General features: G+C 41.6%; 1 protein-coding gene and 1 long non-coding RNA gene across 3 annotated transcripts; one reads left to right on the top strand and one right to left on the bottom strand.

Annotated features, from left to right (window-relative positions):
* The first annotated feature begins 21,397 nt into the window (after positions 1-21,397).
* KLF3 (Kruppel like factor 3) lies at positions 21,398-56,163 on the top strand. 2 transcript variants are annotated; one of them, XM_045474274.1, is made up of 6 exons: positions 21,398-21,513; positions 36,119-36,214; positions 43,625-44,111; positions 44,792-44,942; positions 49,929-50,089; positions 52,138-56,163. In XM_045474274.1, the coding sequence occupies exons 2-6, from the start codon at positions 36,158-36,160 to the stop codon at positions 52,317-52,319; spliced, it is 1,038 nt and encodes a 345-aa protein (XP_045330230.1). In that variant the 5' UTR covers positions 21,398-21,513; positions 36,119-36,157; the 3' UTR covers positions 52,320-56,163. The 2 variants fall into 2 exon arrangements, with proteins under 2 accessions (XP_045330230.1, XP_045330231.1); XM_045474275.1 differs by lacking the exon at positions 21,398-21,513 and adding an exon at positions 30,776-30,942.
* On the bottom strand, positions 39,330-52,127 carry LOC123596068. Its single transcript, XR_006711508.1, has 3 exons — positions 51,875-52,127; positions 46,499-46,514; positions 39,330-39,340 (listed from the first exon to the last, which is right to left on the bottom strand). It is a non-coding gene; the product is annotated as an uncharacterized LOC123596068 (long non-coding RNA).
* Positions 56,164-72,089: the final 15,926 nt, after the last annotated feature.

Below are 72,089 nucleotides of genomic sequence, written 5' to 3'. Positions count from 1 at the left end.
TTCACTATGGTCAGAGGACAAACCCTATGAATTAAATTTGTTAGAACTTGTTTTATGACTAACATATGGTCTCCCTTGGTTAATGTTCCAGGTGAACTTTTTAAAAATGTATATTCTGCTGTTGCTGGGTAGAGTATTCTATGAATGCCAATTAGGTACAGTTGATTGATGGTGTCATTTAAATCTTCCATATCCTTGCTGATTTTGCCTTCTTTCTTTATTGATTGTAAATAAGAAGTGTTGAATACTCCAACTATAACTGAGGATTTTTAAATGTCCTTTCAGTTCCATCAGGTTAGGTTTGTATTTTTTAATTTCACATATACTTTAATTTTCACAAAATACCCATGACATATGTAGATTATTTTTATTTACAAGAGAGCAAACTTTCACTCGCAGATTAAATGATTTTCCCAATTCCACACAAATGATTCACTTCAGAGAATTTAAATGACCTCTGACTCATTCTGTCAGGTTTTGCTTCATGTATTTTGAAGCTCTGTTACATTTAGGCTTGTCATATCTCCCCAATAAATTAAATACTTTATCATTATGAAAGTTTCCTCCTTATTCCCAGTAATATTCCTTTTTATATTGCATACTTTACTTGGTATTAATATAGTCACTCCAACTTTGTTATAATTTATGTTTGCAATAGTATATCTTTTCCATCCTTTTAGTTTTAACTATCTTGTCCGTATATTTGAAGTGGTTTGCTCATACAGTATGTGATAGAATCTTACTATTTATCTAGTCTGTCAATCTCTGACTTGTAATTGGACTCTTTGGATCATTTACATTTAATATAATTATCAGGATGGTTGAGTTTAAATCTACCACTTACTATTGGGTTTTGCTTTATCTCATCTTTTCTTGTTACTTTTTTCTCCTTTTCCTGCTTCTTTTGAGTTAATTGGTACTGCTTAATATTCCATTTTGTCTCCACTGTTGGTGAGATATATTTTCATTTACTATTTTATTTTAGTGATTGCTCTATACTTTACAATATGCATTTTAACTCATAATTTATATTCAAATAGTATTATACCATTTCATGTATAACATAAAATCCTTGACGCTATGGACTTCCCACTGCTCCCATTCTGTCTTTCAAGCTATTGTCATACATTTTGTTTCTACACATTTGATAAATCTCAAAAATACATTGCTATTATTTTTGCTTTATACAGTCAATTAAATTTTAAAGAAATTTTAAAATAAGGAAACAAATCTTTTCCATTTGTCCACATATTTACCATTTCTGGTATTTCAGATTTATATCTGCTGTCATTTTGCTTTTGCCTGAATAATTTCATTTAACATTTCTTTTAGTATGTATATACTATGGCAACAAACTTCTTCCAGTTTTGTTTGTCTGATAATGTTTTTATTTCATCTTTGTTTTTGAAGGCTATTTCCACTGGATATTGAATTCCAAGTTGACTTTTCTCTTTGAGCACTCTGAAGGTGTTATTTCATTTTCTTCTGGCTTCCTAAATTTCTGAGGTGGAGCCTGTAGTCATTTTAATGTTTATTTCTCTGTACTTAATGTGTGTTTTTCTCTGACTGCCTAAAGATTCTCTTTTCAACTCTGGTTGTCAGTAGTTTGATTATTATGTGCCTTGATTTTTTTTCATGAGTTTTTAAGCTTCTCAGATTTATGAAATACAGTATTTACTGAATTTTGAAGTGTTTCAGCCATTATTTCTTCAAATGTTTTTCTGCCCCTTATTCTTTCCTTTCCTCTTTATGGTAGATCATTTGATATTATCTCACTGATCACCGAGCTTCTTTTCATCTATTTTTTTTCAACCTTTTTTCTCTCTGTGGATCATCTTGGATCAATTTAATTGCCATGTTTACAGGTTCACTAATCCTTTCTTCTGCAGTGCCTAATCTGATGTTAATCTTATCCAATGAAATCTTCAGTTCATATATTGCAGGTGGTTCTTTTTCTTTCATTTTTCTTCTGATTATTTTTATGTTTTCCTTTAAATGCTTACACATAATGATAAAATCTATCTTAACATCATGTCTGCTAATTCCATTATTTTGTCATTTCACTGTTTCTCTTAACTGATTCTTCTCCTTGTTGTATTTTTTTCTTGCTTTTAATCATGGCCAGTAATTTTTTTTATTTGATGCCAACATTGATATTGTTACATTATTAGTGTCTGTCTTGTGTTGTCTTTCTTTAAAGAGCATTGGGCTTTGTTTTTGGCAGGTAGTGAAATTAATTGTTCCATCGGTTTGATTCCCCTTCAAGACCTGTCTTTAAGCTTTACTAGAGAGAGGCAAGAGCTGTGCTATCCAATATGGTAGTCACTAACTATATGTGGCTATTAAAATATGACTAATCTAAATTAAGATGTGCTATAGGTATAAAATATACAATAGATTTTGAAGACTGAGTATCAGGAAAAGAATGCAAACTTCCCCATTAATAAGTTTTATATTGATTACATGTTGCAATGATAATAGTTTGGATATATAGGATTAAGTAAAATATATTAATTTTACCTACTTCTTTTTCCTTTTTACTGTGGTTACTAGGCATTTTAAATTACATATGTGGCTTGCATTGTATTTCTATTGGACAGTGCTGATCTAGAGCAGAGGTCAGCAAACTACAGCTCACAGGCTGGCCACTTGTTTTTTCTTAATAAAGTTTTGTTGGAACACAGCCACATCCATTAATATTGTCTATGGCTGCTTTCACACTACAATGGCAGAACTGAGTATCTGTGATGAAGACCATATGACCTACAAGCCAAAAAGAATCGCTATCTGTAAATTAAGAAAAGCTTTCAACCCCTGGTCCAGAGTATCTCACTCAAAGGAGAGTTCAGACCTATTACTAACATATGATTACTTTAGGATCTCCACTGAATGTTCCAAGGATGAGCAAGGACTCTTCCCTTTGGCCAACCAAACTTTCTCCCAGTCCATGTGTGCCCTGAGATTTATTCATCTTACAACTCACCAGTCTTTTCTGTCCAGCCTTGTGGAGTGTCATGCTATACACTTATGTCCTGGTACTCAGCAAAGACTCAAGAGATTCCTATACATATTTCTGGAGCAGTTTTTCTGCATAGCTCCCTCTTCCCAGAACTCTGTCTCACTACCTCTAACTATCTCAGCCCCCTCAAACCCTGACCTCCATCTTATCAACTCAGCAAGGCTGCCAAAATCTGTTTGGATCCCCCCTTCCTGAGTCCACAGTCTAGAAAATGCTTCCAGGCAGAAAGCCAGGGGAATTACTGAGCTCACTTGTTTGTATCTCTTCATTCAGTCATCATTGCCCTATGCAGACGATTGTCCAATGTCTGAAATTCATTGTTTCATATTTTATTCGGCTAATTATTTATGGTAGGCATTTAAGTTTGGTCCTTGTTGCCCCATCATGCCTAGAAAGAGAAATCTCCTCTACTTACCTTTTGATAGGTAGAACTTTCTAGATAGTGCAGTCTGGGTCTTCAGGTTTTCCAAAGGAGGTTTTCTGAGTTGTGTGGAGATAGAGAGGTAAGTGTATGTTTGCCTAAATAGTTGATGACACACTATATTATTGCTGACCTGTGTTTTTTGTGTCCAGGTTATGACAGAAAGGACAGAGATGACTTTATAGGAGAAGCTGAAAGCAGGCTAATCTTGGACTGTGATTTCTGAATTCATTTGTGCATTTATATCAGAGGTACATCAAACATACTAGCAGGCTCATAAAGGATGTGTTCTGACTCTTTTAAAAGTATATGAAAAGCTTAAGAAATGATTACCATTAGCTCCAGATGCAATATTAAGTTACACAGATAGACCCATCCATCTCCAGAAAATTGTCATTAAAAGAAAGAAATGATCCAAAATATAGACAGGTGATAGATATAGGTACATAGGCAGAAAGAGAAAGAGAGAGAGAGAGAAAGATTCTGGAAAAGTTTTTTTATATTAATGATATTCTGTGTTAAGGGATGGAAACACCAAGTAGTTGACAAAACAACAAACAAAACAAAACTTCATTAATTTTCAGCACCTGCTTACAAAATTTTCAGAAAAATGTGAGGCAAGAATCCATTCGTTGAAAACAGGATGAGAAATGATAGTTTAGCCCAAGGGAAGGAAAGTGACCAGGCAAGGAAAGGCATAACATTAAATATGTGAGTCAAAAATAGATTCAAGAATCAGATAAAGAGGAAGGAGGTTAGAGCAATCAAAGGAGAAAAAGGAGAAGAGAGTGAAGATGAAAAAGAAAAGGATTCAGCGCATGATAGTGCCAGGCTCATAGCTGATGCTAAATGAATGGATGGATGGATATAATAGAAAATAAATGTGGTGGCTGAGGGTAAGAATTTGACCTTGCTGTGGACAAAAGAAGGAATCTAGTGACAATAGAGGGAATTGTAGTGATGGATTTTGTAGGATGGCAATTTGTAACTACTTTAGGTGCAAGTAAGTTTTCTTCTAGCTAACTCATGCTCAAAACCTCAGATCAAAGGTCACTTCTTTAAAGAGGTCTTCTCTGATCACTAATCTAAATAAACTCACCTGTTGTGTTTTTTTTTTTCCCTCTCATGGCACCCTATGTTTTTGCTTTATAATACTGATCAAGTTTGTAAATAAGTGTTTTTTGGTATTTGTTTAACATTTGTTCTTCCACTAAACTGTAGGCTCCAGGAGGGAAAGGATTATATGGTATGCCTTTATTACTAACCATTGTGTCCTCAGGACCCAGTGTAAAGCTTGGCACATAGCAAGCTCTCAATAAATATTTACTGATTAAATGCACAAATAAGTGTGTGAATCCACGAGTCAGTGAGGTTGGAACATGTGTAAATGCACAACTGTGAGGCCAATGCAGTCTCTGGAGGACTGAAGCCTATTCATCCAAGGAGTGGGTGTAGTGCAATATAAAATGCCCCAGAATTAGAGTCAGAAGAGTCTGAATTTAACACCTGCCTCTGCTATTTACTTGCTGTGTTAACTAGGGCAAGATAATTTATCCAAACTTCTGTTTTCTGATCTCTTAATGAGGATAATATACTTCACATGGTTGTTAGGAAGACTGAATGAAGAAAATGTTCGAACTTTTCAAATGTTTTCTCCTGAGACGCTGCCCCAACCGGGGTCGTCGGAAAGAGAAGGGCAGTTTCACATCTCTGTTGAACTAAAGGCACCATTCAAAACAAAAGCTACTTCTTTAAAATAGGTTTTATCTTGAAAGTTCATGTACATTTTGCATTTTATACTATACTATAATATATACTTATATTGTTTCAATATTTAAATTATGTTTTCAATTGTTCCCTGGTTACCTTAAGCAAAAAAAAAAAAAAAAAAAAAAAGTTAGGTACTTTTTTTCCATAAAATAATTGAATAAAATTGATGCTCAGTAAAAAAGCATCATAATATCCTTTGGTTTTCCATATTTATGAAAGGTATGGATTTCTGTGAAATGGCCTGCCACGTGATAGTAGGTCTTCCATAATAATGTGCTGAATCTGAATCTGTCCACCAGACGAGCATAATGATTGAAACAGGCAAAACAGGTAATGTGAGAAGGATTCCTTCCATAGGAAAAGTGCCAAGGCACTTCCTAGTCTGGAGAAGAATCAAAAGATACAAGTCAGAAGCAATCTGGAACTTTATTTGAATCTAACTAATCCAAAGGAAGTGATCATTGCTATAAAAAACGTAGGATTTATTTAATAGATAGTTGTATATTTATTATAAATAATTATGGTTATTTATAATAAAGTGTTATTATATATAATAGTGTTAATTACAAAATAATGTATTGGATTATTTATAGAGAGAAAAAGGTAATTATCAAAGATTACTTTTATCTTTGGTTTTTTTTTCTTTAGAACCTAATATATTAAAAAAAACAAAACACCAAACCTTCCCTCTCTACATTAGCATTCAGAAATCGCTTCTGAGTCTGAATTAGCCACCAACATACACCCTACACATGCAGCCGTGGCTCAATTTTCGTTTCCAAGGCTTTGACCAATGACAACATTAAACACAGTGCCACTAAACCAAACCCCCCTATGAACTAATGTGGTCTGTAAAGTTTGGATAACGATACTCACCTCATGGGCTGGTTACAGCGCTAAATGCAGTGTTGCACATGAGCAGCTGTGGTGCAGTGCTTGGTACACAGCAACCAGGACCACCCAAGTCCTAGACTTCATTCGCGGCTCTGTCAACACCCACTCGTTATGGGCTGAATTGTGTCCTTTACACAATGCATTATGTTGAAGTCCTAACCCCCAGTACCTCAGAATGTGACCATATTTGCGGACAGGGTCTTTACCAAATGAGTTAAAATGAAGGTGGGCCCGAATCCAATATGACTGGTGTCACTATAAGAAGCGGAAATTTGGGGGCACCTGGGTGGCTCAGTCGGTTAAGTGTCGACTTCGGCTCAGATCAGGATCTCGTGGTTGATGAGTTCAAGCCCCACGTCAGGCTCCACATGGACAGTACAGGGCCTGCTTGAGATTCTCTCTCTCCCTCTCTCTCTCTCTGCCCATCCCCCACTTGCACGCACATGCTCTCTCTCTCAAAATAATAAATAAAATTTTAAAAAAAGGAAGAAGAGGAAATTTGGATACAGACTAGCATAGAAGGAAGACGATGTGGAGACACAGGGAGAGACGGCCACCCACAGGCCAAGGAGAGAGGCCTGGAACAGATCCTTTCCTCGTGACCCTAACAAGGAACCAGTTTGGCTGACCCCTTGATCGTAGATTTCTAGTGTCTATATCTGTGAGAAAACAAATTTCTGTTGTTTAAAACAGTCCGTGGCAGTCCTAGCAAGCTAACATACCACTAGAATAAAAGCTCCACGAGGACAGGCATCCTTCTCGGGTTCTATGTTGTACCCCGAGTACCCCTAATAAATAGTTGTTGAAACATTACATAAATGTTCAGTCCTGTACTTGGCACAAGATATACAGCAAATATTGTTAAGACTGAATACATTACTTTAGTTTCCAAATATCAAATCAGGATGTCATTTAAGAAAAAAAAATAGTTATGTAAATGTATTTATGTAAGTGTTGTAAAACTTTAAATAGTAAATCACACTTCACAAACACCTTAATTGAAAAGGGCAAAATGTCATGATATTCAGGCCGGTCTTGGAAAATCCAGCTTTGGTAGAATAAATCGTCAACGGTTTGATGTCTCTACTCGTTGGCCTAAATTTAAGCACTGTTTCATTCAGCTCTTGCTTGTCTTTCCAACCTGCTCCCCAAGTCCACAGGACCCCCTTGCTGGAACCACAGTGGCCTGTGCTTCACTTCTGGCTACACCATCCTTCTAGGCTGGGCTGGTCTCACACAAAGCCTTCCCTGACTCTCTGGAGTCAAAGTGATACCACTCTCACTTTTTTTTTTTATTATTATTATTATTTTAATGTTTATTTATCTTTGAGAGAGAGCCAGAGCAGGAGCGGTGGAGGGGCAGAGAGCAAGGGAGACAGAATCCCAAGCAGGCTCCAGGCACAAAGCTGCCCGCACAGAGCCCAACACGGGCCTCGAACCCACCAACCGTTAGATCATGACCTGAGCCGAGGTCGGACGCTTAACCGACTGAGCCACCCAGGCGCCCCTGGACTACTTTTTAAAAAATATATCACTTAACTTCCTCATACCAATAGCTTTTTTTGTGTAAAGAACAGCATCTGGTTTCCGTTTTGAACTAAAGTTTCTGAGGACAGGAACCTTGAAAAATACTTAAGTCTACCCCCATCTAAGTAGGGGTCTAGCAAAATATTGGAAATACATTTTTAATCGAGTCACTGGAAGGAGGCATATCAGCCTTCGCACCCAACCACAGTCTTGACGCTGTGAGGAGCCAGAGAAGGCAGGGGCAAATCCAAATCTCTTCTGACAACGTGGGTACAAATCCTACTACGAGTGGGAAATAGAGAATAGTAATGACATAGTTAGCAGTGGTGCTGGACACCCTAAAAGTAAGTATAGCGTCTCCATTGAAATCAATCTAAAAAACATCCGATTTTTTCATAATGCCTTTTAAATTCATGCTGGGACTCTCCTTTCCAAGGATTCTTACTATTCTTTCCCTTCGGTGTTTTTTGTTCGAATAGCCACTTAACCTCCGATAAATCAGCAGCAGAGTGTGGAAATTCGTTAGATCTCTGCCTCTGTGGGCTTTGGCAAACAGCTAGAGTGTGTTTGTGTAACCACAGGTAAAAGAAATGCTGTCCAGAATTAATTAATTGTTGTTGTTGTTGTTGTTGTTGTTGTTTAATGTCCGTGATTTTTCTGATTCCCTTGATACAAAACATGCGCCAGTATAAGGAAGTCTTTTCTCTTGATTTAAGGCAAAGCCTTTAGGAAAAATGAGTGTGATATTCCTCAAGTTGCTTCCTGATCACTTGGTGTCACTTTCATAGGACTTTTAAATGTCCTGTTATGTTTCTTTTCTTTCTTTCTTTCTTTCTTTCTTTCTTTCTTTCTTTCTTTCTTTCTTTCTTTCTTTCTTTCTTTCTTTCTTTCTTTCTTTCTTTCTTTCTTTCTTTTCATTTAATTGGATTCAGGCAATAATGGTAAATACAGATAACCGGAAGAGGGTCCTAACCTCACAGATAGATAAGCATGGATGTCACGGTCTTAGACTACTTTCGTAACCATTCTTTATTTAATCCCCTGTCTAACTTTCTCTCCATTTTTATGCGATATAAAGAGGACATTTTGAATGGAAATTTTAATTACAATATTTTAAATATACTAATATTTACAATATTTTAAATATAATATTTAATTATAATATTTCCCTGAAAAATTAGGCTGTAATAACAAATACTGTCTTAGCAAAGCTTATAATTTCAGGAATGTAACTCAGAGACACTAAAGCAAGTAATATGTAATAATGTACAAAATATAAAAATGCAAATCAATACTATATAAATCAGAGTATAGGCATTCTTACATAGACAAATAAGTTCTAATGAGAAAAAAAAGTCATTTATATTGTCAAGGCAATTAGTTGTTGGAATAATATAGAATTGTCTGTTAAGTATAGTGTTGTAACAGGAGCTGTGAAAAGCTAAAGCCCTTAACAACTACTGGCGCTCAAGCCAACTAGAAATAGAAATTGCACAGGGAATCTGAAGGGGGGTGGGATAATTCTAGAGTCTAAAAACAATTTTTGAAACATTTTTGGAATATCTCTTTCTTAGATTCAAAAGAAAAATTTATTAATTTTTTAAAATTTTTTTTAACGTTTATTTATTTATTTTTGAGACAGAGAGAGACAGAGCATGAACGGGGGAGGGTCAGAGAGAGAGGGAGACACAGAATCTGAAACAGGCTCCAGGCTCTGAGCGGTCAGCACAGAGCCCGACGCGGGGCTTGAACTCACGGACAGCGAGATCATGACCTGAGCCGAAGTCGGCCGCTTAACCGACTGAGCCACCCAGGCGCCCCTCAAAAGAAAAATTTAAATTATACTCCTTTAAAAAAAAAACCTAATAATACAAGAAAAGATTTCTTTAAAATAAGCTAAACAAAGTTGGCTTCCCTTCCCTAGTTTTTAAAGACCATGGAATAGGAAGACTGTTATCTAGACTTGAAATAACATCATCAGCAGTGCTATTAGGGAGGGCATCAGACATAGCAGTCACTGTGTCTGAATCAGACAATGCATCTTCTTCAGGTCCGTCTGTACCAAGTGGCTTAGATTCAATTACCTGGGCTTTTTTTTCTTTTTTTAAGGATCTAAGTGTACTTTTGCTTGAAATACAGACGTAAAGGGAAATGCATTAAGAAACGTGACAAGTGTTGTCATCCAAATGGCACTACTCATTTGCTAGCACTTACATCTAATCAAAACCGCAAAGTCCCGAGGACTGGACTTTTGGCCAAGTACTTTCAAAGGCACCAGAACAGGGAACACCTTGAGATATTTGAGGGGAGGGCAGGCAAGCACATTGAGATTCTGCCAAATCATCTCTCCTGAGACATGGTAATAAATCCTCATCAACACCTTTCCTGTTGGCACTCCTGGGTGGGTCAGGTGGTTGAGCATCCAAATCTTGATTTTGGCTCCTAAGGTTGTGGGATCGAGCCCTGCATTGGGCTCCATACTGAGTGTGGAGCTGCTTAAGATTCTCTCTCTCTCTTTCTCCCTCTGCCCCTCTTACTCTCCCTCTAAAATAAAAATTAAAAAAAAAATTGTTTTGTAAAGACCTTTCCTGTCTCCTCCTGAATCTTCTTGGGATCTTCTTTAAGATGTCCTCATCTTCTGCGGCACCTGGCTGGCTCACTTGGTTGAGTGTCTGACTCTCGATTTCAGCTCGGGTCATGATATCACTGTTTGTAGGTTTGAGCTCTGCGTCAGGCTTGGAATTCTCTCTCCCCCCTTTTCTCCCTCTACCCCACTTGTGTGCACTCTCTCTCTCTCTCTCTCAAAATAAAAAAAAAAAAAAAAAAAAAAAAAAAAGATGACCTCATCTTCTTAGCATTAAGTGAAAGAAAGAAAACTATAGTCGAGAAATTTTCCAAATAAGCAAACATGGAAAGGAGAGAAATTTGTGTGAATCTGGGGTGAATCTTAACTTTTCAGACATCTACAAAGTATTTGGAGAAAGGAGTTTAGGAATATACCATCACCAACTTCTGATTCTTTTGAGTCTCTGTTTTTCTTATGTGCAGTACAGAAAAGGAAATGGGTTATATAAATTACTGTGGAGCAAAAGTTGAATTCAATCAATTTGAAAGTGTTTTCCTCCATTTTTTAGAAAATGAATTTTCTCTTCTGTGAAGATGCTACTACTGGGCAGAACTATATATTCAGTGGTACTGATGACTTTTTTATGGTGCTATTCTAAACATTTTTTTACTGTTTCTCCAAACCGCAAGACAGGTGCTGGATTCCAGAGTGTTTAATAGCTAGTAGAGCCATTTGCAACAATACTAAGCAAAATTGAGATGTAAGTCTAAATAGTTCATATAAAATCATTGACAGGCCAAAATGTTCTTTAAAATTTAATAAGCTGAAGATTATACTGATATGAGTATAAATACAGTATATATTGAGCTTTTTCTTCCTATCATAACAGAATAATTTTTAAATAGGCAAAGATCACCAAAAAAAAAGTCCTGTACATAAATTCAAAGTTGCCCATATTTTCTCTTTCAAATTTTCTGGAAATACAGTGTCTTCAAGACAAGGTAGGGGGAGACCCACCTTGAATGTACATGACACGTATTTTAAAGGTATTCACAATAGAAGAAAGCACAAATCAATGGATAAAAATGCAATATATAGCATACATCCTTTGGTATAAGAACACTTATAAAAATAGAAATTTAAAATTAACTAACTGAGGGAAGAGAAACATGCCTACGAGCTGAGAGGGGGTGGGGATGGGGCGGGGGACAGAGTCAGGGAGACAAACAGGATGCTGGGAGGTGAGAAATAAGGGTGGGGAGTAGTGGGCAATCTCAAGAGGAACTAACAAGGTCTGTTGCTTATAGTTACCCAGAAAACTTTAAGAACAATAACAGACAAACAATTGTAGCTTAGAAAGAAATCTGAGAGGAGCTAGAACCCCAGTAGCTGAAACGACACAGTGCCCCCTGTGATAACGGTGCTTCGGGAAGCTGAAGGTAGCCTCCCACATAGTCACATCCAGTACAACTGCTGACGCTTCTGTTTCCCGCTGAATCAACAGATCCTGGCAAAGACCATGGGGAGAGGGTGAGTGGACCTTGTGCTCCAGGAAGTATGTTTCTATCTCTTGAGAAATAGGAACTTGGGCTCTACTCAGTCCAGTGTGCTGGGTTTTCTATTTTTGTTTTTGTGTTTAACTTTTACTCTTTGGAGTGGCTTTTTTTAAGTAAATACATACTATTTTGAGTAAGAATTCCAGTTCCAAGAGCCTGCACAGGTCCAGCTCTTCAACCAACAGTTAAAAAGTTAGAGTCGATGAAAAGGAGCTGTTGACCCTCTCCCACTACCCTCACCTCCTAAGAGCCCCTCCCTTCTCACCCCACCCTCCTGCAAAATTCACAAGCACAGAACCACACCTCTGGGTCCAGGGCACTTACAAGGGCTCCTCCTGCTAAATTGTGCTTGAGGGCCTACATTTGATCATACACAACTTGCCCATTTCTTTCTCAGCTAATTTGAAAAGCACACTTCTTTCTTATCACAGGAGAAATATATGCTCATTAAAGAAAAAAAAACCAAAAGTATTGAAAGGCAAAGAAAAAAATATCACCCTACTCGCTATCATTTTGACAGGACTATTATTATGATTTCAATATTGTCTTCGGATTGCAAATCTTTTTGAATTACGAGGGTGATAAAGAACCCCCTACTGTTTGTATGATCCTACCATATGCTGACTTCTCCCCACAATGTATCAGCAAACTTCTAAAGCATAGGTAAATGTGGACTGGCTTGCCAGCTTGAAAGGCTAAGGAACAAAAGGCTTAAGTCTTCCTCCCTGGGCAAGTACTAACGAAATCCGTGGAACTGTGCCTTGACACCGAGGGAAGTGCTTCAGACTTTGGGGTTTGGGGTATAGACGTGCAACACACTTGGAGTGAGCAGAAAAAGGAAGGTGGCGAGGTCACTTCTCTAGAACGTAACTCACACACCCTCTCTGGTAGCTTGGCTACTCCCACACCCACTCAAACCTACAGTAAATGTTCAACCCATACTTACTGAACTTAAATCCAGGACTTAAATGCCAAGAATTTTTCCCTGAGAGGAGAGTGCTGGAAACATAAAGAGCCAGGCTCATTCCAAAAACAGCTGAAAAATGGCAAGTAGTTTATTTTACTTTGTGGATCCCCCATTCATTACTCACTCTGCCTCCCAACAAGGAGAAATCTAGGTGGTCCCCAGCTTAGAAATAAGTTACATTTGGGGCACCTGGGTGGCTCAGTCGGTTAAACATCTGACTCTTGATTTTTGGCTCACGTCATGATCTCATGGTTCATGAGATCAAGCCCCATGTTGGGCTCTGTGCTGACAACGCAGAGTCTGCTTGGGATTCTCTCTCTTCCTCGCTCTCTGCCCCTCCCCCAACTCATGTGTGCACACACTCCCTCTCTCTCTCTCAAATAATAATTAAATAAACTTTAAAAAAAAGAAATAAATTACATTCTACATCTTTATATGTGTAGGTCATTGATTTGGAAATTGCAATTCATTTCCTTTGAAATAATATAATAAATAATATTTAAAATCCCTGACAAGCCTTCCCAAAGGGAGATTTGAACCCTCAATGAAGCAGAAATAGTACATTTGCAATAAAAAGTAGAAAATAAAGCTACTGACATATTTTACTAGTAAAATAACCAATAAACAGCCCAATATGAACGATTATTTTTAATTCAAATAATCACGATTGAAGGAAAGCAAATTTAACTATAGAATAAGCAGGCTATATCTAACCATTCTCTCTTGATTGCTATCATTCACCAGTTTCTTAAAGTCCTTTTCTCAAGGAATGAAGATGTGGCCTGAGGGCCTAGCTCTTACTCTTGACCCTGAGTCTGGCCATAATTCTGAGTAATTTCAGGCTTCATGAACCTGCTCAATACCGCAGTCATTCTTTCCCTTGATCAAACCACCCCCTCTCATCTCCCCTCCCAAGGATACACCCTGAGCCATGTCACCTCTGGTACTGTGCCACTTTGAAATGTTAAAGTGGCACCTGAGCACCTGAGTGGCTCAGTCAGTTAAGCGTCCAACTTCAGCTCAGGTCATGATCTCGCAGTTCACAACATCGAGCCCAGTGTCAGGTTCTGTGCTGCCAGCTCAGAGCCTGGAGCCTTCTTTGAATTCTGTGTCTTCCTCTCTCTCTGCCCCTCTCCCGCTCATTCTCTCTCTCTCTCTCTCTCTCTCAAAAATAAAACATTTTAAAAAATTAAATATTAAGGCCACATGTCCCCACTTTCTGCTCATCTCCTAACCTTTCAGGTCATTCACTATGTTAATCCCAATATGCCCTCTCTTCAACCAATTTGAAATGTCCAGTTCACTTATCCTTTGGCTATCTCTCTAGTGTCCTCTTCTGTTTTAGCTCAACTTAGATCCCAAGATCCAACATTTCAACTATTTTTGTGTCACTGTCTTTCAATTGCATTATCCTGTCAAACATAATGCAGGACAATTCCAACTGCCCACCTGTAGTAGAAATGCTGAGAACTCTGGAAGGATCAGGAGTTGGGGGAGGGAGGAGATCATACATCCAGTTTCATATTTATTATAACTCTTAGTCACCTAACTCTACCCCAATGTTCCTTCCTGGCAAACCAAAATTGAATGAATGGATGGATCGATGGATCAATGGATAGATAATATTGGTGGAACTTGTAGAGAAGCCAAAGAGAATCTCTGGACCCTTTACAAAGCTTTTGAGATGGGTGACCCTTAGTCTAGCATGTCTAATTTTCTTTCAAAACATACGGTTTTGAAATCCTGAGAAAGAACAAAGTTAGAGGCATCACAATTCCTGATTTCAAACTATAGTACAAAGTTATAGTAATCAAAATACTATGGTTCTGGAATAAAAGGGACACACAGAGCAACAGAACAGAATTGAAAGCCCAGAAAGAAACCCACACGTATACGGTCAACTAATATTTGACAAAGGAGCCACGAATACTCAGTGGGGAAAGGATAGTCTCTATAATAAAAACAATGTTGGGAAAGCTGGATGTTCACATGCAAAAGAATGAAATTGGACCCCTATCTCAGCACCACTCATAAAAATTAACTTGAAATGGATCAAAACCTTAAATGTAAGGGCCGCCTGGGTGGCTCAGTTAGTTAAGCATCTGACTTTGGCTCAGGTCATGATCTAGAGTTTGCAAGTTGGAGCCCCAATGCTCCCTGCTGTAGGTGAAGAGCCCACTTGGGATCTTCTGTCTCCCTCTCTCTTTGCCCCTGCCCCACACTCTCTCCCTCTCTCTCTCAAAAGTAAATAAGCATTTAACAGAAAAAACAAAACCTCAAATGTAAGACTAGAAACTGTTAAGCTACTAGAAGCAAATGTTGGAGAAAAGCTCCTTGACCTTAGTCGTGGCAACAATTTTTTTGGATATGACACCAAAAGCACAAGCAACAAAAGCAAAAATCAACAAATGGGACTGCATCAAACTAGAAAGCTTCTTCACAGCAAAAGAAACAATCAGCAAAATGAAAAGGCAATCTACAAAATGGCAGAAAATATTTGCAAACCATCTACTCATGAGGGGTTAATATCCAAAATGTATTAGAAACGCAGATAACTCAATAACAAAACAAACAAACAAACAAACCATCCAATTTTTAAAAAGTGGGCACAGGCACCTGGGGGCTCAGTCGGTTAAGCATCTGACTCTTGGTTCCTCCTCAGGTCATGATCTCCTGGTCTGTGAGATGGAGCCCCACATTGGGCCCCATGCTGACAGCTGAGCCTGCTTTGGATTCTCTCTCTCTCTCTTTCTCTCTCTCTCCCTCTCCCTCCCTCCCTCCCTCAAAATAAATAAACTTAAAAAATGGGCAAAAGACTTGACTCGAATAAACATTGTTCTAAAGAAGACATCCAAATGGCCAAGAGGTATGTGAAAAGGTGCCCAACATCAGTAATCATCAGAGAAATGCAAATCAAAACCTTAACAAGATATCACCTTACCCCTGTCAGAATGGCTATTATAAAAAAGACAAGAGACAAGAGGTATTGGTGAGGGTGTGAAGAAAAGGGAACCCTCCACACTGTCGGAGGGAATGTAAATTGATATAACCACTACGGGAAACAGTATGGCGGTTCCTCAAAAAGTTTACAACAGAACTACCATATGATCCAGCAATCCCACTTCTAGATGTATATCCAAAGGAAATGAAACCGTTATCTCAAAGAGATACCTGTCCTCCCCTGTTCATTGCAGCATTATTTACAATAGCCAAGATATTAAAACAACCAAAGTGTCCAGTGATGGATGAATGGGTAAAGAAAATGTGACTACATTTTCCAGCTCACATTTTCCAGCCATTAAAAAAGAAGGAAATACTTGGGGCGCCTAGGTGGCTCAGTCAGTTAAGCGTCCAACTGTGGCTCCGGTCACCATCTTGCAGTTTGTGGGTTCGGCCCCGAGTTGGGCTCTGTGCTGACAGCTCCTGGAGCCTGGAGCCTGCTTTGGATTCTGTGTCTCCCTCTCTCTCTGCCTCTCCCCTGCTCACACTCTGTGTGTCTCTCTCTCTCAAAAATAAACTTTTAAGAAAAAAAAAAAAAAGGAAATCTTACCTCTAGCAACAACATGCATGGACCTTGAGGGCATCATGCTAAGTGAAATAAGTCAGACAGAGAAAGACAAGTATTGTATGATCTCACCTACACGTGGAATCTAAAAAAGTCAAACTCATAGAAACAGGCAGTAGAATGGTGGTTTCCAGGGATTAGGGGGGAAATGGAGAGATATTGGTCAAAGGGTACAAATTTCCAGCTACAAGATGAATACAGTCTGAGGATCTAATGTACAGCATGGTGAGTATAGTTGACAATTTTGTATTGTATACTTGAGAGTTGTTAAGAGAGTTTTATATGTTGTCACCACACACACACACACACACACACACACACACACACTACTAATTATGTGAGGGGATGGAAATATCCACTGATCTTATTGTGGCAATCATTTGCAACATATACGTGTATCTAACCATCATGTTGCACACCTTAAACTTACATATGTTATAGGTCAATAATATCTCAATAAAGCTAGCAGTGGGGGGGGGGGAGAGAAAAAAAACTATATGGTTTTGTTATCCTTTAAGGCAGATGTAGCTATGTTGCTCATAATTTCTTAAGCACACGACACTTTTCTGCCTTCATAACTTTGTCAGATGAAAAGGAAAAACTTTCCTGGGCGAAAGAATGGAAAAGCTCAGAAAGAGAGTGGGAGAAGGAGACAGAATCTCAAGAATATGTCTTTGTGGAGCAGAAAGGGACCTCCTAAAACGGAACTGACGTTTGTAGTGGCTTGTGTCCACTATGCTCTGAACCCATTCCTAAATACTGGTGCTTGTCTAGTTGTTAGCCCCGAATCAACAAATACTTTTGGAACACCTTCTATTTATCAGACACTGTTGTAGGAGCTTGGGAAATAAAAGTGAAGTATACAATGTCCCTGCTCTCATGGAGCCTAGGTTCTAATGGGGGAAAAAAGGTACCAAAAAATAAAAAATAAAAATGAACAAGAACCACTAGAGAGAGATTGGGGAAGGGAGGGATATTTTAGATTGTGTGGTCAAGGAAGTCATCTCTGAAGATGTAATATTTGAGCTGAAAACTAATGATGAAAAAAGAGTTATCCGTATGGAAATCTGAAACCTTGATTTCCTCTCATGATTACAAGATAGCTGCCATAGCTTCAAGAATCATATCCTCACATAATTCCCAAAGCAGGTGTGGGGGTTTATCCTTGCAAGAGTTTCCTTTAATCAGAATGAAAAATAAGCCCCAGCACACCTCCCTTCAGGTCTTACTGGCCACAACTAGGTCATATATCTACTCTCCAGCCAGTCACTGGCAAAAGAGATTGGGGCTTCAGTGACTGGTTGGGAGCAAGAAGGCTGGGGCCAGGGAGGGGTGTCCTTCCCTCAGAATGTGCCACCCCAAACCTAAACCAGACCGGCCTCCTGTCCTCAAAGAACAAGAGTGGGGCAGCTACCACAGGACCAAGCTTGAGATATTTCATTTATGCGGGATATTTTGAATGCCTGAGCATGTGCAGGCACTGTGCTAATGTTAAGGATGAAAAGGAGACCTAGGCACTACTTTTACCATCTCGCTCTACCGCTCACATTCAGGGAGGGGGAACTCCCTCCTCCCTCCTTTTCACTATCTCAAAGGTACAGTTCATGGCCACTACCACCCTGAAGCCCGCCACTTTTCTCTCATCTCTTTAGCTCTGAATGACTTCATCTTCCCAAGTCACAGCTGACATTTATTCACTTTACAAATATTCATTGAACAGGTGGGCCACATGGATATGATTTTGCCAAAAAGACAATGTCCATGACCTCACAGAATTTCTATGTCAGTGCCACAGAAAGAGAGTTAAATTATAAGAAAGAGTTACAAGAGGTGAAGCATGGGTGCTATCAGAGCACCAAGAAGGAAGAAGCACCTCCACTCATCCAAAGGTGGGGTGAGGGAAGGTGGTAAGAGACGACATATTTTGTTGAAAATGTCATTTAAGTCAATAATTAAAGGATGGACAGAATGTAGAGAAATGAGCGGAGGTCAGGAGTCGGGGAGAGAGAAAGGAAGGCAGCCCACATAGAAAAATTAGCATGTGCAAAGGGCCAGAGATGGGGAGAGTGAGTTGGAGGGTAAAAAAGGAGGAAAAGTTCAGTGTTGCTGGAGGGAAGAGTTGGGGTGGGGAATAACTAGGAAGAGATGAGTCTACAAAGATAGATGGAGGCAAGGTCAGCACGAGTAGTAAACCCTTGGACTTTATCCGGAGTGAATGTAATGAAGAGATGGACACGTTTAGGTTTGCATTTTAGAAAAAGCATTCTTATTGCTTTGCTCCAAACCCTTCCCCATACTTCAGCCCCACTACAAACAGGATGACCAACAAGACACAGTGGCAATAGGCTGGACCAGAGTGGTGGTCAAGGAGTGGGGAGTGACTGAGGAGGTCCAGCGTTGAGTGAATGACAGGGCTCTAACCCACAAAGGGAAGGGAGGAGTCAAGGATGACTTCAGGCAATACCCGGACAGGTGGCAGTCTCCTTCACTGGATCCTTCATTTTTGTACAAGTTGTGTTTCAGCTGTCTTCCCCAGGGCACTGAACACAGTATGTTCATTAATTGAACTTTTTTATGACTTTTCTCCTCCCTCCCCCACCTTCATATTGAAGCCACTCCCTACTTATCTTGGATCACACTTTTCTCAGACCTATTTCAGTCCTCTCCTTTGGGTCCACACCCACACGAACCACGTAAAGAACATGGTTTATGTCTTCAGGTTTTCACCACTTTGTCCTTTGAGCAAAGCCTGTATTCTTTGAGCCCCTGCGATGAGCCAGACACCGAAATACAAAGTGATTTCATGGGTCATCACTAATACGGTTTTCCAGCCAATACAAATCTAAGCCATCCAATCAAACATTTAATGATGTCAGTGATCAATGAATTGCAATTAGTAATTGACGTGAACCCAACTTATTTTCTTACATTTGTCCTTTATTCATTAAAAAAAAAAAAAAGAAAAAAAAACCCTCCTCATTCCCTTACATGTAAAGATTAATCTTAAGGCACCTGGGTGGCTCAGTCGGTTAAGTATGGGACTCTTGATTTCCTTCCGCTCTCAGGTCATGACCTCATGGTTGGTGAGATGGAGCCCAACCTCAGGGTCTCCAAGGTAACAGCGGGGGAGCCTGCTTAGGATTCTCTCCCTACCTCTTTCTCTGCGCCTCCCCCAGTCGGCCGTGGGCACTTGCTCTCTCAAAAAGTATTTTAAAAAATAAACATAAAATAAAATAAATAAATAAACTTATGGGACAGCAGGATGGCACACGAACCAGGGTCAGTTCTGCGTGTTCTCCACGCGGTCTCTTAGGTGCATTTTTTTATAACATGCAATTTCACTACTTGAGGTTACCCGGTACTAATTTTATAATACTGCATAGCTGCATGATGGGGCTCGGTAAATACTGTATCTCTAAGTTTTAAGTAGTACCATGCCTGGATGAAGCATCAAAGTGAGAATGGTGAACTTAAAGGGCCTTTAAAACATCTTGAAGCAATAACAAGCCATACACTGAAGCAGGGCGTTTTTAAACATTACACAGGACTAAAACAATTGAACCAATTTGTCCTTTGTTCTTTTTATTGCATTCTTTATTACATTAATACTGTTTAAAAGAAATTCAAAACGCATTAAACTCGGGGACTAAGCTGCACCAAGTTCTCCCAGGGGCCTGGCTAGGACAGAAAGCAGCGTTTCCGCCGCCGCGCACCAAGCTCGCTCGCACTGGGTCCCAGGGAAGCTACGTGAAATAAAAGGTCGCCGGGCCGAGCCCTCGGCTGGCCCCGAGTTCTCCGGGCGGGAGGATCCGGACCGGAGTTTGCCAAGTTTTCAGGCAGGCCTGGCTGAGCAAATACCGCTGCTACCGGTTGCCTTTTCGCTCCAGTGGCAGGCCCGGCCCGTGGGAAGTTTGCCTCAGGGGTCTCCGGGCCTTCAAAGAAGTCCTAGGGGGCGGGGGATGCCACCCGGGCCGCCCCTCTCCGGGGCGGGCGACGAGGGGACCAGGCAACCCGGATACAAAGAAAGAGCGCTCTAACAGTGTGTCGAATGACCTTGGAAACTCGGGACCATGTTAGGGTTTAAGTCATCCCCACTGCCCTCCCCTTCCCCGCCGCTCTTCGGCCCCGAATCCGCCCAGACCCCCTCCCCCCCACCCCCGCGCTCCTTCACCACCGGTGTCTTTTTCTGCTTTTTCTTTAAGAGAGTTGCACGCACTCGACCCAGGAGGGGCCGCGCTGGCCGTGGGGCCCAGCCCTTCCCGCCGCGCCCGGGGCCGCCCTTCCCGCCGGAGCCGGCTGATTGATGGCCCGGCCACCCGGGTTCCCCGCCTCGGCTGGCCCGCGCGCCCGGCTGTGTGTTTTGGAAGCGGCGCAGCGGGCTGCAGCCCGGTGACGCCCGGAGCGGGCAGCGCCGCCCTTCCTTCCCCCCGGGCTGGGGCGGCGGCGAGGCGGCGGGTCCCCGGCGGGCGGGGAACCGAGGGCGCAGGGCGCAGGGAGGGGGCGCGGGCGGGGACTCCGGGGCGGGGGCGGGGGCGCGGGGCCGGGCCGGGCGGGGGGCGGGGAGCGGGGGGACAGAGGGCGGAGGCTCCGGGGCGGGGGCCGCGCCGCTCACGCCCAGCCCCTCGGCCGCGCCGCGCCTCGCCGGACAGGTTGGGCCGGCGGGGCGGCGCCCGGCTCGGGGGAATAATGAGTGTCTGTCAGGCCGTCCCCGGGTGACTGGGCGGGGCGGGGCGGAGGCGGCGCGGGAGGCGGGGGTGGCGGGGGAAGGGCGCAGGGCGGGGTGCGTGTTTGCGCGAGTGACTCGGCCGACCCCTCCGGCGGCTGCCTCCACCCAAGTGGGTGGGGACCCGCCCAGCCCGGGCGGCCGCGGCGGCTCCCTCTCCCCTCCCTGACCCTCCCACCCCGGGTCCCAGCCTCTACTTACCCCGCCAGCCCCGGGAGGCTCGCAGAGCGAGCGGCGCCGGCGTCATGTGACTGCCCGGAGTTGGTGCCAGGAGCCAGAGGGGAGCCAGGAGCGGAGCCGCGCGGAGCCGGGGCCCGAGCCGGAGCGCAGCGCGAGCGCCTGCCGCACGCGCGCCCGTCCCCGTCCCCGTCCCTGTGCCCTGCGGCCGCCACCGCCACAGCCGCCCGGGCTGGCGCGCTGACATTACTGCATTCGCGGGGCTCAAGGCAGATCGGATTCGGGCCTTTATTTCTCGTCTGCAGCGCTCAGCACCGCGCCTCGAAAAGTAAGTCCCCTCTCCCTCACCTTTCCTCGCCCCGACTCCTGCTGTCGCCCGTTTGGGTTCGTCCGGTCTCGTTTTTTCCCTGGATGGGGGGGGGGGGGTGCCCGCAGTGAATGGGCTGGGGGGTGCAGCGCGGGGGTGGGGGCGCCTGTGGGCTTGGGAAAGTGCAACAGCTCCTCGAAGCCGGGGGTGGGGACGGAGGGAGAGGCGAGGGGAGGGGAGGGGGGACCCCGGGTTCAGCGGTTTAAAGTGTGGGATTCGAGGGAGCCACCGTGCGGATCCCGCGGTGTGGGGGACCGAGACCCGCGGCGCCCGCCGCGGCCCCGGCGAGGGCGCGGGCGGGGGCTCACCTGTGTGGTCCCCCGGCTGCCGCCCGCCCGCCCGCTCGCGATTCCCTCCAAAGCCTCAGAAATCTCAGTGCTCTCCGCGTGTGGCAACGTTGTTTGGAGAAAGGTAGCGCGGAGGCCGCGCACTCCTGCTCCTCCCCCTCCGGGTCCCCCACCCCCCGCTCCCATGCCCTCCCCACCCCGCCCCCCGCCGCCCCCCTCTTCGGACGGGGCGCGCGACCGCTCGCCCGCCGGAGCAAAACTTGGAGCAGCCTCCCGGGGCCTCTGGGAAGAAACTTGGGGCCATTGGGACTGAAGGCAGCATCCCATTCTCGATCCTGGAGCCCAAGAGCTGCCAGGGCGTCTGGATCCTCGGGGGCAGGAGAAAAGAGCTGGCCGGGTTTGGAGAGTCCTCCTCGGGGGCACAGAGAGAACCTGCCGCAGTGCCTGGAGCAAGGATTGCAGCGAGGCTGGAGGCGGAGAGCGCCTTAGGCAACTGCCTGCAGCGTTAGGGACTCAAGCCGTGTGGGGACAGAGACCGATCCCTGGACCTGGACCCTTGGGATTTACTTAACATTTCAGAGTGGCTTTCTTGGAGATGGCAGATAATACTTGGAATTGCCATAGCTTCTTTGGCAGATATCAGGGAGAATCTTCTGCTTTAAATCTTACAGCAATACACAGTAATAATAGATGGAGAACATGTAAACTGGACTTATTTTTAATAAGTCAGGTTAAACGGAAATTGGAAATTGCACACCTTCTTGGATTTCACTAAAATAAACATTTTATACTGGATTTTTTACTAGCTCAGAATGTATTTTTTCACTAGCATCACCTAAGATACTTTAAATATATTGATTAAATTCTCACGAGAGTCTGGTATTTGGGGAGAAGTGTATTAATGGTATTCTGATTTCATTTACATTTAGTATCTAATTATTAGGCAAAATCTAGTAGGGGAACAGGGCAGTTGTTCATTATAGGTTTTTCCACTGGACACTTTTGTACCTTTTTTTTTTTTTTTTTAGTGTTTTCTGTATGAATTTGAGCAGCATTTTTATAAGAAATCCATCTGGATGATAATCCACCTAACCGGAGGGAAGACTTGCTTTTAGAGAACAAAACAATCTGATAACGTTAACATCTCCAAAATTTGGCAAATTACTGTTTTTTTAAAGAGAGAGTGGACAAATGAGTTTCTCCTGGCTTGAATCATGGAGTATGTTAGTTGACCTGAGCCTGTTAACAGAAATCTGAAATGAGATGTTTGATTAAACTCCCTAGAGAAACTGATATCTCAATTTCTACAGTCAGTGGGGTCTGCAGCAGAAGTATTAGAAGAAAACAGCCTAATGTACTATTGTAGGTTCAGTAAAGATAGACTTTAAGGAACAGTTGGCTTTCATGAAGGAGAATGCAAGTGTAAAAATCTTAGTGTGAATAACAAAGCAAAGTAGCTGCTAAGACCACAAAATCTTGTCAGATATAAAACATGCTATTGTTTTTTCACTGCAAAGTTTCTAAATTAAAACCCAATCTTCTGGTTGCTATGGGCACAGTGATGCCTTTTTTTTTTTCTTCCTTTTTTTTACCTGTAGTTTTGTCTACACACAGATTCTTAAATCTCTGATAATGGAAACCTGAGTTGAACAGCCCTGGCTAAGTAACAGAATAGACATAATAATGGGGACAAGACTATAAATGGATTTTACTACCTTAAATATACGTAAAGGAAAGTAGACATTTTAGGATATCTTATAAAAATCAATACTCTGTTGTACAGATTGTGTAACACTTTTGGGTTAAATGAAATGTCAGGAGCAGAATCATATTCTCAAAAGGTGAATTTCTTTCAGTGTGTGTACATGGAGAACAGATGTGCAGCTGTGTGCAGATAGGTTTCTAACTATGCAGTTGAAAAAGATGGTAAAATTTTGGGGTGATTTTAGATATCCCACTGTGTCTAGGAATTTAGTTCCGTAGCTAAGGGACACTTAAAACTGGTTCAATTTTCAGTTATGTGGGATAACCCAGTTGTCATCTGAATTCTTAATAGTGCTCTCTTCATTTTCCTCATGATGCTGAGACTGAACAGTAATCATTACCCCAACCCAGAATTTGATCATGGCTAGGGACCAGCCATTGGAATGGGGGAGAAAGAGACAAAAGAAATTGGAAGGGAGGCTGGTGTTAATTAGGAAGGTCTCTGCTGCCTGAATATGATAAAATCACATGTTCACTTATGATGTTTACTATATGTGGAAGCTCCTATTTGTAAATAGGGCAGGTCCCCTGTATAAAGCTGGTGTTATTATTCACACCCATAGAACAAACACCTCCACCCCCCTGTTGTTGTCTTAAAAAACTCCAGCTGCTCATGAATATAGGGTCAGGGAGGGCCGGCTAAATGTTTCTCTGTGCTTGCTCTCCAGTACAGCCAGCAGAGCTGTTTCCTGTTCTTTGTTTCAAGGCTGGGGTTTGCGTCATACATTCCAAGTGGCATATGTGTGCTCTTTCCTGTTTCAGGCTGTTTTCTGGTAGATCAGTAGCCCAGACCAGGCCGTGGTCCCTGCCCCTAAACTCCCGATCCCCACCCAGGGAGTTATCATGTCTCTACACACTTATGATTGCTTAAGATCCCTGTGTTATGTCATAATGAGGAGTCAGTTAACCTTTTTACATATACCCTTTGCTCCAGTGTGTTTCTATGAGTGAATAAATACTTGTACCTTTTTACATTTCTCATGGCCAGATTGCGATTTGGAGACGTTTGTGTACAGATCCGCCAGAAATCTGAAGGAGGTTGCATTTGTTTTTCATTTCTTGTTTTGAGGTGGGAGGCTGTTTGTTTGGAGATGGGCATTTTGCCCTGAAGCTGTCAATTTTGGAGGGGGAATTACCACCTAAGAGTTTAGACGACCTAGCTGTTCTCTGAAGGATGTGGCCCACCCTTGTTCGCAAGGGAACACTGGAGCTCTAGGCAGAGGAGGCTTCACTGGATGGAGAGTCCAAGCTGTCTTGGCAGACTAGGCTTTTAGAAAAAGTGTTGAAACAAAACATAAGATATATTGAGAAAGTCCCAGGATCATTTCTTTTAAAGACAAAGCTATAAGTGCTAGGATAATTTTCCTAAGGACAAAGATGTATTCTACATCTGATCTCCGGCCTGTTTGAAGAATAAAAAGCCCAGAGAAAGGGAGAACTGGAAATGAGAAATTCATTTTAATGATAATTTGGAAAAGTTTAATCTTATATTTTGAAAACAGAAGGAAAACACTCTTGTTTTTACTGTTTTACAATGCCAACTTTCTCATAATCCCACTTTTTTTTTTTTTTTTTTTGTATATTCTGTCAGTTGCGGGAGAACACATTTCTGGGTTAACTCTTCAAAACCTACTAAATTTTTCTGTGGGTTCTTCAGAAACTAAGTTTTAAAGAAGTAGTTGGATAAGAAAACTAACCTGCAGGTTTCTTTTTAAACTTACTTTTGGGTTTTCTTATAACATCTAAAGGAATTATCTACAATGTTCTCTAATGGAATTAATTCAGAATTGCTAAGGCAGCAAATCAGACCCTATCCTCCCCAAAATTGATGTTAATAGTACTTTGGTTTTTAACTTCACATGCCACTGCATTCTTTCTTCATGTATGAAGGGAAATATATAATATGATGTTAGGAAAGCTACTAGAATCAAATAGAAGGCTACTGATGACCTTCCTTGAAAAAAGATGGGAGTTTTGGAAGCTTTCAATAAGATTTTTCTTTCTCTTTTGGGAGAAGCGAACTTGAAATATTAAGTTGACTTGTAGCATAAGAAGCCTTTAAACCAAAATTTGTAAGTAACCCAAATTGAAGCAACTTTTTCAATTTTAGTTCCAAAGCTGTTAACAATGCAACTAGATTTAAGCAGACAATTTTTATTTGGCTTATTCCAGCTTCATTCTTGCCTCCCCATTTTGGGGAAAAAAGGGAGGAGTTTGGCTAATAGACATGATTAGGGTCTAATGTATTTTATCAGGAAAAAAAGAAAAAACTTTGCAAGCTTTTAAGTACTAAGCTGAACAATTTGGAAAAATTATACCAGTTGATAGTTACTGTAATTACAAAAAGGAAAAATGGGAATAATCATTTCATTTCTTGACCATGCAAATCATTATTCCTAATTTAATTCAATTTTATTTCCATCTCCCCTTTAGATGCTTGCCTTCTTAATATTTCCAAGTCAATATTTTTGCTGTAAAGAACAGCTTTCTTAGGTCGTACTTCTTACTCTGTTTTTTCACACCAGTTGTGTTTAAGAAAAAATAAATCTAAGCATCCTTTTCCTTGAAATACTAGGAATTACATTATTCTGGAAATTGGGTTTCTTTCTGAAGTGCTTCATATTTACTGGTTCTAGGTTTCAAAAAAAAAAAAAAAAATCCCTAGAGGCATAACACCATTGATATCTGGTTTGCTAATGTGTAATGTTCTGGTCGAAATTCGTCTTAGAGTGAAGTGCAGGAGGATTGTGGTGCTTTTTAGCATTCTCATTTTCAAGCCTGATCTGTCCCTTTCTTAGACCCCAGTTCTCATCTGAAGCGGTAATGCCAGAGCTCGAGACAGGAAACCAGACAGCAGTCTGCCCTGATAAGGGAGAGCATTGTCTAAAGGAGGTAGCTTTGCCCCCCGCCCCCCCAACTCTCCTTCCTTGAAATTTGGTAGTAATGAAAAAGAGACACTATGCTATAGACACAGTTCTGCACCCTAACTGGGACTGTTTTCTCCCAAAGCAAAAGTATCCTTTTAATTGGATCTATGCTTTTTCTGGAATGTTACCTACCAGTTCAGTGGAACATTAAAAAAAAAATATATTAGGATCCGTATATTTTGTATCCCTTGGTCAGGGTGTTCAATAGTAAAGTTCATTTTCTAGCAAAACAGGTTCCTGGAGCTTTTTGAAACTCCTTCTATTGTGCTGGCAGGCTGAATACATTATCATTTCCTCCATCTAATTATTAAGGGGAGCTGGAGACCGAATGTGGCAAGTTAAGTGGCCCTTCAGCCCATGCATTCCGAACAAACCTGGGTCTAACTCTTACCCTGAATTTTAGGAAGGGGGTGCTTTCCAAGGTAGCCCCCTGACCCAGAGGACTCTCAAGAGAGCCCAGCTTAGCCTGGGACATGCTTAAGGGGGTTACCAATCTCTGGAAGGCCTGGGGATCTCCAGGGATGGCCTGGGGCTAGTCTCAATCCAGATCAGTGGAGTTTGGCCAAATCTAGACATAAGAGATCAAGTGGACACTGAGGGCAGTGCATTCTACCCTGGAGAGCGACCTGTGAATGAACTGTGGGTTTTTTCTCCTTTGGCCTGTACACCTTCTGTCTACTACTAACCTCTGTGCTTCGGTCTAATCACTGAAATCCACTCCTTCAGCTCTTCTTGTGCTTTATATCCTGCTACCTTCCAAAGCTTTGCACCCTAAAACTACTTTCCTTACCAACTTCAAGTTCCTATTCTGCTCCTTTCTCCAAACAAGGAAGTTTTTCCTCTCCCGAGCCTCCCAAACTTTTCACGCTAACTTTGCGTTTTAGGTTTTAGAAGATGATCTTCAGGCTAGCTAGCTTCACTGGCCCCTGGCAAGTTTCACTAGTATGGCACCTGGTACACAATCGTTGCAAGGCCCTTGCCCTTTTTTTTATCCTCACGTGTAAGAAGGGTAGTTTGACATCCATTCATTTATTCATCTCATAAGTATTTATTGAGCACGTACTCATTAGGGCTAATCTCAAATTATGTGCAGTCATTATTATTAGTTATGCCACAGGATGGAGTAAGTCCCGAGTGATCTAACCTGAAAAGGCATTTTGAAATCTTAATTACCCTCTGGAACCTCCCCACAGCACTGCCTAACCTGGGCCAGCAGGCACTGCACACATCCCATACCCTCTGTTACCCGGGGAGTGACCCCAGTGTGAGAAGACTGCTTAAAAAAGCCCTTCCCATGGCCCAGACTCTGAAGCAGAGCAGAAAGCCCCCTGGGTCTGCAGGCAGATGCGTTTCTGGTCTTGGCTACAGCTCCAACCAGCTCTGCAAATTTGGGCGAGTCATTTCACCCCTGTTCCTTCATTTCCTCATTCCTAAAATGGGGGTGAGGGCCTGACCCTTCCGCCTTTGTACAGCTATTATGATGGTTTCCGTATTTACTTGGGTAAAGCTGCCAGTTTTTTTCCGAGCAGTTTTATGGACCAATTGCAGGTGCACTGGCTAGGAAGAATAATAGCCTAGTTTGGGGCCTTCAGAATGAGTCTTTTGATCTTGTGTCCAAACGTGCACACTAAGACACTGGGTCAGCAGCAGGGGCCGGTTGAGAGGAGTTGAGTCGCCACTACTATTAACTACTGGGTCCCTGCATTCCACATCCCCTGTGGACAGATGTGTTCGAAGGAATCGCTAGCCCATGATCGCTGTTTGTGGTGTAATGTTGTCCTCTGCCTGGGGAGGGAGCAGAGTAGAGTGCCAAGTTCACCAGTTTTGAAGTCAGACTGTTTAGGGTTCAAATCCTGGCTGTACAACTTAGCAGCTGTATGACCACGGGCAGATTGTTCCATTTTTCTCAGAAGTAATGGGCAAATAGTACGCACCCACCTGATAGGCACTCAGTGACACAGTCCATGTAAAGAACAGCACCTGGAGATTCAGTCATGAACATGGTGATCATCCTGTGATGGCAGGAAACCTGTGACATCACCTAGCCCCTTGCTTTCCTTGGTCAATAGAAGTATCCTTAAAAAACCTACAAACTCTCTCTCCCTCCCCCTCCCTCCTCACGCAATATTGCCTCTTCCCTCCCTCTTTTTTTTTTTTCCTCTTTCTTTTTCTTCCCCCCTCTTCTATTCTAGGTTTTAAAACAGAGGATGAGAGACCGTGACACTCGATTTGTTTAGAAGATCTCCCTGGGTAGGTAATACAAAATAATTGGAGGATGATACTAATAAGGTCTCTAGAGGACCCCTAACAGTCAAGTCAAGGGTAGGAGCCGTAACATTTTCTAAGAAAGTTTGGTTTAACAAGTTTCCTTTCAGGTTAGGCCCTCTAACCCCTGTTACTTATGTAGGGGGAAATTTCAAGTGTTCTCAAGGGCAAGAGGAAAAGCAAAAGCCGTGGAGGTCCTACTACGGGCTGAGTGCTCTTAGAGCCATTCCTCAGGCCTGCCAGAAAACTAGTGAGCAAGCCTCACCTCCTCTGAGGACTTGGGAGGGGGGCGCCCATTGGCCACTAAGGAAGTGTAAGGCACTCCTGTCCTTCAGGTGCTCCCAATCCAGGGGGTGGTCCGAGACAAACCGTTTAAAAGACCCGCCCATCTAGGTAAGAAGGGGTGGCCTCAGATCAGCCGGGGCGCAGTCAGCCTGCTGCACTGCGTGGGGAGGGCCTTGAGCTGGTCTTTGAAGAATTAGGAGGATTTAGATAAGCCGGAAGGGGACGGGGCATTCCACACCGGTTGCCCAGCATCAGGGCCAAAAATGAACAAAGGCACGGGGGTGGGGGGAACGGGGTCGCCAGCGTGAGGGGCGCTTTGAGCAGGGGGGGAGGGGGGGCAGCCGGTTAGAAAGGGGGTGCGGAGCATGGGCGCCTGGACCCACTCTGCACGCCCTGGGGGTCCCTTTGGAGGAAGGTTTGTGAGCTTGGGTGAGAAGAGGGCTTTGAGAACTGTCAGTAGCAAGTAGCAATACCAGGACGAATTGGAGGGACCAAGGGACGCGGTGGGGAGACCAGTGGAGGGAAAATCCAGTGACACAGTCTTGAGGCACTGAGGGCCTGGCTCCCAGTGGCAGTAGTAGGGAATGGAAAGACAAGTTGGTGAGGAAGAAGACTTGAAAGATGACCTCTAGGTTTCCATGGTGAATGACCAGAAAATAACGCAAATGGGTTGGGGGGGGGGGGGCTGCAAGCAGCCTTTCTGAGGCAGGAGCAAGGAGAAGTAGGATTTGGGTTGGGGACATGTTGAATTAATTCTCTCACATAGCAGTGGTTCGAAATGCCTTCCTCTCTTCTCTTTTGTTTACTTTTGAAGCGTGAGGGCAGTATTAGCTCACGGTTTCACATCCAGAAGCTTGGTGGCTCTGAGAGGTAAAATTTTTAATGGAGGCTCCTCAGGAGCTGAGGGAATTACCACCACCCTGACAATTCTTTCTGGTTATTTTTAAGGTTCCAGCCATCCCTGCTCAGGCCGGAATTTCCAGGAACTGGCTGCTGACCGGAGCCAGTTGGCCCCTCCCAGCCTCCCACTGCCTCCCGGGTGGGGCCTCATGGGTGGAGGCTCCTTGGGGTAGAGTGGGGTGGGTGTCCAGTGATAGGGCACCAGTGGAGAGGCAGTGTGGCCTCACGCAGCCCGTCTGGGTTTGATTATATAACGCTTCACAGAAGAGACTTGTGAGGGCTGAGCCTAGCCTCGTAAGATACGTACACTGAAGGATTGATTATTACACATCATGGGCATTTTTCAGTAAACTAAAACACAGAATTGTCTGAGAGCATAAAGAAGGAAAACAGCTGTGTAACCTTAGTAGGCAGAATGATTTGCATTTGTGAGAAAATTTCTTTAAGAAAGGTGTGGAATGCTACTAACCAGGTAGCCTTGAACTTGAGAATTTACCTGAAGGATATGGGTTTGGGTTTCCCAGCTCCCACCCCTGCTTCGCCGGGCCTTGGTCTAGAAATGTGTAGGGATTTTTCTTGGTTGTTACCTTTGCACCTGTCCCTATTTACATGCAAAATCAATTGCTTCACTCGGTCTTTCCGAAGTACAGGGTGTGGACAGAATCTTATCTGAAGCCATGTCCTGTTTGGACAAGTCGAACTCGCCTTGGCAACGCTCCATAGGGTGGAGCAAATGGGTGGAGGCAGGAAAGTAAAATTGGGTGGCTTGTTAGCAGAGAGAGGAGAGAGGGCGGATTGTTTGCTCACTGGATCATTATATTTAATCTAGAACTAAATAATTAACTTCTTTCCCATTTACAAAACATTTTGATGCAGAATAGCTAAATCTAATTTGTGAGGGGCAAAGATTTAGAAACACTCCATGGAATTTTTTCCTTTCCAACCAACAATAGAACACAAAGGTAGGTGAAACTCAACCAGGAATATGAAAATGGGGTGGGAGGGGGGCAGTTCCAGGAAGGTGCCAGCATCTCGCTGTTCTGGAAGGAGCCTCCAACTTAAAAATGCTCTCTCACATCTGTTGCCTGGCCCCCTGTACTCCTGGCCAGGGCCACTGCCAATAAATATTTGACTCTTCCGGAACTATGGAAGAGTTTGGGTACAGAAGTGAAGAAAGAAGTGTTTCTTTTGAGAGGAACTTCAGCTGCAAGGATGCCTGCCTGCCCTTTTTCTTCTCCTGATCAAGAATTACACACACACACACACACACACACACACACACACACACAATTTTTGGGTTTTTTTTTCTCTTATCCCCTGCAGTTCCTTTGGGGAGTAAAGGGTGAGGGAAGGCGGTGCACTTCCTCTTTTACATCCAAACTCGGGAGAGTTAAGGTGCTTGCAGATGGTGTCTCGCTTTGGTCTCACTGTTTTTCTCCCTACACCTTGCTGAGGTCAGCCGGGAAACAAAGATTACTACAAACAAGCCGTGTAGGAAAATGCAGGGACCCTTTGAGGATCTGAGGAAAGAGATACGGAAAGTGCCCCAGAAGGGAGAATGTCAGAAGCAAATCTTGCTATATCACAAGAAACTTCGCTTCAGACACACACACACATTCTCTCTATGTCTCTGTCATGCTTCTAAGGAAGGGGCAATCACTTATAAGATTGTTTTTATAATAAAACTTGCTCTAGCTTCTAGACAAGCTACTTTCAAAGGAAGTTTGGTGACATCATAGCTACCTCTTACGTTAAGGGCTGTGTTTGTTTCTAAGCTCTGTCCCTCATTTGTACCCTCGTAAAGCAACTGTCGGGTAGGGGGGTGGTGGTGGACTGGATAGGACTGTGAGATGGAACTATATTGCTTCTGAAACTATGTAAATGGATTCACCAAAGCTTTTAAATACATAAATCACACATTCTTTCATTTTGGCAAAAATCTGGCCCTTATTTTGGCTTCTGAAAAGTCCAAAGTGTAAGTAGAGACAGTGAAGGGAAATCTTTTTCTTCCTTTTGGGAGAAGATTCAGTTGTATCAGCCCTTCCCAGCAAAATAAAACAGGGAAGATGACATTGTTCCAGTTATGGAAAATGATTTTGGCAAGTTAAATACAACTAAGATGGAAATGTACTAATGATTGGAAAATAGTTGTTAGAAAAAAACAGAACCACATTTGGGGCTCCTCATCTCTGGGATACCTACATAAAATGGTTACCAGAATTCCTGGGCCTGCTTAAAACCCACTAGGCTTAAAGACCCTGAGGTTGGCAAACTCATTTTACTTCCTTCGTCCTTGGCCTCTAATACCTGTTGTAGTGCGCCACCTACTGGTTCTACTTAAGACTGCGGTCAGTGTTGGTGAACTAGATTTCCTACTAGATTTGCGTTTTACTTACTTAGCCTTTTCTAAGGAGGGCTGTATCCCCGGTACATGAGGTGCCCATGTGTAACAAAAGCCACTAAGTTCTAATTCTTTCAGTGCATAAACTACTTCTCAGTTCTACGGAAGGCACCTTGGAGACATTGCAGTCATTCTTCCGATTCTAGACCAAAATCCAAAGACAAGGTCAATGCCAGTAGCAAAAGTGGTCTCTTCAGAGATAGGCACAGTAGTTACAAAGCGTAAGTTTTCCTGAAAATCAATAAACAGAAGCCCGATTTGTGTTAATGTGTTTGATTCTCTTCCTAAATTTGGTTTCTTTCTAGCTTAGCTTCCCTCTCTCGTTTCTATTAAAAGTTTTAATTATAGAAGTAATACATTTAAAAATTGGCACAGAGATGTGTGTGAAGTTGTCCCATCCCACCGCCCCTCCCAGGAAGGGCTGTCTTGTGAACAGTTCAGAGTGTTCCATTTTCTTTGTGTGTCCCTCACCTTCTCTTGTTCCATATCCTGTAGCTACCACTGAAAGTATAGTCAGTCATTTTAGAAACAACCAAATTGGGAGCAGAGTGCTAGTTAGACATGTAGATGGAACGGTGAGTGAGTTTCCTTCTGTTTGCAGTGATACTCGAATTCTGCACAGATTTTTATTGTCCAGCGATGGCTTGGTCAGTTAGAGATATTCTAATTCTCCCACTCATTTTTCATTTACTAGCTGAAATACTTCTATAATGAGAAATAGCTCTTGGCCGGCGATTGAGTTACTCTTGAGGTACAGTTCTGAACAAATAAGCATACCTTTACAATTATTTTTTAATTAGATAAACCAGTTTCATTAGGGCACATGCTTTCTGCGAGACTTTTTTCTCATGATTACAAGTCTCATGAAGCATTAATTTCCTTAAATTTAGATAAAAGGTAGAAATTGAAAATGCCAGTGATTTGTATAATGTCTTGAAATGATAAGAGATATAGTAGGCTAATGTGTCATTCACTTCTAAATGGATTTGGTCGTCACTGCTGTGGGCAGTAGGAAACGTCATTAAAGGCTTTATGAGCTAAATGGTGGCGTTAGAATTTGACCCAGAGTCCGTCTCCTGATGCCATTGTGTGCTGTTAGCTGGTAGTCAAGAGGGTAAGGTACCCTGAGGCGTGCACGTGCTGGGAAGCTATTGCAGTAGTACAGCTGGGAAGTGACAAGGTCTCATGTGACCTCAGGCAGGATGTAGGCAGCTACTCACTTTTGAACTAAATTCAGTGTGAGTTTTTTTAAGGGTGGAGGGGACGGATCTCTAAGGCTAGGTCTCTTAGCAAAGAGGCAAATACTTGGCATTGCTCCAGAAGTTGGAACCAACAGATTTAGTATCATGTATACAGCATGTGTATCCAAAACCTGTGTACGTATTTGTTGGTAGAAACTATTCACAGCACAAAGAGTTATGTTTTGCTTTAAATTTCATTTGATCTTCCTAAAACATTACAGGTAAAGGAGAGGTCATCTACATTTTAACATGGGAGAAGTGTTGTCCTATGGCAGGTCTAAGTCCTGTGGCAGGTCTCAGGCACATCTCCTGCTTGAATCTGGAGAACAGGGCTTTTTCACTGTGCACCTGAGAAGAAGAGTGCTTTTATTTAGAAGGATTCTCATCGAGATACCCTCTAGTAGAGTGGATGAATCCCTAAGAGTAAATTAAATTTAAAAGGCTTGGGGGAGGGGTGGCCAGCCAAGGGTCAGGGCTGCTGAATTACCTGACCTCATTGATGTAAGCAGGAGATCTCACATCCTTTGTTTCCACTGCGAGGCACTGGACAGCGATTCTTAGAACCCTATCCATCTCTGCAGCTGCGAGGCTGGGAACTGGTTAATAATAGATCCTAAGACACAAAAGGGGTTTTCATCCTTCATTATGAAATCATCCATTTTTCACTGGCTGTTGGGGTTTGTTTTTGCTGGCACACATAAGAGGGTATTAGCACCATTGATTTGAGCAGCCTGGTATCAAATTGTGTTCACAGATTATAATACATACTGTGATGCAGGAAAATAAAATTCGAAGTCAGAGCCTTATGTTGAGTTAACGATGAGACTCACGTGTTGTCATGAGACCCAGAACAGTGTTTCTTCAACAGAGCAAGGGAGCACTAAGAATGCACAGTATTACTTTTATAATTGTACGTGAAGGTTTCTTAGTATAACGCAGCGTGCATGGATATGACGCACTACAGGACCGCTGTCGTGGAAGTTGGGGTGGGAATGGGGAGTTTTAACACGGAAATACAGGACGTAACCTAGAACTAGAGACTTCTGCAGCTTTTTCAGGTAGAATGCAGTCCGGAACTTAATTCACTTTTCGACCCGAACCAAAGTGGTCCAATAAAGATCTTGCCTTTAACCAAAGCTCTGAACCCTTAAACCAAATTTGAATAGTAGGTGCCTGAAGCAGGTGTTCAAGATCTGGGTAGTAGCCAGGCAGTGATTCCAAAAGCTATGGAATGCAGTTGTATGTTGAGCAGACTGAATATCTTGTCTTGTGGGGAAGGGGTTGGCTTGATGTCGATTAGTGCCGAAGTGAACCAGTACAGAGCACAGGAGGGAAGGGATAATAGGAGCATAACAGTAGAAGAGAAGAGTAAGGCCAGACAAGATTAAGATGGACACTTCCTTTACATCAGGCTAAAGATTGGCTTATTTCCTAATGAGGAATTGGAGTGAATACAGACTAACAGTCTTCATGTGTGAAACGTGCTTAGAAAACAATGGGCAGGGGGGCTGGGGGGGGGGGGGCTCGAGACCTGAATATAGGCATTTCACTCGAGGAGACATGCAGGTGCTACATAAAGATGGAGAAGATTCAACTTGAATAATCACATCAATTTCGAATATAAATAGTTTGCCATTTTGAAACAAACTAGCAGTTTTTATTTTTTTAAGTGGTAATACACATTGCAGGTGGGCATGTTGGGAAATGGGTTCTATTTTATCTGTGGGAATAGTAGAGCAGTTTTCCTGGATGATACATCAAATGGTTTGGAAAATATACGTGCTTCTCATCCAAGAATTCCCCTACGTAAAATTTACCCCATTTAAGAATGTGCAGGACATGAGTATGAAGACACTGCCACCCATAATGGCGAAAATTTAGAAGCAACCTAACTGCCCAACAGAAAGGGATAATATAAATAACCTGATCTGTTCGCACAGTGGCACACGGAATTTGATGGTACGGAACCACACTTACAGAAAAACATTTGCCCAGTCAGTTGTCAAGTGAAATTATGAGCATGCATATTACAATCCTTTTAAAAAGAGAGTTTGGAAGGATAAAAACAAAGATATCAATGATGATTGGTTCTAGGTTTTCTTTTGGTTGTCTTGGTTTTTTCTTGAGTTTTCTGTAATGAACATAAGGAAAAATGTTTCACATTCATATGTGATGTGAACTTCTGTTGAGTTGTACAGCAGTCTTAAGCAAGCTTTGTTGCTCAGAAGGGGCTGTACGTATTGTTCCAGAAATGTCAGGGTTTATGTATTTGAGTTAGAAATGCCAGTTGGCTCTCATCTACTTATGACCATGGGATCTGGTTTTAATTATGTAAAATGGCATCTTTCATAGGTAGGGAAAATAAATTCCAGCCATTCCGGGGCTAGGGGAGAGGAAGGAGCAGAGAAGGGGCTTGAGGAATATTACGTTTTATTTTTACTGGTTTATATTAAGGTAACCTTGGGATTTATTTGGACACCTTGTTTTGTTTTCTAGGCCAAACACCAGAGCACCCTAGAAAGCTTAACTAAAAGAATGCTCATGTTTGACCCAGTCCCTGTCAAGCAAGAGGCCATGGACCCTGTCTCCGTGGTAAGTTTTCCAAAATTGAACACCTCTTCTTATCTATTCCAAGTGGCAAGAACATTATTGTGTGTTGTGTTATTCCTTAAAGTTACTCATCACTTGACAGGCATTTGGTGAACAAACTTTTCTCAAAGCCTCAGGGAGTAAGTGGAGCAAATACCCCCCAGCAACCGTGCGCCCTTGTATAAATGAGATCCACATCTCAAGACCTGTGCCCAACGCTCCTCAGGGTGTGATCGCACCGAACTGGGGTCATAGGCGAATCTGGTCATGACAGATGTAGACTTACAGAAACTCCTCAGTTACCAGCTTTTTAGTTTGGGCTCTCGGGATTATTGGTTTCAGCCAAAAAAAGTTCAGCCAGGCTGATTTTTAAAAATTAATGTGGATCTGGGGACATTAAAAAAGAAGAAAAATCCTGTACTCAATGTTTATCATGGTTAGGAAGCAATTTTCGAATGTACTTTTATAAGAAATCTGCATCAAGAACATGATTATTTTGAGTTGTTTTTTTTTTTTATTGAAGATCACCCCAATTATATAGAAAGAAGATTTTCTTTAAAATGTTTGTGAATGTCTTTTTTTAATACAGGAAGAAAAAAAATATTCCAGTTTGTCTCATTTGGTGTTCAGCATGTCCTTCACAGAGCTGATTTAAAAAGATGAAACCTAAAAAAAAAAAAGTCCTCATTCCTGCATGTAAATGCATTCAGAATAAAAAGATTTGCTTAAAAACCTATGACAGCAGCTATGCTGCGCTGTGACTGTATGAGATGGCTGAGGAGAAGCTAGCGAAGAAGAGAACTTGGCGGGGAGAACGGGATTCCTTTCCACTTGGGAGAGTCTGGCTGGGAGGGAATCTTGTTCCGTGTGTCTTTCAACACCTTTGTGCTAAGCTAGCCCTCTGTGGGCCCGGCCCATCTAGATGCTTCTCCCCGCAGGTGGCTAGGAGTTTGGCCAGGTGTTTCCGTAGGTACAGCCTTGGTGCTGTGAACATGGGGCACGGACAAGGACAGAAAGGGGTCCAAGGACTTCGAGTCAGGGGGTGGCGTCCACCTACGGTGATCTGGTTGAGTGAATATGAAGTAACAAGACAGTGCTCCCACTGTGCCTTGCTCTTTTCTTCCATGGCTTGGAAAATAGTCACAAGGGGAAAAACTTGGCCTGCGTTGTGTATCTGAAGGTTGGTAATGACACGCTTGCAAAATTAGATCATCCTTATGCATCGGCTGCCGAGGCTCCTGCCAAAAATGTTTATACAAGACATAGGGGTCACTCGGAGGCCCTTGGAACTGAGTTGCCATGGATATTACTAAGCCAGTGAAGTGTTTACCACTGTGTACAATGAAAAGTTAGGTCCAAGTGACTTTAAGGAAATAACATTTACATTCCAGCATGATAACTGGATAACCAAGTGTCTGAATGTGATAATAACCGAGCAGTAAGAACTTCATTAATCAAAAAAGTAAATTGACTTCTGATGTTATTTCGTGCTGTCCCCGTATTCATCAACCCCTTACACCAAACTATTGCATGATCACATTGGAGGAAAATTGAGGTGTAAAATTTCCCTATTAATTATATCCTTGAAATATGAATAGGTTTTTAGTACCGGAGAAGATGATTAATTTTATAAATGATGCAGAACCATCTTTGATGCATTTAATATTCAGTATACTTCCCATGCTTTTAATCAAGCATGAAAATATGGCTCAAGAGCCAATTTAAAGCTCAAATGAAGATCCACATTGCTAAGTTGGTGTGATATAATTAAGTGTAAGGAAATGCACTTGACTGAAAAAAAAGGAAATAAAATGAATTTGAAGTAACAGTTATAATGCTGTAACTTATATAAATATATGAAGTTAAAATATGTAGAAGGAAATTTGCAATTAATGGTCTCTAGTTTTCAACTTTCAGCTAGCACTTAGAGAATTTAATTAGATCATTTCACCAAAAGTTAGTGTCAGTCCTTACAATGAAATTTCTTTTTCCTGCTTCAGCAAAGCCTCAGTTAGTGGAAGCATTTGGGGAGTGGAATGTTGTTATTATTTTAGTTAACAAAGTTAAATAAAAAGCTTTTGTTTCCACTCTGGAATCTTCAAATTTTATCTCTCCTGCCTCTGTAGGTGGAGTGTGCTAAACCTAATTTATTATTCCTTTATTCCTTTTTTTTTTTTTTTTTTTTTTTAAATCCACCTTTGACCTGAAGGCTGATTACCTATTTGGCATTTTGCTACAGTTTAGAGAAAGTAAGGAAGTGTCATTTCTCTCTTAGTGAAATAGAAGCCTTCAATGCCGTCCTCTGCTAATAAACCTTGTGCTTGGAGGCAAACACTAAGTTTTTGGATTGCCCTATTAAAATTTGCAAGAATGGGGAACAGAGTAGAAACCCACCCTGTGCTGTATTCTGCTACTTACTATCGATGCAATGTTGGCAAACCACCAGCAGCTCCTGGAGCCTCTTTTCTTTTTAATTTGTAAAATTGGAGATGATCACATATAGAATATGAGGTAGCATGTGAATATAGAACGCACATGTAAAAGAAATTGCTTTCTTGAAAGCATTTGAGTACACTTTCAAAGAAGGTTGAAAATTAATTTAATTCAGGAAGTGAGAAAGAAGACAAAGTTTTAAAAAGTATTTTCATATTTTATCCCTATAGGAAGATTAGTTTTGAAGAAAGAAAGTGTTTTGTTTTTGTTTGTTTGTTTTTTGTTTTTTTCTTGTAATGAAAATTGTCCCTCTAACAGACTCCTTCCAGGTTGAGAAGTACTTAAAATCAGTAGTGCCTCTGTTCTGTTCCAACAGAAACACATGACTTTTCTGAGCCTGGTAGAAAGAGAGCTTTCTACTTTTGTTTGCATAGAAGGGTATGACATTTGCTGTTTCCAGAGTGTCTGTTTATACACGCACCACGCCTTCTTGCAATGGGAACCCCACCCTTGGTATGAAGATTCCTTTGACTTGCCATTGCCCTGTCACGGATGTTCACTCTTTTCTTTCATATTAATGAGCAGTGAAATAGAGACTCCATCCATGTTTCGTGCAGTCACCCCATCCACTTAAACTGTCTTGGGATGGAAAACTCACCAAAACCGTTCCCCATAAAACAAGAAATGACTGGAATTCTCACTTAAGTACAGTGATAGCTTTGAAAAATCATCCAAACCCTGTGCCTTTATCCCCATCACAATTAAAATCATTATTTTGGAGAATCAAAAGAACTGATACTTTCCTTGGTCTTGACAGTAGTAAAAACTTGCTCAGAGGGTGCATTAATTCACTTCATTCATTCATCAAGTGTTTGGTGAGCACCCGTGCCAGACGCTCATCTCCCATTCTAATGAGAGGAAGCGATCCTCAAATGAATTACATGTGGTGTGCGGCTTGAACACGTGAATGTCAGTTACAACTCAGAAAGTACAACCCACGGCCACCCCTAGTGAGGGCCAGAAGGTCCTAGAGACCCTTGCCAGAGTCTGGTCTGCAGGCTGCTCTGCTCCAGCATATCAGGCATCCTTGGGTGAGCAGTCTGCACCGGGGCATTGGGTGTCCATCAGTGGCCAGAGGAGCCTTTTCTACTTCATCAGCACTTGCCTCCTATTTGGATTTGCTGCTAGTGCGACACTTATTTGCACTGCTTTGTTAGAAGACTGCACAGGTCTGGAACAGAGCAGAAGCAACTATTACCAGGGTGTACTCAGTTAAGGCACACACCCGCAGCAAGCCTTGGATGAGTCCTTAGGCTGTGGAGAACCAGATTGCTGCAGGCTGATTGTAGTAGCTTGTGTGCTCCACCCAAATAACTAAAACACACACGTCCTATAGAAGGTTCTGATGAACATTGCTAAGGAATTTTCTAGTGAGATGGTTTGAGAAACCACATTTCTTAACCCTTTTACAAGGCAGTCAGACTGGAGATAGTTAATTGTGTACTCTGTTGTGTATCCAAATGTGTACCCTCCTCCTTTTGGCCCCATAGCCTTGCAAACACCGCCCATCACATCCGAATGGGGGACGGAGTGGGGGGGCATTCACTGGAGAGCATATTCAGCAGAAATGTGCATCATGTTTCTAAAACTGGACTTTATGTATGGCTTTCTCTTTTTTTTTTATGGCTTGAGAAACCTGAGAATATTATTAAATTTGCAAATCTCCCAGGTTCTAAATTCCTACTTTCCTTAAACTCACCTCACAGTTAGAAAAAACCCAGCAATGACAGCAATAAAAGTGTGTCCTCATTTTGCTTTCTATTTAACTGCCAATAACTTGGCATTAAAATCTAGGTCATAGGGAGGTCTTTGAAGAATAGGGCTGAAAATATGGGAGCAGCTACATTTTGGTGAGTAGAAACAATTGGGAAAATGCTTTCCACTTCCTAAATTTTTGTTTCTAGCACCAGAACTTTTGCCCTTTTGAGATTTATAGAAGGCATGTTAACCTTGAGAACCAGAAGAAATCGTTTCCCCCCTGTATTTAATTATGTCTTCAAACCCTTATTGTACATACTAGAATTTGTTTTCTTTTCTTTTTTTTTTTTTTTTCTGTTAGTGAATCTGTGCCTCTTAACGTTCTTTATTTTAATATTTAAATGTAAATGTATTTAATATTATTATGGCTGCATGTTTGGGTCTCTCACCTTTGGTGGACTTATGTGTGCCTGGTTCTAAAGAACCCTTTTGATCCTTTCCCCTTTTGATTCTTGATACCTAACTCAAAGCTGTCTTTAAAGACAACCACTTACATATTTTGCATTTCCTGATTGTATATCCTTCCACATCCTTGTTTTTAAGCAGTATTATCAGTGAAAATTCTTTCCCCTTTTAAATTGTATTTGAATGATTTACCAAATTTTCATACCAGAAATTAGTGGTTTTATTCTGTATCTCTTTATCATTTACAGCCGTGCTGTTCAAAAGGGGTCTATGCACCTAGGGCCACTCCCCAGAAATTCAGAATCTGCATTTTAACAAGATCGTCTGGTGACTTCGTGCACAGTAAAGTTTGAGAAGCCCTGATTGGGAAGTTCAAATCCATTATAGTGCAACTCCTTGTCTAGAAAGAGAAGGGACTTCGAGCACCACAGTGTGTGTTAAGCTCCTTATCTCATTGAATCCAATTTTAATTTTAACCTCACGACCTCCTAGGATACGGGTGTTCAATGTCACCTTGACAAGTTTTGCCATATCCTCGTGGCACCTGCACTTTTAATATTTAGTAATTTTTCTTGCCCTCTTTTTTGTAGAATTGCTTTTTTAACGTAATAAATTTTTTCTGAAAAGGAAGTTTATATCACTACTGTAAAAAAAAGTTTTTTTCTTGCGCATTTAAATAAACACGTAACCATTTTAAAGCACTGTGTATTTTTTGTGTATTCTCGAAGTATCTTCGGTACCCCCAGAGAGACGTGCACCATACTGCAAGAATCACTGCTCTACGAGATTACAGAGATTGCGTTGTCAGGGATAAAGAAGGGACAGAAGAACAAAACACATAATCTTAACGATGAGAAACTGACTTCAAAAGCAGATAAAGATAAATACTGCCAGGTCCCATGCTGCCCAGGAGAAGGGAGTTTTAGAAGCAGCTCTGGGGATTCTGATGCATAGCCAGGTGGAGATTTCACTTGTGGAGTCCCAGAAAGGAAAGGATGTGATCTCGGTAGTAATCCCAGTTAAAACAACAACAACAACAACAACAACAACAACAACAAAACACACCACTGCTGACCCACAATTATTTATTACTCACAATAGTGGCCACTGGGGGACTGGGGTAGCCCAGAAATTTATCATGCATTTAAGCTCCATTGGTGGGTTTTCTTGGTTGCATCATGAGCTGGTACTGCCTCAGAATCTGGAATGCATAGGCTTTTAGAGCTGGAAGAGAGGCATAGCATGTTGCTGATCACTTTCACTATACAGTATTCAAATACAAGTAGTTTTCTGCAGATGGACTTGACATGTTATCACTAAAAATTTCAGCTTCCCTAAAATACCTACGAGTAAAGGAAATAGCTTATATTGAGTTTAATTTTTTAAAAAGCATCCAACAACAAAGACTTTTTTTCAAGTTTAGTTAAGGAATAGAAGTTAATTCTTGTAGGGGTGCCTGGGTGGCTCAGTCGCTTAAGTGTCCGACTCTTGATCTCAGCTCAGGCAGTGATCTCATGGTTCATGAGATTGAGCCCTGTGTCAGGCTCTGCACTGATGGTGTGGAGCCTGCTTGGGATTCTCTCTCTCTGTGTCCCTCCCCAGCTGGTGCTCTCTCTCTCTCTCTCTCAAAATATCAATAGATAAACTTTAAAAAACATTTTTTTTAAAAGTAACTCTAGTGAATTCCCTGGCCAAGGACCACACCCATAGTATGCAATGATTAAGATTGATTTGTATTTAAAGTTGGTAATATTCCATTATTCTGAATCCATAAGAGAGAAAGGTATTTAAAGATAGATTAGGTCAGTTGTAAGACAGACCTTAGTTTTTTGGAGGAAACAGACCATTGATCATCCTCTTTTGATGAGGTGGTAGCAAGATATAGAGGTACAGACACTGGGCCTTGGTTTGTGTGCAAGTCAAAGCCACTTCAAGCATCACGGGACCTTGTTTGTGTCATGTTAGCTGTTTCTTATAGTTCTGTGTCACACACAAATTTGGAAATCAGGTCACCTTCAGCTTCATTCAAACTGTTGGAATAAGACCATTGAATGCGTTGGGGCTATGGATATGATTACGCTGTGGTGGGTGACCTTCAAAATATAGGTGGGGAGGATGACTGACCATCCTGATTGCCTGAGACTGCAGTGTCTCCTGGGATGTAGGGCTATTACTGCTAAAACCAGACCACAGACCATCCCGGGAAAACCAGGACTGTGGTCACCCTAGTCATGGTTGGTCACCAGCTAAAGCCCCCTGCCCGCAAAGGTACTACTGTGCAGCTGTTTCTCCGTAGTATACACAAGTGTGTCGTGAGACTGTAAATGCCCTGCTGAGGTGAAGGATGGAGAGCATTTCCTGCCGACCCAGAAGCCCCATCAGCAAAGCAACGAGGTTCATTGGCTTGGCTGGTTGTTGGTGAACCCCAACACTTGGAACTTCTCCCGATAAAGGCCCACGAGTCTTCTGTTTATAACCTGTTTCAGAATTTTGCCGGGTGTCAACCTCAACCTTAACATTTGACATGGGAAACATCTTAGAATTAAATGTGAGGTTTTTCACGGTTATCCCATTAACCTTAAAGTTTACTAGACCAGCCCCCTCCTAACGTTTTCAAGGGTCGGTATCTAAATGTAAACCGCTTTTGGAGGTCCACGTAACTGAGAGCACCTTCTTGCACATTTTCGTCTTAGTTCATGTTTCAGGCGAATGCACCTGTGTCACTGCTCGTACGTTTCTGTTTCTCCTTCCCAATAGTCATACCCATCTAATTACATGGAGTCAATGAAGCCCAACAAGTACGGAGTCATCTACTCCACGCCGTTACCTGATAAGTTCTTCCAGACCCCGGAGGCCCTGTCTCACGGGATGCAGATGGAGCCAGTGGACCTGACCGTGAACAAGCGGAGTTCGCCGCCCTCTGCGGGGAATTCTCCTTCCTCACTGAAGTTCCAGCCCTCGCACCGGAGAGCCTCGCCTGGCCTGAGCATGCCTTCTTCCAGCCCACCGATGAAGAAGTACTCGCCGCCTCCCCCGGGCGTGCAGCCCTTCGGCGTGCCGCTGTCCATGCCCCCGGTGATGGCCGCCGCCCTGTCCCGGCACGGCATCCGCAGCCCCGGGATCCTGCCCGTCATCCAGCCCGTCGTGGTGCAGCCGGTCCCCTTCATGTACACCAGCCACCTCCAGCAGCCGCTCATGGTCTCCTTGTCGGAGGAGATGGAAAACTCAAATAGCAGCATGCAAGGTAACCGCCACTGGGGACAGCTCCGCGGCTCCCGCCTAGCATTGGGGTCTGCGCCCACCGGCTCTGCGGGGGCCACAGAGGAGGCAGCGACAGCTCCCCTGTACTCTTCAAGGAGCCATTCCCCTTAGAGCCTGCCCGCCTGAGGCGTTTTCTTTTGTTGGGGGGGGGGGGGGGGAGCAAGTGTTGATACTGGAAGAGCTCCCAAGAATCAGGCTGTTTAATGAATGCCATGAAATGGTTGCTTTTACTGCGTAATTGTCAACTTTGAGATACTAAAGATCCCGACTTTATATTTTGCTTCATTGAATGCCAACCAAAAAAGACATTAATTTAATAAATGCCTTTGATCATGGTGATAACTAAAGGTTACTAAAAGCGGCCTTGTTTACTGGCTGTTTGGAGGCAGAAGACCATGGGGTTAAAAGGTGATAACGCAAATTCCTAAGGAAGAACCATTTGGGGGCTGATGTGCTCAAAGTCCAGCTTCCTATGCATGCCACTTGCTGCCAGAGTGGTTGTCAGGGGAAACACACCCCGCAGATTTGTTTCTGCCATAATTTTGCTAAAGGCAAACAGATACTCCACACATCAGCATTGTAGGTAGAAGCTGTGCACTAAACTTTTAAAAGCTGAAATTGGTAAATTGTACATGGAGTGACTTTTCTATTTTTATTTTTTAGTACCCGTAATTGAATCCTATGAGAAGCCTATATTACAGAAAAAAATTAAAATAGAACCTGGGATTGAACCACAGAGGACAGATTATTATCCTGAAGAAATGTCACCCCCTTTAATGAACTCAGTGTCCCCCCCGCAAGCACTGTTGCAAGAGTAAGTATGTTCAGGTCTACCCGACATTGGCGTAGCAGCGTGCATCTTGGGACCTGGAATGGAAGTTCAGGCTTCCAACTCAGGGTGTGGTGTGGATTGCCAGGGACACCTCGCAGTAGGGGGCCGCCACTGGGAAAACGGGAAAATCTCCAAAGACAACGTGTCCCACTATATGGACTGTCTTATAACATTTACGTCAAGTTTGCAGTAAATCGGTCACTCGTGATTTTGCCACCTTGTCATGTAAATCATTTTTATTCTTTTTTTTTTTTAATCCTTCCAGACTGTACATAGGTTTCCCATAGTCTTAATCCCCATGTGGATTGAATTTGGTATTCCAGATAGTCTACTTAAGGTTGGATCATGAAAACTTTATAGGACATACATCGTCCTTCCAATTGTCACTTATAATACTGTTTCTACGAAGGGGCATCACAAGCCCAAAGGAGTCACTCCAAAAAAGGCCTGGGAATAGTGGTGGCAACAGAAAGTGCCCATGTAGCTCAGAGAAGTTAAGCATTGGAGTAACCCACCCACTATCTCTGGTGTTTGAAAATCACATCTGCCCTTGGAATGTTCAGTCTGCTTCAGAACTGCAGTCCAGTAGGAAGGTTTCTGTATCAGTCTACATCCAAGCACTGAACTGTAGTTTGTGTTAGGTCTAACTCGCTATAATGTGGTGGCGTCATACACAAGTTAAATGGCATCATTGATGGGATTTGCAACAATAGATATCCTTGCCTTCTACCAGTGATTACACTGGAGGCTGTGTTTGTAGTAGCTAAGAAGGCGACCTTTGGATTGGACATCTTGGATCCCAGCTCTGCTCTCCACCATATGTATGACCTTGGGCTTGTCACTTAATCTTGCCTTGTTTCCTCTTTATTTGCATTATTGATTATAATTATTTTTCTTGTAATTGTCTTGTGTTATGGCTCTTTCAAGGTTGGATTTAATGACCAGCTTCCTAGTACAAAGGCAACAGTTATTGTTTCCTCCGGGACCCTTCCATCTTCTTTCTCCCATATCACTTTTTTCCAACTTGAAACAATGTTCTGCCCACCTTTCTACGTCATCTTTTCCCCTCTCCCTTACACAGTTAATTCTGCAACAGAATGTGAATTCTCTGGCTTTCGAACAGCTATTTTCTGGAACTTAAAACATATTCTAGTTCTATCCACAGTCAACCCAAGTAGGTGCCTTCGTAGTAGGTCACGTTAATTGCCCATTGTACCAAATCGTAGTTATTTGGGGGGAGGAGGTAGTTGGCCTTTACTCCCTGATAGGCGAAGAAGAGAATGGAATCCTATGACCAGCCACATCAGCAGGGAGAGAGTGTGTCTGATGGACTTGTACATTATTACCTTTCACAATTGCATAATGCCCCCGCCCCCCATGAAACTTTCCCAGATGTTTTCAAAGGAGTTATTTCATTCCCCCATAACAAGCATGTGGGAGTCAGAGCAAATGGAGAACTGATGAGCCAAGACATGAGATAACTCGCCTTATAATCATACTGTGAACAGCAGGGGGGCCTGGGTTTGACCTCCTGTCACCAGATGACTGCTCTTCCTGCCACGTTGTCCATATCTAACCAGTGCATCCCACTCCTGCTCTCAGGTGAAAGGGAACACAGAAGGACTAGCCAAAATAGACACATCTTCTAGACTGAGTTACCTCCTTTTTTTTTTTTTTTTTTTTTTTTATGATGCCAGGTGTCTCTGGCAAGTTAACTGGCAACATGACTTGCACGTGTCATTGTTCCTGCACAGGTGATGAAAAAGATGCTGTAAAACTAAATAAAGCCACGTGCCCAAGAGAGAGGAATCCATTGACTGAAGAAGGGTTATTCCAAAGTCGAGGTTATTATGAATTACATTGTAAAACATTACAGAAGAAAAATACTTGAAGGCTGTATTCTGCTACTGAAAGAAAATATTTTTTCTCATTTTAAGTTAAGATTCTTTTGACGTTCTCAAGCTCAGTGGCTTTTAATGATTAATGAGTAATATGCTTATGTTAATGCTGACCCAAGAATGCATTTTGCTCCTCAAGAAATTCAACAGATTAGCCACAACTGGGACGTGTAGTCTTTAAGCAGTTCTCTCACAGATGTGATTAAGTAATGTCTTGGAGTGTGCCCAGTAGCAGCCCACATAGGAAACCAGCTAGCCAGGAAAGAATCGATTGAAACCAAGTGCCTAGTCCCATTGCAGTGAGGCAGGCCCGATAATATTTGCCTTCTGAAACCCTTCCTTGCCAAAGGTGGGATACAAAGTGCAGTTTGGAAATCCATTTGCTTGGACATAGAGTTACAGCTTTAGAATTATTTTTAAAGGCACTCAAATGGCTATCAGCTTCCTTTTTTTTTTTTTTTTTTTTTTTTTTTTGTATCTTTACATATGTGAAGTGTATTGAGAGTGAAGAGCTTGAGGGTCAGATTTCCCCCATGTAATTGCATGTGACTTCTAGCAAACTTAAGGGGGGGTCGGCTTAACTCAATGACCAGGTATCTGATACGTAATAGCTGTTCTTATTTCTTGGTTGTAAGGATCCCAAACAGCGTCTTTAAAAGTGGGGAGTACAGAAAGAGTGAGTTCTATAGACCCTGCCCTCCAGCCCCTGCCTGCACCAGTATCTGGCTCTTTAGAAATGGGGCGTGAATGATGCCACCTTTCAAGGTAGATGTCAGCTTGAGCAGAGATTTCCCTTTGTGGTGTGGGGACATCCCAAAAGAACTCTTCGCGAGATTCAACAGCCGTAGGGGCAAAGTTTGCAATTGGGTTTCTGAACCTCAAAATAGTAACAGTAATTAACCATAATATTTAGTAGATTTACATCTGGAACAGATGTTATCCTGCAGCGTGTTGTATATATTACCCACAACTTCCTAGGATCACATTATTATCATCGTCCCCATTCTACAGAGAGGCACAGGGAGAATACCTTGCCCGGGGTCACAGGGACTCGCAGTGACAGAGCTGGGATTTGATGTTGGAGCACACAGCCTTGTAATGTACCTTTGTATGCAAAATGAGCTGGAAAAGGCAGACAAAACCAGTGCACAGAAACTGTTAGACACATTCCCAACCCATAAAATCTAATAATTGGGAGAGACTTCCAAAGTCACCTGGGATACTCCCTCAGTATCCCAGAGGCATAGGAGATACAAATTAACCAACCATTCAGCTTTTTCCCCCAGCATTTTATTTCCTGAAGTTTTCTTAATGAAGATGAAACGTTTCAATCAATGGCATTAAGGTTGAAAGTTAGAAATAAAATAAACTGACAACTCTTCTTTTTATTGAAGGATTTTAAATTAATAATTTAGCTTTATAAACGCAACGTGTCCATAGACCTGTCACTTCTCTATTTTCTCTGTTTCTACATCTATATAATTGAAGTCCTTGTCCCCCTGCCCTCCCCCACTAGTTCATGTTCACTTTTCCATGTATCTGAACTTGGCTATTTTATCCTTCTGTATTGCTCCCATTAAACATCAAGGTAGAAAGGTACAGTGATACTCAAAACTGACAGTTTTCTTTGCTACTAATAGATGTGAGGAATAAGTAAAATCACTTAAAATCAATGCCCCTTTTATTCTTTTTCCACTTACTTCTTAGCATGCCTGGAAAAGTTACTGATAAGGAACATGTATTCAGATTTTTACCAAGATAAAAGCAAGTTTCATTTCAGGAGCTCCCTTTTGATTTTTATGGCGAAATTTTATCATCCTTTTTGAATCTCACAAGCTCGAGCATTTATGCTCATCAGATTCCCTCTCTCCTCATCCACGCTTGTACAGAAAATTCATGGGTTATTTGGAACATTTTAAGAACTTTGGATTCAAATTTATAAGACGAGTCTTTCATTACTGTTGGAGGCCAGTTCCATCAGCTTGTAATGTATCAAGTAATTAGTCGTTAGGAAGGCAAATGAATAGATTAGAATTTTTTAATTACTGACATTAATCAGCAGAGGAAGCCTGAGAAAGCTTTACAGACTTTCCCTAGCTCTTCCCCATCTGCCTCTTCTCTCCACCAGATTCCTTGAGAAAAAGAGAAAGTTTAGAGCAATGCTGTTGGACATGATTTGATTTCAAACCCACCCTGGAAAGGTGAGCCGACGCAGGAGTGGGTCTGGGTGAGCGGCCGCAGGAAGGCAGGGAGACGCCAGGTCCCGTGAGAGCCCGGGGCTGCACTTGGGAGCCATTGTCAGGACTGAGACACTTCCTTGCCTGACTGCTAGTGCTGCACCCGAATTCTCTCTCAGGCAGGAATAACAGTACCAGTAAAGGTTTGAGGTGGTGAAAACAGCAGTGCTGTTATTATCATTATTATTTTCTTTTTCTTTCTGTTTTTTTTTTTTTTTTTTTTTTGAAGGGCCAGAATTTGAAACTCAAATGTGAGTTGGTCATCTTTGAGAGAGAAGCGAAATGCCAATTAGGTAAAGGATAAAATGTAGATACAGTAGACATTGCCTGAGATTTGGGAATTCGACCTTTTTCATTTTTCCCTAAAGGACAGTGATGAAAATCAGGACAGCCTGCGAAAAGACATTCGCAGTGCTGAGCATCGCTTAGTGCCACAAGCTACTATAAATAGACAACTTTTTACTGAGGGAAAGAGACTCTCCTAGCTCCTCCATCTCCCTCTAGCATAGCACCTAACCCTTCTTACTGTCATTACTTATCTACATGTCTGTCTCCCCCTAGAGTGTGAGCTCCTCGAGGGCAGGAACCCTGTTTTTATTCATCTTTGTGTCCGGGTGCCAAGCACAGTGCCTGGCTCATGGTAGGTGCTCACTCAATGTTTGTTGAATGAATATAGCAGTGCTTCTTGGGTTGATCCGCTAATTTCCTTTTATTTATTTCGTTGGGTTTTTTTGTTTGTTTGTTTTTGCCTAGTGTCGTTAATGCCTTTGGTAGACAGAAGAAAAGGAAGAGCCTTTCACTCAATGTTTTACGTTTAACATTGGCTTTCATAGGAATCACCCTTCAGTCATAGTGCAACCGGGGAAGAGACCTTTACCTGTGGAATCTCCGGACACCCAGAGGAAGCGGAGGATACACAGGTGTGACTATGACGGATGCAACAAGGTGTATACTAAAAGCTCCCACTTGAAAGCGCACAGAAGAACACACACAGGTATCGGGAATATAAGACTCACTCCGTCTTGCTTCTTAAGAAATATTAAAACGGAACGTCAAGAACAAACGTTCTAGCTCTCAGAGGTTATTATACTGAAATTGTTCCAGGCGTCTTGAAAGTTAGCAGAGTTGTCTACAGATGTCTCTGCTCATCGTGAAAAATGAGGCTTGTGATGAAGGGTTTATTTTTGTAATAAGTTACAGTAGATTAAAGGTTAATTCTGTAACAGTGGAGTTCTGTACTCTGCGTTTAAGGGACAGAGAGAGGGATGGAAAGGCTGTGGGAGCAGAGAGAAAAGTACTCTTAACCATGGGCCTGTCTCATCAAGGATGTGGCCGTCATATGGGCCATCATTTAATCAGTGTTGCCCAGCATCGGATTCACAATGGCAAAACCCAGTTTTTTATGCAGAACAAACAAATGTAGCAGTTTACAGAAATGGAATTCAAATGGAAGACTTGTTGAAAGAAAGAAAAGTAAAGATATTTGGGTGATTTGTGTCTTCCTAAAACTGAGGGAACTTCTGTGCTGTTGCCTGCGTATTTGTTCTAGGGTCTTTTTTATTCTGTCCAGTATTGACTATCGACCATGCAGCCGGATCTTACAAAAACTCATCATATGGGTGAAGAAAACATAAAACTTACGTTTGCTCTTGAACATTTTGTAAGCAAAACATCTTAAGGAACCCATACACAAACGATTTACACCGCCTGATTAATTGCAGTCAGTATTGGTCCTTAATGTTTATAATAGGCCTCATCTGACCTAACCTCAAACCCTTCAGTGTGAAATTCTAGTATAACAGCAGTGGTCCCCTGTGCACGTTTCCTTAACTCAGCATGTAGTTTGTTTGTTTGTTTTTGAGCCTTCTGTGAGTCATTTGTATTGGGAATGTTTACGAAAAGGGAGAATTTGGGATTTGGAAGAGAAAGGGGAAGGAAAGTGCTGGTGGTGTGGAAGTAAAGTTTTCAGTGACTCCCCGGGAGAGAGAAAGCAGAGGGGAAGTCGGCTTGTGTACCACTGAGTTCTTGGGCTTTGTCGCGGTATAATTACAGAGGGAACTGAGGGCGATAGCCTTGTGTTCAGAGAAACATCCAATCAGCAATGCCAAGAAAACTAGTAAAAGCATCCCCAGGGCATTAATGGGACCCTACAGGTAGACATTACAAATTTCCAACCTAAGATTAAAAAGACATTGAATATTTGAGTAAGAATTTAGATGCAGGAAACATACCTCGGCGTTTATTTTCAGTGAAGCAAAGCAGACAATACAGTTCTGAATATCTCATTGAAATACCAAGGGATGTCAATCCTTAAAATGTCTAGAGAACAAGTGATAGTAAATGGGAATTAATTTGTGATGCCCATTTGCCCATTAACATGTAAGATTGCCACGAACAATACTTTTCATTTGTAAGGGCCTTCATACTGGCTCTCCCTAAGATTTCCCCCAAGGGTCTCCTGTTCCTCAGCTGCCTGTTACCATTATCCCACAGGACAGGGCTGGAGAAACCCGGCTTCTGACAGGGCAGGAAGGAATTACTGTGTTTTTAGTATGTCTGAATTAGAGCATTATACTTAGGCATAATTGCAGTCGATGAAACAGAAGATGTTGAAATCGCTGCCAGATTTTTTGGTTGATAGAGGCTTCTCATTTTTAGGAACCTGTTGAAATAGTAAGAAAAATCCCACAAACGCTAGCACCGCATATAACTAAGCACCTCGGTAGCTTTAAGACTTGGAGATAAACAAATACAGATCACCAGCTGTTTCCTAAGGTACCCATCCCTACCCTTGAGGGCAAAACCAAAATTATTTGCTAGCTCCTCAGAATGGATTTCAGTGGCTTTATGCTTTAAGAACTCTTAAAATCCCATCCTTCTCCGCTGCCCACTTTTTTTTTTTTTTTTTTTTTAGATGAACTTACCTTGGAGATACTATTTGCCAAGAGTTTTAGCTCAAAAATCTTAGCTTCACTATTTTTACTAATTAATAGCCTTTTGCCCTCAGAAAAAATAAGCTCTTTTCGTTTTTCCTTTTTGCAGGAGAAAAACCCTACAAATGTACTTGGGAAGGATGCACATGGAAGTTTGCTCGGTCTGATGAACTAACAAGACATTTCCGAAAACACACTGGAATCAAACCTTTCCAGTGCCCAGACTGTGACCGAAGCTTCTCCCGTTCTGACCACCTTGCCCTACATAGGAAACGCCACATGCTAGTTTGAATGCCTCCGTCCCCTGCCTCAACGTGGCTCCCCGTTCTCCCGGCTCTCTCTCTCTGTCCTCCTTCCCATTATCTAACTCATTTTTTACATGTACGTTTTAATTTTGATTCAGCTGGCCTGAATCTCTGAATTTATATCATTCAAGCTTCCATATGGTCAGTAGTAGATATTCTCTAATCCTCCTCTCCTTACCACGGGTCAGACCTAAAGAATGTGAACACTTTTTTTTTTTTTTTTTTTTTTTTTTTCCGGGGATGCTAAGCAAACCCTTCTTACAGATACGTTTAATGTAATGAGAACAAGGGAACATGTAAACTTAAAATAACCAATTGTCGGTTCCTCCATGTATTTCTCAAAAGAATGTCAAAGTAAATGTATTAGAAATACAGTATCCAGCCTGCTAGTCCTTGCCAGGGACGTTCATACCTCTGTGCCCTGTGATCGTATTTTGTGCTCGCCAGCAAGAAGGGTGGACCCTTTCCTCAGATTAACTAGAAGTGCAGCAAGATTTCAGGCAGGACAGTCAACCCGTCCATTGTCCTTCACAAATCCTGCTTGTCAACTTGGATTTATCACTTCATCTAAATTAAGTCCCTTATACTCCTTTGTGCCTGCAGCTAGTAAGGAGGCCTCTCCACCCCTGGAGGTGAGCCAGAGTTGCTGATTTAGGTCGGTGATGTCTGCCAGTTAAAGGCTGGATGCTACACTTGGATGGCACAGAGCCTGAACGAAGGGGCATTCATCAGGGGAGAAGCAGCGGGGGCAAAGGAGGAAGCCGGCCATTCCTCCTGGGCTGGGGCTTTTCGTTCAGTGAGGTTTCATCGTGTGGTTAGCTGTGCAGTGCTCTCCCAGAGCGGCCGTCTCTGTGTTTGGCTGTGCAGAAGCAGAGCCAGATACTGATGGGGTTGTCCGTGCACCTGTCTCCATTCCTCTGATGTCCTTAATGTGGATCATCAAGCATTTGATAGTAGGGACACAAAAATATTTGCCCAGTAATGGTAAGAAAAATCTTTCAGATAAGAGTATGGATGATGGCCTTTCTTTTACCCAACCTACTCACAGGGTTTTTTGCAAACAGGGAAAACATTGAGCAGTAACTGTATTCCCATATCAAATGAATCATACAGCTTTTATACAGAAGCTCTTCTGTGTGAACTGTAAGGTGCCAAGGTGGCCGTCATTTGTGTTTGTGACACATATCATAAATAAGGATCTGCTAACGCTGTAGTAGATTCATTCAATTTAAGACCCGAGTGACATTATTTGTAAATATACCTAGTTGTGAAGCACACATACCTTCATTCGGGGGACAGATTTCTGAAAAATAAAGAAAACCACAGTTCAGGGATTCACATATTAATAGCTCAAAAATTCCCAACCATTTACTGTTAAGGAGCTGGAAATCAATCATTGTCAAATATCCCGTCAGAAGAAGCTGAAAATGACTCGTGTTTATGTTAAAGATAAATAGCGCCATTATTTGGGGGAAGTTTTTTGTTTTTGTTTTTGTTTTCAAAAGCTGGCTTTTGAGCACCATAGTCTAAATGCCAATAAAAATAATTCATGCATAGAAATGTCATTGGTCCTCAATTTGAAGAAAGTGGGCGACGGTGGTCAAATGTGGGTGCATACAACGAAATGCGCCTTCACCCCTCGATAAAGGATGGAAGAGAAGAGAGAATGGAATCCTGAAGATTCAGCCCAGGCGCGACTCAGGATCCAACACAACCTTAACTGGGAGGAATACATTGTTCAACTGTTTTTAAAACATCAGTGAATGAGTGATTCTGGAGGCCTGCAAATCACGTGGGGAGCTTACTTTGACGGCGCTATGTTAATAAAAGTTAGTTGTAGGGACTGTGCACCTAAGAGATCCCACTCATCAGCCCTCTGAACCAGCTGAAAGGAAATGTGGAGAGACACAAAGTAATTTGTTACCTTCTTGGCACTTGGTTGTGATTCTCTCTCTCTCTTTTTTTTTTTTTTGTAAGCACTGCAGAATTTGTTTAGAATATTAAAACATCCTAATTGGGCTTTTTTTTTTGTTTGTGTTGTTGCAACTATGACATGAATTGAAAGATAAAAATGGCTCTTGGGAAAGTAGGTATTGTCTGTACTGTAAATGCTTTGTCACATTCATGCCAAAGTGTTTGTTTCTAGAAGTGATTCTTGTACAACACACTGAAGAATCAAGTTGGAATGCAAGGAACTTTTTTGTTTAATGGAGATAACCAGATTATGTGTTCCAACCCATATAGAAGGTAGGGGGAAAAAAAGGCAAGAAAGGGTAGAGTCGATCATCTTTGAATAATTAGCTTTGAGTGTGAGAGTCCAGTTAATAGAAAGCTTCGTAGGTTCTCATGAAATTTGATGTGTTTGTTATGGCATATTTAAATTTTGTTCAAAAGAGCAAGCAAGACCCTGCAAAGACTATTACATGACTATTCAGCTTGCTTAGATTGTGGTAACAGTTCATTAACAGATCCATTTTAACTCTGAAAGAAAAGGCAACCCAGAGAAGCCATTCTCTGTTCCCATGCTGGTCTGCATACTTTAGTTACCAATTGGCTCTTAACCAAATTTTTCTTTTTATATATATATATATTTGTATTTACTATGATAGTTGAGAAATTTAGTCTCGTAGACATTTTTAGCTGTTATTGTGGAAGACCTCAAATACAGGATAAGATGCCCTTCAACATGTGGTTTTAATGATGTGCCATGTTACTATCAAAGGTGGTTTTAATTGCAATATTTTAAATTGATGGGAATGATCTGTAAACATGAGGTTAGTGTTGTATAAATTCTGTTAGAGTTTCTTTTGATTATTGTCCAAGTGTCATCTTGGGGAAGTCAGAAAGTTTAAGGCTGAATCCATCATATTTTAGAGTTCTAAAATGTGAATCTACACCATAAATGGGCATTAACATTCTAAATCACCTGGTATGGAGAATGTGTTAGCATAGCTGTGTTCAACTAAGGAAATGCTAAATACGTGGAAGTTTCAAGAGCCTTGGAACAGATTTATAGGGAACTGTAGATGTAAATGTATATTTTATTAAACACCCATCTGCACTATCAGTGTTGCACTAATGTGGAATTTGAAAGACTTTATTGCTGATACTGTATATCTGCACGTCATTCCTGATTAGATTGTTTTAAAGACAATCTCAAAGATCTAAGATTTTAAAATAATTTGGTTTGAAAATATACAGTCATCTTGAAGGAATTGCTGTTATACATGAAGTTGCTCAGAGTTGTCTTTATTCTCTTCTTGGTCAAGGTTAACAGTTTCTAAATGATCGCAAATTCACTTAAATAATACATTTACAAAGCCATTTTACATGCATTAAACGAGGGCTACAATAATATTACGTTTTACAAATACTAGCACTTTTTTTTTTTTTTTTTTTTTTTTTTTTGCTGTTATGTACTTAGTGTTAGAGGGTCAAAGTAATCTTTCTGCTTAGCATCTCTTAAACCATACCTGCAACTATAGCAGGATTATTACATTTACAGTACTTTAATACTTGTATAAACTATGCAGAAATTTTTAATAAAGTGTAATATATTTTATAAGCTAATAAGACTGAATGGGTAAAGGTTTTTAGCATGCGTTAGTATACTTGCAAATACTGAAACATTTTGGTAATCTTTCTTACTAAAGATGTGAATGTTTAATGTACCTTCTCTGTTTCTACTCTGTAGTCCGATGGGAATTCAGTAATGACATTTTGTCATGTCAAACTGTGAACATAAATTTGTACTGTACAGTCCTCATATACTATATACAGTATGCAATATATGTATTATATACTTGTTAATAAAACCATCAGAATATTAAGTGAGATCATGTGATTACTATACATACAGTGACCCCTAAGAGCAAAACTTAGCAATGTGACATGTAAGAGACATCACTTAGAAAGTTCAAAGTGAATCGTTCTTTGATAGGCAATTGTTGATGCAGGGAAAGAAAAATCAATCTAATGGGAAGATGAACTGAATGAGTGAACTTAGCTCTGAAGGTATGTCCCTGGTTTTCTGGTAGGAAAGTCTTCTGCAACAGGGAATCTTCAAACCATAAACTTGTAGACAACCCACCACGAATCCACAAACTTACTTGCTACATTCTTGGAATATTTTTTTTGTCTATGACACCCACCTTCGTCCAACAAGGGTTTTCAGTGCCTTGTATCAAAAGATACAATGTATAATACTTTACATTTTTAAGTACAAGATCAGGATTCACAGCTTGAGGGGAAAGACAGTAACAGCATTAAATAATTCTGGGTAAACATGATTATTTTTCAAGCCTTCAGTAAGCCATGTCCATGGACACTGCTATGTCCTCAGCATCCCAGGAACAACAAATAGTTTCTGATGGGGATTTAGAGTTCTCGTTTAAAGGAAAATGGAATAACCTCTTTACTCTCCCCCCTCCCCTTAAATGTAATTGAAACTAAGATACTGGCTTATTGATCTCTCAGCAGCTACCTTGAGCCTGGACTTTATCTTAGCATAACATGAGATGATGTCTGGCTGGCATTTACTACACGACACCACAGCTTGGAGAGGGGAAGGAGGTTGGGGAGAAGGCTGAACCCAAACTTTGGGGCACTCTATCAGGTTTCTCCGGGAAACTTCAGTGCTTTTACACTGAGATAGTTGACTGCAAACTCAAAAAGTATAACATATGACCATTATATCCCAATGGAACACTGGCTTGCATTAGTGCAGGTGATTAACTATAATCCTCCCACCATATTTCATGTATGAATGACATGGCATTTGCTGAGTTCAAAAGCAGACCCGTCCTTCTAAGGAGATACCATGTGAAAGTTGGATTCTGCCTGGGTGAGTGATCAGAATGGTGACAAATGCAAAGAAACCAAATATTTTGAGGAATGCGTGAGCAAAGCATGTTCACACACACACACACACACACACAAACACACACAAATGCATGCTTATTGCCCAATATTTTAAATGCTGTCAGGTTGAAGAGATTAGGAGACTTATTGGGGGCAAGTTATCAATTCTAGGGTTCCTACGAGGAAAGAAGTGACTGTTCAGGGAAGGACAAATTGAGGTGATAGTAAAAACACCTACATAGAGATGTAAAAGTTAAACTGTTAGAGACAAGAGTGACCTGTGTGTATGCACAAAACAATGGATTGTCCTTCAAGGGTCCATTCATTTTAGGATGTATAAACAGCCTGTTACCTGGTCCTATACATGACCCAATCATAATCATAGTCATTGGTAATGGTTCTGTATACATAGTAACTCCTAAATTAGAGTGGTGGATGCTATAAATTAGAATTCTGTTTAAATTTACTACTTTGGCAAGTGGCAGTTCTCATTAAATCTAGACAGGTTTATTGCTGTGAGTGCTGGTTTTGCATTCCCTATTGGTATCCTGAGTGGTCCAGGTTAAAGATAGAAGACAGAAGCTGGATCTTCAGGTTCCTAGACCATATCTCTCACACTTCTTAAGACTCAGTGACTCAATCAGGGTTCCCCAGAGAAAGAGAACATGAAGAGATGTATTGAGGAAATAGCTCACATGATTATGAAGGCTAGGAAGTCCCAAGCCAGAGACATGGAAAAACCAATAGTGTGATTAATTCTAATCCGAAGGTTCCAAAACCAGGAGAGCCAATGGTGTAAATCCCAGTCCAAGGGCAGAAGAAGACCAATGTCCCAGCTTGAGCACACAGGGAAGAAGCAAAAGGGCAAATTCCTTCTTTCTCCACCCTTTTGTTCTATTCAGGCCCTCAGTGGATTGGATGATACCTATCCACATGGGGAAGACAGTCTACTTGACTGAGTCCATAGGTTCAAAAATGTTAATCTGGGTGGCTAGTCAAGCATCCAACTCTCGATTTCAGCTCAGGTCATGATCTCATGGTTCTTGGGATCAAGCCCCACGTTGGGATCTATGCTGACAGCGCAGAGCATGCCTGGGATTTTCTCTCTCTCTCTCTCTCTCTCAAAATAAATAAACATTTTTTTTTTAATGTTAATCTCATCCAGAAACACCCTCACTGACACACCCAGAAATTATATTTAATCTGGGCACTCTGTAGCCCAGTCAAGTTGACATAAAATTAACCATTATGCTCAGGAACGCCAGCAGGCTAAGAACTCAGCCTCTAGAGAACTTAGAGGGAGGCCTTTGAGGACCTTCAAGGCTTGCCAATCTGCTCCATATCTCCTCCTGCAAAGTCCAACTTCTTCCCTGCCAGCTACATGCTTCTATGGCTTTGCTCATGTAATCCCTCCAAACAGCCAAACCAGCTTCTCCCACATCATCCTCAAGCCTCTCCTTCATGCTATACAACTTGACCTTGCCTTCCCTGAAATCACTCATTACACTCTGATTATTTGTCTAAGACTCCTTTCCCCACCAGAATGAAAACCCCATGGGCTGGGGTGGGATTTGTTCACCTCATGCCCTCCACAGCACACACAGAGACAACATCAGAAGTACTTGACAGATTAGGTGAATCTGAGTTCTGGTCCAAGCTCTGGCACTAACATCTTTTCTCACCCCTTCACATCCAGTTAGCCACCTCTGAAATCTCTCCTGAATGTCCATTGCTGGTCCCTTGCCCTAGCCCAGGCCTCTGGGACTATCAGTGGACTCCCTCACTCACCATCTCACTCCGACCATCCTCTCCACACCAGCCACCAGGACTATCCTTACAAAACAAAAATCTGATCATGTGATTCTGGTTTCTTAATTCAGCCCTACTCCCCTTAAAGCCTCACCTATAATTATTAAACTTCTCTTTTCCTTGTTCTTTTTTCCCAAAGCACCCTCAAACACTCTCCGGATTCTGACTTGATAGGTGCACAAGCTATTTAGGAAGATACTCACCAAACTCTTACTTACCTTTCCAAATGACACTCAAAAGTTACCTTCCCTTTGGGCTTTCCTTGGGTGAATCCTCCCCACCTCTGAAGATATTCTCTCCCTAGTTCCTTTTGTGTCCCCATAATCTTTGTGTTTTCCTCAATTATTAGCATTCAATACTCTGCATTGTCAGTTTGCCTGTCTGCCACCTTCCCTCACTAGATCTCAGATCATCCAAAGATGAGTCTAGTTAAGGTGTGCAATGTTCAGTCTCAGGGCAGGGCACAAAATGGTACTTAGGGAAGGTGTTTTGAAGGAGGAAGTGGGTAATAGTACCTACATTAACTGAGCATTTATTGTATGCTCAGCACTGTTCTGAGCACTTTGTGAGTATTAATTATTTATCTGCCTCTTAACACTGTAAGGCATGTAACTATCATCATTCTCTGTAAAGATGGAGTTTGAGGCACAGACAGATCAAGTAACTTGCCCAAGGTCACAAAGATAGGCAATGGAAGAGCCAGGTTCAAGTTCAGGCTGTTTAATCAAGACAGACTGCTCTCTTAACCAATACACAGGTTCTGGTCTGGGTGACCTCCAGGCCATTTTGGCACCTTCTCTTAAACTGTCACCCACACATGCTTGTGTTTGCTTATATGGAGCCATCTTCTTGGATGCTCCCCTACCATCCCAGGCCCCTGAACTGGAAAAACACTACTAATTCCGTAATTGCACAGCCGGAACTATCCAAGTTGTAAAGGTGGAGGACATTCTGCTGACTTCCAAAAATGGGGCTTGATAACATTTTTTTTTAAGTGGCCAAGTATATTTGAGGTATAACTTACAGAAAGTAAAATTATTATTTTTAGTGTACATTCCAATGAGTTTTGACAAACACATACAGTCATGCAGTCACCACAATTGAGACATTGAACATAAATACAGAGAACAAACTGGTAGTTGCCAGAGGGGAAGAGGAAGAGGGGGATGGACAAAATGGGTGAAGGGGAGTGGGAGATACAGGCTTCCAGTTATGGAATGAGTCAATCACGGGGATGAAAGGTGCAGCATAGGGAATATGGTCAATGGCATCATAATAGTGTTGTATGGCGATAGATGGTAGTTACACTTGCAGTGAGCATGGCATAACACATAGAGTTATCAAATCGCTATGTTGTCCGCCTGAAACTAATGTAACTCTGCATGCCAACTATACTTAAATTATTATTATTTTTTTAACATAGAATAGTTCCACCCTCCCTAATAGTCTCTCATGCCCCTTTGCTGTCAGTCCTCACCTCCAGGTCTATTTTGTATCCCTGTGCTTTTGCCTTCTCCAGAATGGATTGTAGCCTCTTGGGTTTGGCTTCTATAGCTTGGCAGTATGTGAGATTCATCCATGTGGTTACATGCATCAGTAGTTGGTTCCTTTTAATTATTTAATATGGAGGTATCACAATATGCTTATACATTCTCCAGTTGAAGGATATTTGGATTATTTCCAGTTTGAGATATTGGATTTATTTCCAATAAAGTTGCTACAAATATTTACATAAAGATTTTTGAGTTAATGTAAATTGTCACTTCTCTTGGACAAATGATTAAGAGTTGGACTGCTAAGTTGTGTGGTAGGTAATGTTGAGCTCTACAACAAGCCAGTCAGCTCTTTTCCAGAGTCACTGTACCACGTTGCATTTCAACCAGCAAGGCATACTCTACAATCTCACCAGCACTTGGTAAGGTCAAGGGTTTTGTTTTGTTTTATCCATCCTAATGGGTAGAACGTATCTCATGATGCTTTTAAGTTTTATTTCCCTCATGGCTTATGATAAACATATTTTCATGTGCTTATTTGACATCGATATATCTTCATTGATGGAGAGTCTGTTTAAGGCTTTTGCTCATTTGGGGGTTGACGGTTATTTGTTTTCTTATAATTGAATTGTAAGAAGTCTCTACGTCAGTGCTATTTTGCTAATATTTTCTTCCAGTCTGTGATTTGTCTTTTCATTCTCTCCACAGTACCTTTGAAAAGCAGATGTTTTTAATTTTGATGAAGTTCAATTTATCAGTTTTTTTTTTCCTTTATGGATCACACTTTTTGCATTCTATCTAAGAAAATTTTGCCTAACCCAAGGTCTCAAAAATGTTCTCCTATTTTTTCTTGTAGAGGTTTTGTAGTTTGGGGTTTTACATTTGACTCATTGGGGGTTAATTTTTGTATATAGTGTATGAGTGAAGGTCCATTTGTAAAAATATGAATGTCCAATTGTTCTGGTACCACTTTTGAAAAGACCAGTCTTTCTCTCTTAAATCTTCTTTGCACCTTTGTCAAAAAAATCATCTAACCATATACATATGGATCAATTTCTGGACTTTGGGTTTCCCTATTCTGTGTGTCCATCCTTTCACGAACACCACATGATTTTAATTACAGTAGCTGAAACTGAGACTTCCTGTATAAATCCCTGGATATGAGTAAACACAAAATACTTTTGGAAGGACATACTTGTAACCCATGACCCAGAGAAAGCCCTACGTTGATTTACAAAGCCAAACTAACAAAACACACGAGGAAATATGCACTAGATGCAAGAGTCAGTTGTCCCTGCAAAATGGCACAACACAAGAAATGCATGTGGTGGAACTGTCCAAAACAAACTCTAAAATAAGTACCTTGAAAGATGTAATAGAATTAATTGAAGCTGTAAGAAAAGGGTCTCTGGTTCTAGTCGAGGTATGAATCCATGCATTCCGCTCTATTTCTCCAGCTAATTACAACAGAAAACTCTAAAATAAGGCATAAAAAGCAACTCTCAGTAGACTCTGAAGGGTGAAGAGAAGATAGTAGACTAGCTACAGAATTTAGGACTTGAGGGAAAGCACAGCAGCAAATTCCTTGGGGTTGTTTTCTGTTGGTTTTCCTGTCATAGAGCCTGGTCTGGAAACTAGAACAGCCCACAACCTGGAACCACTACCAGGTAGAGACAGAAAGAGAGAGAAAAAAAAAGAAGACCCAAGGAAAACCCACTCCCTTTCAACAAAGAACCAAGAAGAGGACAGATCTACAGGATGGAGCCTTTATGACCATAACTGTCCAAGTGCAGGCAAGTACCATAAGAGACGCAATGCTCCTCCATCGCCCACCATGCTGCAGAGTCAATAGGATGGAGTCCAATCCCCATCTTTTACTTTGCACGAAGTGGATGTCAGCATAGAAGTGGCTCCCTTTGTAGTGGTGCAGTGGCAGTGGAGACCATGTGGATGAGCCCTGTTGACAATGCCCACCCCACCCTACGCAGCAAAGAGGCAGCATCCCCTCCCTTTTCCAACTAGAGAGTTGGGAGAGGATTATGGAGAGAAGGGAGTAGGAAAAAGAGAGCTTTAATCTAAGTATGAAGTCCCAGGCTCATCACTGAGTGAGCCCAGTGTTACATTGACCATAATCAACAAAGCAGAAGCTTTGAGAATTGACTGTCATGTGGAATACCACCCAGGCTACCGACTGGCCCCTCAGCAGTGTGCGGTGGGGCAGAACAGAGTGGCACCACAAAGGTTCAAAAGTTAAGTGAACATATAAACCACAGCCCACAAAAGTGGGCCAGGATGTGTGTCCTAAATCTAAATGTGTTGACTGCCTGCTAAAATAGAAGATTTAAAGCGGAACCAGAGTCTCATAACATAATACACAGAATTTCTAAGATACAGTCCAAAATTACTTGGTATAGCAAGAATCAGGAAGATCTCATCTTGCATGAGAATTAAAAAAAAAAAAAAATCAACAGATACTTATGCCCAAAAAGTGTTGGAATTATCTGACAAAGATTCTAAAGGAACGATCATAAAAAATCTCCAAAAACAAATATGAATACTCTTGAAACAAATGAAAACTAGAAATTCTCAGCCAAGAAACAGAGGATATCTTTTTTTAAAAAAGCATCAAATACAAATTTAAAAATGAAAAATACAATATCCAAAATAAAAATACTCACTGGATGAGCTCAATAGCAGAGATCACAGAAGGGTCAGTTGACTTCAAGATAGATCAATAATGGATTATCTGAACAACATAGAGAAAATAGATTGAAAAAAATGAACACAACCTTGGAGGACCTGAAGGAGAATAACAAAAGATCTAACATTCATATCACTGGAGTGCCAAAGGAGAGAAGAAAATGCAGGGCTGAAGAAATATTTGAAAAAAATGATGTCTGAACCCCACCCCCCGCCGCCCCAGTTTGTTGAAAGACAAAAAACACAAATAGTAACCACCACAGCAAAACCCCATCAGATTCAAGTGGCTGACTCAATTCCCTAAAAATGTCTTGAGATAAACCCAAAGAAATGTGCGTCCTCCACCCCCCACTCCTGGACCCATCATCATTAAACCACTGAAAAATGAAAGACAAAGAAAAACAGTGTAAGGTTTAACATGCATGAAGCGTGATACTAAATTTTTACATTGGCAACTGGGTGGATATTAAATACTAGAATTGTAATGGTTTTGTTTTATTAAAAATTTAATAAAATTTCATGAGCTTTTCCAAAAATGAAATAAAATAAAATTTCTCGGCTTCTCCCTCTGCCCGAATCCTGTTTCCCTCACTCTCGTGCAAGTCTCATTCTATATCATAGGCATCATTCCCCATTAAGTCATCTGCATGCAGATCTCTGGGAGTGTATTTCCACGGATCCTGACCTGGCCATGTGCCATTTAGCCTAGTGACAGAAAGAAATGTTGGCCTTCTGATGGTGGTGTAGTGAGACAAGCAAATAGTGATAGACAGATTGCTGATAGATATTGTTAAATGTACTCCCATTTTATTTACTGTTTTTTTATTGTTTCTTTTTATTTTGAGAGAGAGAGAGAGCCAGGGAGGGGTCAGGGAGAGAGGGAGACACAGATTCCGAAGCAGGCTCCAGGCTCGGAGCTGTCAGCACAGAGACCAACGCGGGGCTTGAACCCATGAAACATGAGATCATGACCTGAGCTGAAATTGGATGTTCAACCGACTGAGTCACCCAGGCACCCCAAATATACTCCCATTTTATAGCTTAATTTAAATAGCTTTGATTTTAAAATTTTTGATATTTAAATCTATGATGTGGTTTTCATTTGTATTCTCAAATGTTTGGAGTGGACCTGCTCATCTCTCTTTATTTCTGTTATACTAGAAAGGAACACTATTGGTTTTATGAGGTGATCTTGTATCTGGCAAACAGGCTGAACTATCTTATTAGTTCTATTACCTTGCTTGCTGATGCTATCAAGTTTTCTTTAATGGGGATAACTATAATGCCTGCAATAATAACTATTTACTCTCCCCCTTCAATCCTCATACCTCGCATGCTTTCCTCCTGTTTTATGGTGTTGGCCGAATTCCGCAATATTGTGTTAAGCATTAGTGGCTTCCTTGTCTTATTGTGATCTTTATGGAAATGTGTCCAAAATGTCTCCACTAAGCATGATTTCTGTTACAGGATTTTTTATCTGGGCAAAAAGTTTAACAAGTGTTCTTCACCTGTTTACACTCTTGTGGTTTTTTTCCTTTAGATCATTAATATGGCACATTACAGTGATAGATTTTTTTCATGTGAAACTGATCTTGTATTTCTCTTATAAAGCCTGCCTGTAAATGGGATATATAAATATGCATGTTTTAATAAAATGCAAAATTTGTGTAGTTTATGTTTTATTTAGGATTTTACATCTACCGCAATACAAAACGAACTTACAGTTGCCTGATCAGTTTCACTAGCTTCCTAAACCACGTGGGAATAAATGAAGACCAACCAGATGAGAACAAGCAAGGGCTATTATTCAGAGCTTAATACAGCAAGAGAGTTAGCCACCATCACTTAGGTTTTGGCAGAGACTCAAAAGCAGGTAGAAAAGAGGGAAAGCTTTATGGTGGCTTAAAAAAAAATGGCCTCAGCTATGCCTTGATTAGAGGCTATTGACATGGGGCAGGCATAGGAGGGCTAAGTACAAGCAGGGTATTCTGATTGGTTAGGGCGATATATTTGTTTTTTTCCAGTTGGTCCTAAGTTGGAAGTAGGGACAAAAATCAGGGACAATAATCAGGAATTATTAATCAACTCTTGGCTATTTGGGAATAATCGTTATAGGAGCTATTGTTTGACTTCCTGGACTATTTACTAGAGATAGTACTTCCTACATGTAGTACTTCACTAGAAATGGAGACTTTCTACAAATCTGACTTGCAGATAGTACATTGGCTTCCTGGGTTTGTTACTGTAATAATGGATTCGTTTCCTGGGCTGATTATTGCATATTGTGGGCCAGACTTCCATTTTTACCAATGATCTGGACATTATCTGTTTGTATATTCAGACTTTCAGTGGAGTTGGACAGTTTTCCTTCCTTTTCAATTTTCTGGAATATCTTATAAGAGATAGAAATTCTTGAAAGTTTGGTAAAATTCCTATGAATAACTGCCTGAGCCAAATCCTGGACAGTGGAGGTCTTTGTTTTTAATAACTATTAAATAATCAGGTATTTAAATAATCATTACTCTATTTAAATGTTCTCTTTCTTTCTTCCACCAATTTTTCACTTTGACATTTTTGCAGAAATGTATCTGGTTCTTGAAAGTCAATATTGTTTGAAAACAGTTAGGAGGAGAGGGAAGATGGCGGCGTAGGAAGACGCTGGGCTCACCGCGCGTCCTGCTGATCACTTAGATTCCACCTACACCTGCCTAAATAACCCAGAAAACCGCCAGAGGATTAGCAGAACGGAGTCTCCAGAGCCAAGCGCAGATGAGAGGCCCACGAAAGAGGGTAGGAAGGGCGGAGAGGCAGTGCGCGCTACACGGACTGGCAGGAGGGAGCTGGGGAGGAGGGTCAGCTTGCCTGCCAAGCAGAGCCCCCGAGTCTGGCTGGCAAAAGCGGAGGGGCCAGACGGACTGTGTTCCGACAGCAAGCGGGACTTTGCATCTGGGAGGTCATAAGTGAACAGCTCTGCTCAGAAAGCGGGAAGGCTGGAGGACAAAGGGAGGGAGAGCTGCTGAGCCCCCGGAGGACAGAGCTCAGTTTGGCGGGGAACAAAGGCGCTCGCCAGCGCCATCTCCATCTCCCCTGCCCATCCCCCAGCCAAAATCCCAAAGGGAACCAGTTCCTGCCAGGGAACTTGCTCGCTCCACGCAAACACCCAACTCTGTGCTTCTGCGGAGCCAAACTTCCGGCAGCGGATCTGACTCCCTCCCGCTGCCACAGGGCCCCTCCTGAAGTGGATCACCTAAGGAGAAGCAAGCTAAGCCTGCCCCTCCTGCCCCCGTGCACCTTGCCTACCCACCCCAGCTAATACGCCAGATCCCCAGCATCACAAGCCTGGCAGTGTGCAAGTAGCCCAGACGGGCCACGCCACCCACAGTGAATCCCGCCCCTAGGAGAGGGGAAGAGAAGGCACACACCAGTCTGACTGTGGCCCCAGCGGTGGGCTGGGGGCAGAGATCAGGACTGACTGTGGCACCGCCCACCAACTCCAGTTATACACCACAGCACAGGGGAAGTGCCCTGCAGGTCCGCACCACTCCAGGGACTATCCAAAATGACCAAACGGAAGAATTCCCCTCAGAAGAATCTCCAGGAAATAACAACGGCTAATGAACTGATCAAAAAGGATTTAAATAATATAACAGAAAGTGAATTTAGAATAATAGTCATAAAATTAATCGCTGGGCTTGAAAACAGTGTAGAGGACAGCAGAGAATCTCTTGCTACAGAGATCAAGGGACTAAGGAACAGTCACGAGGAGCTGAAAAGCGCTTTGAACGAGATGCAAAACAAAATGGAAACGACAGCTCGGATTGAAGAGGCAGAGGAGAGAATAGGTGAACTAGAAGATAAAGTTATGGAAAAAGAGGAAGCTGAGAGAAAGAGAGATAAAAAAATCCAGGAGTATGAGGGGAAAATTAGAGAACTAAGTGATACACTAAAAAGAAATAATATACGCATAATTGGTATCCCAGAGGAGGAAGAGAGAGGGAAAGATGCTGAAGGGGTACTTGAAGAAATTATAGCTGAGAACTTCCCTGAACTGGGGAAGGAAAAAGGCATTGAAATCCAAGAGGCACAGAGAACTCCCTTCAGACGTAACTTGAATCGATCTTCTGCACGACATAGCATAGTGAAACTGGCAAAATACAAGGATAAAGAGAAAATTCTGAAAGCAGCAAGGGATAAACGTGCCCTCACATATAAAGGGAGACCTATAAGACTCGTGACTGATCTCTCTTTTGAAACTTGGCAGGCCAGAAAAGATTGGCACGATATCTTTAGTGTGCTAAACAGGAAAAATATGCAGCCGAGAATCCTTTATCCAGCAAGTCTGTCATTTAGAATAGAAGGAGAGATAAAGGTCTTCCCAAACAAACAAAAACTGAAGGAATTCATCACCACTAAACCAGCCCTACAAGAGATCCTAAGGGGGATCCTGTGAGACAAAGTACCAGAGACATCACTACAAGCATAAAACATACAGACATCACAATGACTCTAAACCCGTATCTTTCTATAATAACACTGAATGTAAATGGATTAAATGCGCCAACCAAAAGACATAGGGTATCAGAATGGATAAAAAAACAAGACCCATCTATTTGCTGTCTACAAGAGACTCATTTTAGACCTGAGGACACCTTTAGATTGAGAGTGAGGGGATGGAGAACTATTTATCATGCTACTGGAAGCCAAAAGAAAGCTGGAGTAGCCATACTTATATCAGACAAACTAGACTTTAAATTAAAGGCTGTAACAAGAGATGAAGAAGGGCATTATGTAATAATTATAGGGTCTATCCATCAGGAAGAGCTAACAATTATAAATGTCTATGTGCCAAATACCGGAGCCCCCAAATATATGAAACAATTACTCATAAACATAAGCAACCTTATTGATAAGAATGTGGTAATTGCAGGGGACTTTAACACCCCACTTACAGAAATGGATAGATCATCTAGACACAGGATCAATAAAAAAACAAGGGCCCTGAATGATACATTGGATCAGATGGACTTGACAGATATATTTAGAACTCTGCATCCCAAAGCAACAGAATATACTTTCTTCTCGAGTGCACATGGAACATTCTCCAAGATAGATCATATACTGGGTCGCAACACAGCCCTTCATAAGTTTACAAGAATTGAAATTATACCATGCATACTTTCAGACCACAATGCTATGAAGCTTGAAATCAACCACAGAAAAAAGTCTGGAAAACCTCCAAAAGCATGGAGGTTAAAGCTACTAACGAATGAGTGGGTCAACCAGGCAATTAGAGAAGAAATTTAAAAATATATGGAAACAAACGAAAATGAAAATACAACAATCCAAACGCTTTGGTACGCAGCGAAGGCAGTCCTGAGAGGAAAATACATTGCAATCCAGGCCTATCTCAAGAAACAAGAAAAATCCCAAATACAAAATCTAACAGCACACCTAAAGGAAATAGAAGCAGAACAGCAAAGGCAGCCTAAACCCAGCAGAAGAAGAGAAATAATAAATCTCAGAGCAGAAATAAACAATATAGAATCTAAAAAAACTGTAGAGCAGATCAACGAAACCAAGAGTTGGTTTTTTGAAAAAATAAACAAAATTGACAAACCTCTAGCCAGGCTTCTCAAAAAGAAAAGGGAGATGACCCAAATAGATAAAATCATGAATGAAAATGGAATTATTACAACCAATCCCTCAGAGATACAAACAATTATCAGGGAATACTATGAAAAATTATATGCCAACAAATTGGACAACCTGGAAGAAATGGACAAATTCCTAAACACCCACACTCTTCCAAAACTCAATCAGGAGGAAATAGAAAGCTTGAACAGACCCATAACCAGCGAAGAAGTTGAATCGGTTATCAAAAATCTCCCAACAAATAAGAGTCCAGGACCAGATGGCTTCCCCGGGGAGTTCTACCAGACGTTTAAAGCAGAGATAATACCTATCCTTCTCAAGCTATTCCAAGAAATAGAAAGGGAAGGAAAACTTCCAGACTCATTCTATGAAGCCAGTATTACTTTGATTCCTAAACCAGACAGAGACCCAGTAAAAAAAGAGAACTACAGGCCAATATCCATGATGAATATGGATGCAAAAATTCTCAATAAGATACTAGCAAATCGAATTCAACAGCATATAAAAAGAATTATTCACCATGATCAAGTGGGATTCATTCCTGGGATGCAGGGCTGGTTCAACATTCGCAAATCAATCAACGTGATACATCACATTACCAAAAAAAATGAGAAGAACCATATGATCCTGTCAATCGATGCAGAAAAGGCCTTTGACAAAATCCAGCACCCTTTCTTAATAAAAACCCTTGAGAAAGTCGGGATAGAAGGAACATACTTACACATCATAAAAGCCATTTATGAAAAGCCCACAGCTAACATCATCCTCAATGGGGAAAACGGAGAGCTTTTTCCCTGAGATCAGGAACACGACAGGGATGCCCACTCTCACCGCTGTTGTTTAACATAGTGTTGGAAGTTCTAGCATCAGCAATCAGACAACAAAAGGAAATCAAAGGCATCAAAATTGGCAAAGATGAAGTCAAGCTTTCGCTTTTTGCAGATGACATGATATTATACATGGAAAATCCGATAGACTCCACCAAAAGTCTGCTAGAACTGATACATGAATTCAGCAAAGTTGCAGGATACAAAATCAATGTACAGAAATCAGTTGCATTCTTATATACTAACAATAAAGCAACAGAAAGACAAATAAAGAAACTGATCCCATTCACAATTGCACCAAGAAGCATAAAATACCTAGGAATAAATCTAACCAAAGATGTAAAAGATCTGTATGCTGAAAACTATAGAAAGCTTATGAAGGTAATTGAAGAAGATTTAAAGAAATGGAAAGACATTCCCTGCTCATGGATTGGAAGAATATTGTCAAAATGTCAATACTACCCAAAGCTATCTACACATTCAATGCAATCCCAATCAAAATTGCACCAGCATTCTTCTCGAAACTAGAACAAGCAATCCTAAAATTCATATGGAACCACAAAAGGCCCCGAATAGCCAAAGGAATTTTGAAGAAGAAGACCAAAGCAGGAGGCATCACAATCCCAGACTTTAGCCTCTACTACAAAGCTGTAATCATCAAGACAGCATGGTATTGGCACAAAAACAGACACATAGACCAATGGAACAGAATAGAAACCCCAGAACTAGACCCACAAATGTATGGCCAACTCATCTTTGACAAAGCAGGAAAGAACATCCAATGGAAAAAAGACAGTCTCTTTAACAAATGGTGCTGGGAGAACGGGACCCAACATGCAGAGACCACTTTCTCACACCATTCACAAAAATAAACTCAAAATGGATAAAGGACCTGAATGTGAGACAGGAAACCATCAAAATCTTAGAGGAGAAAGCAGGAAAAGACCTCTCTGACCTCAGCCGTAGCAATCTCTTACTCGACACATCCCCAAAGGCAAGGGAATTAAAAGTAAAAGTGAATTACTGGGACCTTATGAAGATAAAAAGCTCCTGCACAGCAAAGGAAACAACCAACAAAACTAAAAGGCAACCAACAAAATGGGAAAAGATATTTGCAAATGACATATTGGACAGAGGGCTAGTATCCAAAATCTATAAAGAGCTCACCAAACTCCACACCCGAAAAACAAATAACCCAGTGAAGAAATGGGCAGAAAGCATGAATAGACACTTCTCTAAAGAAGACATCCAGATGGCCAACAGGCACATGAAAAGATGCTCAACGTCGCTTCTTATCAGGGAAATACAAATCAAAACCACACTCAGAAAACACCTCACGCCAGTCAGAGTGGCCAAAAGGAACAAATCAGGAGACTATAGATGCTGGAGAGGATGTGGAGAAACGGGAACCCTCTTGCACTGTTGGTGGGAATGCAAACTGGTGCAGCCGCTCTGGAAAGCAGTGTGGAGGTTCCTCAGAAAATTAAAAATAGACCTACCCTATGACCCAGCAATAGCACTGCTAGGAATTTATCCAAGGGATACAGGAGTACTGATGCATAGGGGCACTTGTACCCCAATGTTTATAGCAGCACTCTCAACAATAGCCAAATTATGGAAAGAGCCTAAATGTCCATCAACTGATGAATGGATAAAGAAATTGTGGTTTATATACACAATGGAATACTACGTGGCAATGAGAAAGAATGAAATATGGCCTTTTGTAGCAACATGGATGGAACTGGAGAGTGTGATGCTAAGTGAAATAAGCCGTACAGAGAAAGACAGATACCATATGGTTTCACTCTTATGTGGATCCTGAGAAACTTAACAGAAACCCATGGGGGAGGGGAAGGAAAAAAAAAAAAAAAGAGGTTAGAGTGGGAGAGAGGCAAAGCATAAGAGACTCTTAAAAACTGAGAACAAACTGAGGGTTGATGGGGGGTGGGAGGGAGGTGAGGGTGGGTGATGGGTATTGAGGAGGGCACCTTTTGGGATGAGCACTGGGTGTTGTATGGAAACCAATTTGACAACAAATTTCATATATTAAAAAAAAATAAAATAAAATAAAAGGAAGGCAGGCCTCAAAAAAAAAAAAAAAAGAAAACAGTCATAATAGTATATTCTAATTCTTTTAATTTCCATGTCTATAGCTATTTTCCTTTTTATTATATATTTTATGTATTTCTGTTTTCTTTTTCCTTTTCTTGATCAGTCTTGAGAGAAGTCTATCATCCCAATTTTTTCAAACAGCTAAATATGTTTTGTTAATTAATCTTCTGGAGTGCTTTGTGTTAGTTTTGTTAGTATCTGAATTCCATTAATTTCTTTATCTTTATTATTTCCTTCCTTCTGGTTGGGTTTGCATTGTTGCTATTTTTTAACTGCTTGAGAAAATTGTCTAACTCATTTGTT

The sequence above is a fragment of the Leopardus geoffroyi genome, chromosome B1 (genome assembly GCF_018350155.1).
Source record: "Leopardus geoffroyi isolate Oge1 chromosome B1, O.geoffroyi_Oge1_pat1.0, whole genome shotgun sequence".
NCBI lineage: Eukaryota > Metazoa > Chordata > Mammalia > Carnivora > Felidae > Leopardus > Leopardus geoffroyi.
This window is presented reverse-complemented; position numbering and strand designations above follow the sequence as displayed.

What these genes read in the sequence shown, in the direction of transcription:
- KLF3 (XM_045474274.1), top strand. Translation starts at nt 36,158, where the DNA reads ATGCTCATGTTTGACCCAGTCCCTGTCAAGCAAGAGGCCATGGACCCT. An exon ending in CCATGGACCCTGTCTCCGTG is followed by an intron (nt 36,215 to 43,624) that starts GTAAGTTTTCCA and finishes CCTTCCCAATAG; the next exon opens with TCATACCCATCTAATTACAT. An exon ending in GCACAGAAGAACACACACAG is followed by an intron (nt 50,090 to 52,137) that starts GTATCGGGAATA and finishes TCCTTTTTGCAG; the next exon opens with GAGAAAAACCCTACAAATGT.